General features: G+C 45.1%; 2 long non-coding RNA genes and 1 pseudogene across 3 annotated transcripts; 1 reads left to right on the top strand and 2 right to left on the bottom strand.

Moving 5' to 3' along the window:
• Positions 1-3709: 3709 nt before the first annotated feature.
• Positions 3710-5233, top strand: LOC134760469 (uncharacterized). Its single transcript, XR_010137949.1, has 3 exons — positions 3710-3863; positions 4530-4588; positions 5136-5233. It is a non-coding gene; the product is annotated as an uncharacterized LOC134760469 (long non-coding RNA).
• A 14344-nt stretch (positions 5234-19577) lies between these two features.
• Positions 19578-38111, bottom strand: LOC129051315 (putative uncharacterized protein LINC02693; annotated as a pseudogene).
• Positions 38112-60211: 22100 nt separating this feature from the next.
• LOC129051316 (uncharacterized) lies at positions 60212-64598 on the bottom strand. Of its 2 annotated transcripts, XR_010138166.1 has the most exons (3): positions 64370-64598; positions 62184-62299; positions 60212-61632 (listed from the first exon to the last, which is right to left on the bottom strand). It is a non-coding gene; the product is annotated as an uncharacterized LOC129051316 (long non-coding RNA). The 2 variants fall into 2 exon arrangements; XR_010138165.1 differs by lacking the exon at positions 64370-64598 and having other exon boundaries at positions 62184-64281.
• Between the last annotated feature and the right edge of the window lie 7491 nt (positions 64599-72089).

Genomic DNA, 72089 nt, shown 5'->3' on the forward strand with positions numbered 1-72089 from the left:
GTCAGGTAGGATCCCCTCTTCCAGTGATACAGGAGATGGAAATAAATTATTTAGGCAGATAGGACAAAAGAGTCCTTGGCAGAACTTCTAACAAAAAACAGCCCAAGAAATCATTTCTTTCTAACAAAGAGCAGCCTGAAAAATGGAGCTGCAAGCATAGATAAGGAAGCTGGAAGCCTGCCTGGGAGGAGGCCTGCAGCCGCACTGATAAAAGGGACTACCTGGGGCCAGGCATGTCCACCATGAGGGGTTCACCTTCCCTAATTTTTTGTTGTTGTTGTTAACACATGCACAGTAAGAAAAAAATAAGCAACATGGAGTAGCTACTCACCTGCATAATAAATAGAAGATTGGTGTGGGGGCATCCAGAGATTCATGCCCTATGCAGATGGCACACCTGGTCCTGTTTTTTTGCACCCGATGTAGATCAGACACTGCTCCCCACTAGCTCATCTATAAAAATCTGCATTTCACTGTGCATCAGCAACCTATTTTTCCGGGACCCCTCTCTGTAGCAGAGAGCTATTCTCTTTCTTTCACCTATTAAATTTCCACTCTTAACCTCACCCTTTGTGTGTCCATGCCCTTGATCTCTGTGGCTGTGAGACAATGAACCTTGGGTGTCACCCCAGACAATGAAGCCACTTCACTAGCAGCTGCCTCTGGCGGCTGGCAGTCCCATCAGGACTCCTCTTCCTCTTTTCCACCACACAGATTTCCCATTCCTCTCCCTGCCTTTGAGTTTCTGCCAAACACTATTGAGCTGCATGAAAGAACCTTCAATGCATATTACAACTGAAAGAAACTGATCTGAAAAGGCTGCATACTGTAAGATTCCAACTCTGTCACATTCTGGAAAAGGCACAACCATGGAGACAGTAAAAAGAGCAGTGGTTGGCAGGGGTTGGGGGAGAGAGGGATGAACAGGCAGAGCACAGGGGATCTGCAGGACTGTGAAACTACTCTGTATGATATGACAGTGGTGGATATGGCATTAGACATCTGTTCAAACCCACAGAATGTACTGAGGACTAAACTGACATTTTTTCTCTCTTGCCCAGATTCCTATCTAAGGGGCCTGGGGAGTCATACCCTAAAAACTAAAATCTCAACAGATGGGCTTTATTTAACCTTATATATAACACAGCTTACTTTCCCACCGGACTCTCGTATAACATCATATGACAGATAAAGAAGGAAATAAAAATATTTTAGCCCAAAATAGGATTTATTTGCATATTTTGAAATGGCCCTGCAAAGCTGTCTCTTGTGGGGAAAATTTGCATCTGTAAAGAATCTCTATTACCATAACTAGCTCTTTTCCCTTCCAGGCCCTCCCAGGCCCTCCCAATCTTCTAGAGATTAGCTGAAAGTCTAGCACCTTTTAAAAGTCTGAATAGGAAACATTGGCCATCTATTGTCTCTAAGGGCGGCCCCCATGAGACTTCATCTACATGGTAAGAACCTTGGTCTCCACAACCCCTTATCTTGACCCAGATACTCCTTTCTATTGATTGCAGGTTTTTAGATAATAACTGTTTCAATCAATTGCCAATCAGAAAATCTTTGAATCCACCTATGACCTGGACGCCTTCCTCCCACTGACCCCCTTCTAGCTGTCCCACCTTTCTGGACTGAATCAATGTGCATCTCACATGTACTGATTAATGTCTCATGTCTCCTTAAAATGTATAAAACCAAACTGTAAAACAACCGCTTTGGGCACATGTTCTCAGGGCCTCTTGAGACTATACCTTGGGTCACTCATATTTGGCTCAGAATAAATCTCTTCAATATATTTTACAGTGTTTGGCTCTTTTCACTGACAATACAACACCAAGAATGACCCTAATGTGAACCACAGACTTCGGGTGAAAATGATGTGTTGGTGTGAGTTTAGCAGTAGTAACAAATGTGCCCCACTGATGTGGGACATGGACAGTAGGGCAGGCTGTGTGTGTGTGTGTGTGTGTGCGCGTGGGCTGGTGAGGGGTGCATATGAGAGCTCTCTGCACGCTCAGCTCAATTTTGCTGTATAGGTGTAGAAAAAATCTTACCTCCACCCATCTTAGGTTTATTGCCTTGGCCCCACAAATTTAGACCAATGAAAGCCAGGTTAACAAGAGAAAACAACACATTTATTAATTCATGCATTGCAAATACACATGGGAGAGCTCAGTGATAATAACTCAAAAAGGCAGTTAGAACTTGGGCTTATTAGCACCCTAATGAGAGAGCAATATATTTGTAGAGAAGTGGAAAGACAAAGGAAGGGGACCTTGAGCTTCTTTGGATAACAAGTTGTGGGAAGGTAGATATATGGGGGAAGTTGACAGATAAGGTTGATTTGGTGTGCTTGTGATGTTGATTTTTCTGGTGCCAACTCTGGGCTGGTAAGAGACATCCTGCCCTTCTGGTAGATGGGGGCAGGGCAGAGAGTTTGTCCTGTGTCTACTTGGTCTCAGTTGTCTTCAGCTCAAAATAATCTTTATGTCAGAGTGGCATATTTTGGGATGGCATACTCTAAGCCCCTTCAGCTGTGAATTCAAAACAACTCTGAAAAAGTCAATTAAAAACTATATTCCTATAACATGGCCCTTGCTGCTGGGGCTCAGGACACACCACCCCAAAATATGACAATACAAAACCAGATATGTGAACACAAAATATACTTCTTAGGCAAATTTTGATCTGTTATTCTAAGAAATTGCAGACACAGGAGTAGCTCTGAAAAGCTGCCCTTTTGTGAAAGAAATTTATAACTATAAAATACATCAACATTAGTGAATTATCTGTATCAGGAAGAGGGCTGGTTCCAGACAATTCTATCACCCCAGAGAGTTTTCTCTGCAGCACAAGACACTTTTATTCACCAGACATTGCCTCCCCTCACCCTCCCAGAACTTGTGCCCATCCCCGGCAAGCCCCAAGCCCCTGTTCCTTTCTGTAACTCAGGACACTATTTAAGCTTCATTCATCTGGCCCTTCTCCTGGTCCATATTTTGTGGGACTCCTGTGCATATAGACGTAATTAAAGTGTTTTCTTCTCCTATTAGCCTGTCTTATGTCAATTTAATTCCTAGCCCAGCCAAAGAACCTAGAAAGGGAAGCCATTTTTCCCTCCACTACCTGCTTTTCAAGATCCCAGTTTGTTGGAACCACTTCAGAGTTAACCCTCTGTAAATACTTGTCAGTCCTCATCTTTTCAATGTTTTCACCTGACATTCACTCTTTATTTCACTCTTATGTCTCCCAGCAGGTTGCTCAAGAAACTCTCCCTTGCTGTGGACACTGCTGACTTCTGTAAAATATATTTACAGGAGGCCATTGGTTTGGACTGAACTTCTGCACTAGGCCCAACAGACTGAGATGGAGCATGGACCCCTATTAGAGGCCTGCTAGGCCTCCTCCAAGCATGGAAACAAAGGAAAATCTTGATTTCTTTCAAGGGAAATTCCAGGTACCTAGCTGGCATTGAGAAGTAAATGAGCCACCTGATAAGCAAGAAGGGAATAACAGCTGCAAGTAATAGCCACTCGAGTAAGTCAGAGCGACAAGGTGTTTTGTCCCCTGTTGAAACTAAAGATTGCATCTTAGCATATGTCCATGAATGGTTTTTCAGAAACCCGGACCCACCTCAGATGGAAAATACTGACCATCATCACAGAGACCTCAGATGTCAGGGAGATGAGGGCTGCACTCTGACAGCTGCTCTTTGTTGTAAATTTCTTTCTCAGCGGCCTGGAGAGAGTCATGCCCACAGGCCAGAACTTAACATTCCTTTCTGCTGATCCCAAGTTTTAGACAAAGCCTGGCTTCCTTAACCAACTGCAATCAAAGAATCCTGAAGCCGCCTATGACCTGTAAGCCCCTTGCTTCAAGAGCTTCCACCTTTTTAGGCCAAACCAGTGTATACCCTCTGTATTGATTTATGGTTTCCCTGTAACTTCTGCATTCCTGAATTATTCCCCTGCTTTTAAAATCCCTTGCTTGTAAGCCATCCAGGAGATTGGGTCTGAAGCATAAGCTGTCCCATTCTCCTTGCTTGGTGTCCTGCAAGTTAACACCCTCCTTTCTCCTGCTGCAAACCTCGGTGTGGGTGTTTGGTTTTACCACACGGGGCAAGCAGACCCAGGTTCATTTCAGTAACAAAACCAGACTGGATTGGAGTTTCTTGCGCTAAAGTTCCACTTTTCCAAACCAAAACTGAGCTGTTGATCTGACCTTCTGAGAAGTCAGGACACAGAGAGATAAAAGGCAAATCCCCAGCAGGCCAGGTTTAGCCAGCATGGTAGGCAGTCCCTCCCCTCTGCTTTAATGTTTACAAGGAAAGTAACTTTGCAACCAATCCGTGTTTTGTTCTCTGTTTCTGCTTCAGCCTTTTCTATCCATAAAGCCCATCTCCCCAACTCTGCTCGGAGGAATGCTCAGTCTGTTTTATGGAATGAAGTGTTGCCTGATTCTAGAATAGCAAATAAAGCCAATTAGGATCTTTAAACTAAATCTGTTGTACTTTTGTCTTTTGACAGTTCCATGATGGAATATCTAATGGCCACTTTCCATTTACCATGTTAAAGGAACAGTCCAGGTAAGTGGCTCCTTTTTGTTTCTGGGGTCCATCTTGCTCCTGGCTCCTGACGCCAATGCTTCTCCTTCTCATCCTGCCTTTCTGGATGCTCCTACCCAAGGTTTGCCAGCGTGCTCACAACCCCTGCTTGGGATTTAAAATCTGAAGTGCATCATAACTCACTCCTGGACTCTGCTATTCTTTTATTGGTATGCCAGAAAAAAAAGAACCCCAAGCCCTCTGGGGGACCAAACTGATTTTTAAGGCACTAATTATTAACTCTATTCTTACAACCTCCAGATTTTATCTCCACTCAGAATTATATGTACAGCTACCTAGCTGATTTCCAGACCGAAATACCTCTTTGACATTACAGATTAAAACTGATCCCACTCTATAGTCTAGGTCATCTTCCTGGACTTGGCTGTGACCTAGACTTACTGTCTAAATAAATGGTGTGACGGCTCACCTAGGGACTCCATTCCAGACTCTAGAAAGAGTTTCTTCAGCCTGTATCTCCCCACATCATAAACAATCCATTACTGAGTCCTGTTCATTCTTCCAATAGACCAAAGGCTTCCCTTCACTTCCACAATGACCCCAACTGTTTTGCCACTCGCTCCTGGAAGAACATCTGGATTTGTTTCTGGCTTTTGGCTATGAGGAATAAGCCTGCTGAGAACATTCAGCTCCAGGATTTTGTGTGAATGTAAGTGGTTTCGTGGTAGGGTGGGAACCTGAAGGCCATCCCTGGGTTGGGTGATTCTCTAGAGGGACCCAGAGAACTCCACCAAGCTGACCTAAGCCCTTGAAAATCAAACAGATTACTGCATGTCCCAATGCCTGCACTATAGCTCACTTGTTGGAATAAACTGCCCAAGAAAAATGGGGGTACGTGGTTACATTATCAGAGGCATCCCAGGTGGATCCTGGAGACATGGACAGTACCCATAGTCACGAAGCTGACAGCTGGAAGAAGCCTGTCTGGTTCAACCCCTGTCTGGCATATTCCTTCCTTCTCCATCCTCACTTTCTACCCCTCACAGGGACAGAATTTACAGCTTACCAAGCCAGGCCATTGCACTTTTGGACAACTCTACTAAATGGATTTTCCTCATGCCATCGCATAACTGCTACCTGCCACCAGAACCTTAGAAATACATGGTTTTCCATCAAGCACTCATGGAACATGTCACTGTGGGCACTTCTAGGGGGGATTCATGATGGATCCTTCATGATCAACTAAATGTAAAACAAACTCCCAGGTAACAGAACCATTTCAGCTATTAAATAAAATCATCTGTATTAACCTAGTTTAATTATGAGGGACATCTCTCCCAACATTATATACATATATATATATATATTTTTTTCTTTTTCTGAGACAGGGTCTCACTCTGTCACCCAGGCTGGATTGCAGTGGTGCCATCACAGCTCACTGCAGCCTCAACCTTCCAGGGCTCCAGCAATCCTCCCACCGCAGCTTCCTGACTAGCTGGGACTATAGATGAATGCGACTATGCCCGGCTAATTTTTTAAAAACTTTTTGCAGGAGCAGGGTTTTGCCATGTTGCCCAGGCTGGTCTCCAACTCCAGTGCTCAAGCAATTTGCCTGCCTTGGCCTTCCAAAGTATTGAAATTACAGAATAAGCCACTGTGCCTCCAACATAATCATTTTTTTTTTTAAAGAATAGTTGGTACTTGGAGGCCGGGTATGGTGGCTTACACCTGTAATCCCAGCACTTTGGGAGGCAGAGGCAGGTGGATCACTTCAGGTCAGCAGTTCGAGACCAGCCTGGCCAACATGGTGAAACCCATCTCTACTAAAAGTACAAAAATTAGCCAGGTGTGGTGCACACCTGTAGTCCCAGCTACTCGGGAGGCTGAGGCAAGTGGATTGCTTGAACCCGGGAGTCAGAAGTTGCAGTGAGTGGAGATCGTGCCACTGCATTCCAGCCTGGGTGACAGAGCAAGACTCCATAAAAAAAAAAATAGTTGGTATTTACACCTTTCTTTCTGAAAATCATTGATAGTGGCCCCATTCATCTGTTGAGGTTTTATATGAAAACAAAACCTTATACCATTGTGTGGGGAGAGGTGCTAACTGTCCTCTTTGTGGTGGGGTGAATATAGCTTCAGCACACACAGCAGCTGTTTTGGGTTCTCAAGAAGGGAGGCCCAAAGTAGTTCAATCGTAACCTATTACGATTTCTCTCAGAAACGCAGCCCAGCTGCTCCCTTCCCTCAGGGGAGTTTGTGACCTTGCTACTCACAGCGTGGTCCATGAACCAGCAGCACTGGGGTCACCTGAAGCTTGTGTGAAATGCGGCATCCCAGGCCTTCTGCACCACGTGCATCAAAAGCACACATATTCTTCCTATTGCTGAGAGGGAGGAGGGACGGCAGCACAGGAGCAAAGCCATCACTGTGACTGCTGTTAGGGACAGTGCCAGAGCACCCAGCCCCGAGCCCCACCACCACCACCCCATTTCCTTAATTACAGAATTTACTTGAAATTAAAAATCCCTGCTCCCTAAATACCCACCCTCTCCTCTGGCTTTCTTTTTAGCTGAGGTGGCTGTTCTGGCCTCTTCTTTCCCTCATTCCTGGCAGCACAGCAATCCCTGCAAGTTACTCAGACCCTCAGGACTCCTCATTCAAGTGTAGTGGAGGGTGATGCAGATGGCAGGGAAAACCAAAGAAAGCTCAGGTAGCCCATCATGGCTGCCATCAGTGAAAGAATGTCTCTATTTAACACTGAACCTTATTAATGACATGCTCTCTCCTTGTCCCAGACCTTCATTTTAAAATAGAGCACTCAGGTGGGAGCGGAACCACAGGGGCACTTCGATCCTGAACCTGCTCTGGGCGGGCGGTGGCTCTAGCCTTTGGGATTTTGTCTTCATTTACTTTTTTTTGAGATGGAATCTTGCTCTGTCACCCAGGCTGGAGTGCAGTGGCATAATCTCGGCTCACTGCAACCTCCATCTCCTGGGTTCAAGCAATTCTCCTGCCTCAGCCTCCTGAATAGCTGGGATTACAGGTGCATGCCACCATGTCCAGCTTTTTGTATTTTTTACATACAAATCTCCCGAAGTGTTGGGATTACAGGCGTGAGCCACCATGCCTGGCCTGTCCTCATTTATTTAAAGAGCAGTTACTCATCCCCAATTCCCCATAGATAGTGGTCAACTTCTTTGAAATCCAGAGACATTTTATAATGCTCAACTCTTTTTTCACCAATTCTGTTTCTAAAATAAGTGTCAGTCAGGATGGATGTGCTTTTAGAGAAACACTGTGACAAAGACCGTTTGCTCCAGAGGAAGGACCTGCAGTGGCCCCAGGCTGTGGCTCCAGCATCACTTGAGACAGTGTGAACATTTGGACACAATTAAAAAGAGGACACTTAATCAAAGAGCACACTTACCAAGTAAAGGGGCAGGAAAGCAGGGAGGCGGGAGGTGCGGGACCCCATGTGGGACAGGCAACTGTGTGTTGTTGGTACCACGTTCCTGCCATGGCTTTCCTACACCAGCAGAGAGAAAGCCCATTTCTGCTCTCTGCTGCAAGGCTCTCTGGATGGAAGGTCTAGTTCCACAGGAAAGAAATCCTGGTGGCTGAGGCGTGGCTGTGCACAGCCTGGATGGCTCAGCCTGTGGCTGGCCGGCACCCAGGGCCCCTGGTGGGGGTCTCACCTGCTTGGGATGGCCTCAGCTCCCAGGCTGCAGCCACCACTGCCATTTCAAAGGTGAGAAGGAACTGTCTGTGTGGACCTCTCATCCCTCACAGTGAGGGAGGCAGGAGCTGGGTGGTGCAGGGAATTAGGAAAGGCAAACCTGGGACCTGCTATGCCCTGCAGTGCCGTTTCCAGAGGAGAGCAGCCCGGGGTGGCAGACGTTTGCATTTGGAGGTTAGAAATGCTCTTCCTGGCCGGGCATGGTGGCTCACAGCTGTAATCCCAGCACTTTGGGAGGCCGAGGCAGACAGATCACGAGGTCAGGAGATGGAGACCATCCTGGCTAACACGGTGAAACCCCGTCTCTACTAAAAATACAAAAAATTAGCCAGGTGTGGTGGTGGGTGCTCTAGTGCCAGCTACTCTGGACGCTGAGGCAGGAGAATGGCGAGAACCCGGGAGGCGGAGCTTGCAGTGAGCCGAGATCGTGCCACTGCACTCCAGCCTGGGTGACAGAGCAAGACCCTGTTTCAAAAAAAAAAAAGAAATGCTGTTCCTGACTTTTCAGAGCTGACTGAATCACCCGGTTCTTGGCCTGTGTCTTTTCCTCACCTATATATATTCAACTATATTCAATCAACAAGCTTAACATTGAGAATCAAGAGAAGCCCAGGACCTGGGGAGCCCGGGACCCCCTTCAGCATCCACTGTGCTTGGGATGGGGCTACCAACCCCGCTTCAAGTCACCTCTTGTTCTCCTGTCCCAAAGGAGCTGGCACACCAAGTGATGCTTCCATTTGGCCACTGCCTTTATGGGAAGGGACAGCGGTCTCTCCTTGGTGCCAGTGTTAGAAGGAAGAATTGGCGCTCACTCAGTCCTGCTGTGTGTGGGAGTCTCCTCTGCACCCCGCCCTATCTTGTCACTCATCACCACTGGGTTGAGCAATACCAGACTTTGTTTCCAGGCTTTGTTTCTTGGCCCTTGACAATAAACAGAACAGTCTCCCTCAGCTTTTCACACCACATAGACCCCTCAGGATGAATTGCTCGAGCAGCTCCTGCTGATGCTGGGCCTTGGGAAGAGAGGGCCAGTGGGGAGGGCCCGCCCCTGAGCTGAGAGGTCCCTTTATAAAGGCAAGTCCGAGCCCCAGAGATTTGGGGGTCAGCAAGGGAGACAGCAGGGCTGAAGGCGTAGAGGGGGCACCGTGCACTTTATATCTGAGGCAATTCAACAACAAAGATGCCAGGTATGTGGACACACACCTAGAGGAAGAGTGCTGTGCACCCTCAAAGCCTGGTCTGAGGCTCAGCAAACCAGCCCTTCTGGGAAGCTTGTTGGAAAGTCCAACTCTCAAGCCCCTCCCCACCCCTGGTGCCCCAGAACCTTCAGTCTGACCTAGCCCTGGGTGACTCCCCTGCTCCTGAGGTCTGGGACGAGCTGCCTGCAGCACTGGCTCTCAATCTGCCTGATTGTCAGCACCACCTGGAGAGCCAGAGAAGTTCTGAAAAGACAGATCTCTGGGCGCTTCCATCCCTGGGATTGTGACTCAGTAAGTAAGGGGTGAAGCCCAATAATTCATATCTATGTTTTTAAAGCTCCCCCAGAGTTCTGGATGCTTAGCCAGCCTGGGGACCCTCTCTCAGCTCTTCGGGTATCTTACAGGTAAGAAAGATGTCATTGTAAGCTTTTATCCTTGGAAACACATTCATTCCAAACATATCAAAAGAACTTACTAGGCCGTGTGCGGTGGCTTATGCCTGTAATCCCAGAGCTTCGGGAGGCCCAGGTGGGCGGATCACTTGAGCCCGGGAGTTTGAGACCAGCCTTGACCTCCTTGACTTCTGGGGAGTTTATGAGGGACCTGGAGGCTGTCAGAGTGGTTTTTTGTTTCCCTTTGTGTACAGTTTTGGGTTCATTGTTTATGTATTAGGGCTTGGAATAGGATCCTATAAATATTTCAGGTCCTAAAATAGCTGTGACAGTGTCACTAACCTGCCCCTGAGCTGAACATCCACCCCCCCACTGCCATTTAATCCTCCAGTCATGTGAGGGAGGATGGGAGCCTGTGTGAATGTCTTTCTCACTCATGTTCAAAGATCATATCTGCCTGTCTCATCTGTCAAGAGTGTAGAGTTTGTTGTGATGGTGTATTCAAAATAGATGAAATGTGTGGTCATTGTACTTGGCAAACAGCTTTTCACGTTGGGATGCTTCCGCCCCCGGCTCAGGGCTGGTCCAACTGTGTGAGGAATGCAGCTCAGTGCAGGTGTCCGGTCTGCCACCCTCAGCCCCGCAGCTGCAGTGTTAGAAAAACTGTGCTGTGGGCACCCAGCGCCGGTGACATGGGGAATGTGGAATAATGAATACTTAATTCACATGTGCTTATAGAAAAAATTTTATACAATAAAAATAACCAATTGTGAGATTTACATCTTTTTCTGTCACTATATATAAAAGGAATCAAGAATTTTCATGCAGCTTCCAGGTATTCTTGAGACTGGTATATCGTTTCTTTTTGAAAAGTGCATTATTGCATAACAACACCTAGATAAATATATTTTTGTGTATTTATAAGCATATTTTAGCTCAAAAATATCAATAGTATACACAGCTTACAGCACAGTTTGGGAAATGCTGATGTATATGGTAATAATGTGTTGTTTGGGATGATTTAAAATTATATCAGGCTATTAGGAGCCCAATATAGTGATCCAAATTGAGATCATCTTGTCTAGTATTCTTTAAAATGGCAAAACATCAAATCTAGAAAATAGATAAGAAATGAATTTTAAGATAAAAGTACAACTGATTTTCTATTTTTACAAAAATCATTATTGATTTTCAAAAATATATTTTAGAATTCAATCTGTTAATTTAAAAAGTGCTTATTTAATAATATATTGAACAAAACTGGCTATAAGAAAAAATGCCTCGTCTTGCTGTCCCCAAATCTTGCATCTTTTCAAAGTTTCAGAATTTTGTAAAATATTTTGAATAGCCCAGACTTTCTGAAAATGGGTGTAGCCTTTCAAAGTATTAGAATTGAGAAGCTTTTAAATGCCAATCTTATTTTATAAAGTGTTGACTTTTCACTGTAGACTAATAGCGAACAGTTTGTAAAGAAATGTAAATAAAAAATGTAAATAAACAAAATAGGCTTATTAGTTTTCAAAAAATTTATTTAAAAGGACGGGGCAATGTTGATTGGAGTAAGGAAGTATTTGAAAATGTGTTTTGTGAAAGAAATCAACACACACACACACACACACACACACGCCTCAAAAGCGAAACTCCAACAATGCAGCTGTTGTTCCTTTGCAGCAATATTTATCTCACCTTGAGTGAGTGAGGGCCATGCTGCTTGAAAGTGTAATAACTTCAACACCTTGCCTATGTCTGTGATTTAAAACTAAGCGCTACTCAGCTCTTGTAATGCCCCTGACCTCCACCAGAGAGAGATTCTTGGTTATTCCTTGTGGGCAAATATGTCCATGGATCAGTGGATCAGGGACTGTTGAATCAGATATGTGTCCCTCTCTACACGTCACGGTTTGTAGAGATCAAAAATTTCCCTGAAAACACCCAGGTTTAGGAAGCCAGGTGATCAGCCAGCTCTGAGGCCTAACTAGGGAAGCCAGAATCCTGCTCCCAGGACAGGGCTGGGATGGGGACGTCTGTGCTGATGTCATCTCCAGCTGTGAGCTCCAGAGCAATGCTGTCTGGGATGAGGGTCTGGGGCATCCTGAGCTCCGGGAGAAAGCTGGGTGCAGTTAAGGGCTCTATGAAGATTGTATGTGGTGGCAACGCTGTTGGGATAACCCATGGGTAGCCTAGAGAAGAAGTACTGTGTCCCACTGCAGGTGAAGGTGAATTAAGGCAGAGAGACTATTGAAATAGGCACTGAACAGAACATGATAGCCGAATCTATAACAGCACAATATTTACCAGTTGTTGATTGGATGGGGTCAGTAAGTTCCATAATACTGGGTGTTGGGGTCTTAATGAAAGGATTACAATGTTAAGGTTGTAGTAATCCACCGTGAAGCACCATTTATTTTTTTCCAGGCTTAAGCAGAGGCAAGACTGAGCTGTCAAATGGAGAAGCAGTAGAGAGAATCACCCTTTTATTAATTAGGTTTTATATATTAAGTTTTAAACTTGAAGGTCCTGTACATCTGAATTGTGTCTCTCCCAAAATTACATACTGAAGCCCTTACCCCAGTACCTCAGAATGTGCCTGAATTTACAGATACAGCCTTTAAAGGGTGTGGTTAAGTTAAAGTGAGACCATTAAGGTGGGCCCTAATCCAACATGACAGGTGTCGCTATAAAAGAAGAAATTTGGAGACATAAAGAGACCTCAGTGCTGGGTGTGCTCATAGGAAAGGTCATTTCAGGTCGGGAGAGAGGCCTCAGAGAAACCAAATACCCCACACCTTGGTCTTGGAATTCCAGCCTCCAGAACAGGGAGAAAATAAATTTCTATTGTTAAAGTCACCCAGTGTCTGGTAGCCCTAGCAGACTAACACATCTTGCTATAACTTACGTAGAGTCATATTAACTATTTTAACTGGGGACCTGCAAGGTACAATTTGTCTCATAGTTATAGCAATATTAACTATTTTTACTGGGGACCTCCAAGGTCCAAGCCAATTTGCAAGTGCCAAAGACTTAATTGAATCATATCTATTATTCATTGTGTTAGAGCATGTTTTAGGGCAACGAGTATTATGCCTATGCAAAATTTAGGCAAAACTACAGTTAAAATAAAGCATGGCTATTTTTCCTCTATAGTTATTTTCCCAGGATTACAGGCATTGCAGTGTTTAAATTTAGTGAGATTCACAGGTATAACTGTAACTTGAGTCCCAGCATTGACTAAGTTCATGAAGCTTTGTCAATTGGTGCATTTTAACATTTGTTAATCTGGAGCCCATGCTGCACAGGCACAAAAGCCAATCATGGCCCCTTTTATCCCTTTGTCATATAAATCCTTATAGTAAATTTTGTGTTTCCAATTGGGTCAAGTTATGGACCTTTGTTTTATTACATATTTATGTTACTGGGAAGGGGCACTGTTCCAGGCCCCAACAGAGAATTCTTGGATCTCGTGCAAGAAAGCATTCGAGGCAAATCCATAAAGTGAAAGCAAGTTTATTAGAGAAAGTAAAGGAATAAAATAATGGCCACTCCAGTGGCCAAGCACGGAGGCTCATGCCTGTAATCCCAGCACTTTGGGAGGCCGAGGAGGTGGGTGGATCACCTGAGGTCGAGAGTTTGAGATCATGGAGAAACCCTGTTTCTACCAAAAATATTAAAATTAGCTGGGTGTGGTGGCGGGCATCTGTATTCCCAGCTACTCAGGAGTCTGAGGCAGAAGAATCACTTGAACCCAGGAGATGGAGGTTGCAGTGAGCTGAGATCACACCATTGCACTCCAACCTGGGCAACAAGAGTGAAACTCTGTCTTAAGAATAATAATAATAATAATAATAATAATAACAATAATAATAATAATAAAAGAATGGCCACCCCATAGGCAGAGCAGTGGAATGGGGTGCTCAACTGCTTGTACTTATTGTTACTTTTTGATTATATACTAAACAAGCGGTGGATTATCAATTAGTTTTCCAGGAAAGGTGTGGGCAATTCCTGGAATTGAGGGTTCCTCCCCCTTTTAGACCGTATAGGATAACTTCCTGACGTTGCCATGGCATTCATAAACTCTCATGGTGCTGGTGAGAGTGTCTTTTAGCATGCTAATGCATCATAATTAGCGTGTAATGAGCAATGAGGACAACCAGACGCCACTTTCATCACCATCTTGGTTGTGGCTGGCTTCTTTACCGCAACCTGTTTTATCAGCAAGGTCTTTGTGACCCGTATCTTGAGCTGACCTCCTATCTCATCCTGTGACTTAGAACGCCTACTTTCCTGGGAATGCAGCCCAGTAGGTCTCAGCCTTATTCAAGATTCTCCAGGCTTGAGGGTGGGGCCTTATTTACCCAGCCCCTATTCAAGATGGAGTTACTCTGGTTCAAAAACCTCTGGCATTTATATTAAAATATATGGAATATATGAAACATTACATGTATGTAATTTTCAATATTCATTTTATTTTCATCCCTGGTGTCTAGGCCTGCCCTCTCCCCCATTTCCAGGCTTCTGGCTGCCCAAAGCCAAGGTTTTGAGTTACTGTCTCTGGCTGACAACTCAAAGTGTGGACCTTCTAGGGGGCTTGTAGGAGGCAGGGTGTGGGGTGGGGATCACAGGCAGCCCAGCCTCTTTCCCAGGCTCTCCAATCCCCTCTAAGTGGGTGGGATTTACCCTTGGAACCTAGACACCTCCCTTTCCGGCTGCACACACCCCCGCCTGCTCTTTCCTCTAGAAATGCAAAACTCCATCACTGCACACTCCTAGATCCCTGCCGCAGAAGAAATCTTTGAAAAATGAAGTGGCTTCCTTTCAGGACAATATCACCATTTATAGTTTCCTGCTATTTACATCATATACAATTTTATCTGAGTTGGGCAGAGGGCAAATGACACTAAAAACCAATGCAAAAGAGAATCAATCACAAGATTTTTTATCACAGTATCAACCAAAATGCTCAATCTTACATGAAAGAGATATTTTTCCACTTTGTTCTTTCATAATTGTGACTTCTTTTCCTCTGGGTGTATATGTCACACATTTGTTTGCATTTTCAAATGGGCTACAATTTGTAATTCCAACTTGGCTTGAAAATGCAATTCCATATCTAGACATGTAGTTAGGTAATATTTTTCAGGAAATAGAATGTATTTACTATCTGTATCCAATGATTTCACCCACGTTCATTCATGGGCACTCCTGCTACCTTGTGGGGGAAACCAAGAGGGATCGGGGCAAGTGGTGCCCTCAAAGGAGAGACAAGCTCCAATTATTAAAATATTTCAAATCCTCAGGTCTTTGTATACAAAATAATTTAGGACATAATTACTTTTTAGTTTAAATAGCCAAACTTTTTACTTGTGCTATTTTTTAAAACTAAATTTTATTGAGGTATTGATATGGAAAAGAGACAGGGAAATACTGCATAGAAGAGGGTGGCTCCCCAGCAAAGGCCCCACCCTCAAGCCTGGAGACCCATGGCCCTAACTGGGAACAGGCATTTCTGTTTTCGTACCCACAAGTTGCCCTTTGGCCCACCACACCCCCATATCCTGTACCCATATAAACCCCAAACCCCAGGCTCCAGGAGCAGATGAAGAGATGAAGAGATGAAGAGAAAAGCAGACAAACAGCAGAATGGTGTGGCAGAGAAAGCAGGAAGATGAGGAACACCTGAATGCTGAGAGGAGTTCAGCTGGGGGTGGTCAGAGAGGATTTTGGCTGCTGGATGGCCAAACTCCAGGGGAAGATCATCCTCCCACTCCATCCCCCTTTCCAGCTCCCCATCCATCCCTACTAAGAGCCACTTCTACCCCTCAAAGAAACCCCTGCATTTATCCTTCAAGTCTGTGTGTGACCTGATTCTTCCAGGATGCTGGACAAGAGCTTGGGATACAGAAAGCTGTCACAATGACCCTCTGCTTTTGCAGAAAGGCTGAGGGTCCACTGAGCTGGTTAACACTCAAGCCATCCACAGATGCCAAGGCTAAAAGAGCACACTGTAGCACACACCCACTTGGGCTCCTGCACCTGTCCCTGTGCGTGATCCCCCTCCCGTAAGGGGTTTGAATAGGCAGAGAGCCACACTACCTTGTCACACGTCCTGTGAGGGGGGCCAGGGAACTCTCCCGCTTCAGTGTAATTTGTGTTTACTATAATTAAAATGCAGTTTGATGAGTTATGAGTTTTTTAACCTTATTTTTATAGCAAAATTTATTAAATATACAATAAAAATATGTTTAAGAGGCACAGTTTGACTATAAGCATCTTAGTACATGGAATGGTTAACAGTTGTTAAAATCTCAGTTTCATCAAATTGGGAAAATATCCAGTGTGACTGAATAGGAGCAATACCAAATTCGAGAATATTTATTAAATATTTTATTACTCATTAGAAATCGAAGTATCCCAATGTGAAATCAGTGTGACCTAAAGCAAGCAACTCACATCACCTTGGAATCATGATTTCTTCTTCAGGATAGATAAGGGGATTAGACTAAAAGATGTCTTAGGTCCCTACAGTTCAAAAGTGCTACGACTTCCAGTCCATGCCCACAGAACACCGACTCCTACCCCTCCCTCTTGGAAACCCTCCTCCTGCACCTCCCATCCCTCCACACCCTCCTGCTTTTCCTGCTGCTCTTTCCTGATCTCCAGCGGCCTCTTCCTAAATGCTGGCATTCCCCAGGCTTTACCCTTGGGCCTCTGATCCTGCACTGCCTGCTCTTCACAGCTGCAGCAGCTGCCTGCCTGCTCGTAACTTCCAGGTCTGTATGTTGCGGCCCCACGTCCTGGCCCCAGCATCCCGGAAGCACACCAGACGGCTGCTGGACATTTGTCCATGGAAGTCCACAGGCACATCCAACTCCCCATGCCCAGATTCCCCCCCTTCACACCTCAAATGCTGCTTCTTTTCCCATTTTCTTTATTTCAATAAAAAGCACCAGCACTCATTTTAACCTCAAAATCACTGAGTTATTTAATATTCCTATGGCATAGTAATCTATGTATTGGACATGAGAAAATGGACGCTTAGGGAAGTGAAGGAACATGTCTAAGGCTACACAGCCAGTCAGTGGTGGAGTCTGGATTTGAACTCAGGTGTGTCTGACTTGAAGGCTAGGGCCCCGAACCCTGTCATCCACCCTCATGTGCTTCAGGCGGGAACGTGGGTGCTGTCCTAGATGCCTCCTGTCACCATGCACGGCCATTCCGCCAGGACTCACAGGCACACAGGGCTCTTGGATCAGCCCCTCGGACCTCTGGCCCAGCTTGGTCAATCCACCCCCATCCTTGCTTCACCCCTAACACAGCCATCTTCCAGCCAGTCTTCCATCTTCCTCTCTTCAAGCCATACTTCACATTGAGAAAAGGTGCTTTTGCTGCAGTACAAGTGACACCACTCCCTGGCTTACAAGGTGCTGGTGGCAACCAGAAGCTCCAGGGATAGGAGCAAACCTCGCACTCACAACAGCCTCTGTCTGCAGCTCCCGCATGCGGGTGGTCCTCACTAGCCACTATTTCATATTTGTGAACTTGTTTGCTTGTTAAAATGTATTTTTAACCCCCAAATCAATACTCGTGTTGCTTTCACAATCACAGGAAAACATGTGCAGAGCAGGGCAACAATTTGAGCCATCGGCCTCCCAGCGGAGGCCATGCAGGGCCCCATGCTGCCTTCTTGTTCCTACTCTCAACCTGCAAACCAGTCTTCTCATGGTCTATATAGTACCACTTTTTTTGCAGTTTTGAGCTTGTTGTTGGAGATTTCACAGTTTGAAACGGCCTCTAAGCATAATGCTGAAGTGCTGTCTAGTGTCCTTATGAGCAAGAAGGCTGTGATGTGCCTTACAGAGAAAACGCTTGTTAGCCAAGCTTGGTTCAGGTGTGGGTTCTAGTGCTGCAAATTGTGAGTTCAACGCTCATGACAAGCACTACAGTGCATCCAGAAAGAGGAAGGGGAGCTTCACCAACCTGTACACGAGGCTGCTCGGGAAAGTGCAAAACTAACACCACTGGTGTGTGGCGAAACCATGGAAAAGCAGCTACATTTGTGACTTCATGAGATGATGACCAATGAGAGCACAGCGGGCAGCACTGTTGTGAGGAGAGCCAAAAAGCGGCCTTAGCTAATGCTGCCTGGCTGGCGCCTTTCAAAAGGCAGCATGGCATGGAAAGTGTTAGCTTTTCAGCAGCGGCAGCTCTGTAGATCAGGAAGTACTCTACAGGAAAAGGGTATGTGGAGAGCAGTTTTCAACACTGATGGGACTGGCTTGTTTTACAGGGATGTTGGAAAATGAAGCCATGGAACATGAATGGTGCCTTGGCAGTTGAAAATATTGCAACCAGAGGCTTGCAGGAACCTTACCCTGTGTTTCCCCAGAAGCAATACTTCAGGACCCGGAGGCAAGTTTACAGAACATAACCACAGCAAATCACCAGATAGGCCGTGCTCCTCACTCTCCTGCCGCGACGGCTGCAGCTCACTGAACCACAATTGCCTGAAGACGCTTTTCCTAGGGGCCCTCTCCCATCCGTCTCATCACCGACGCTCATCCCTTAAACCTCAGCCCCAGTCATCCACAGGATATGTCTCTGGACCCTGCCTCCAGGGCACTGAGAGTTTTCTTATATAGCACTTTTATTTTATTTTTAAATTTGACATACAGTACCCACACCATATTTGATTGACGCTATGTTTCTATGTTATGGTATCTAGCACAGTGCCTGACTCATAGAGAGGAGCAGAAAATATTTGTTGAAAGAAGAATAAAGTTTAACAGTATTCATTCAATTTATTCATTCTTCCTAAATGAAGTTTCTTGGGTCTTACATTTTTAATTGATAAAATAGTCTTAAATTAACATTCAAATAATAGCTGTTCCCTGAAATAATCTAGAGAAGCCCTGTTCCCTCTCTTTTTGAGCTACCTATAATAACATTCTGCTGAGCCAACATGGAGCAGTTCTCCCGGCACATCCTACTTGGGGAAACCGTGGCAGTGACCGTCATTAATAGGAGTCACAGAGCCCCTCCAGCCTCTAGACTATGCTGCCAAGTCTGTATGGTGAAGGCCCTGATTCACCACAACACTGAAATTGTTTGAGGTGCTCTGGACGCAGGAAACACTGCCTGGCCATGGAGCACTCTAGCAGAGGAGAGGTGAGGATTACCCCTGGCCATGGAGCACTCTAGCGGAGGAGAGGTGAGGATTACCCCTGGCCATGGAGCACTCTAGCAGAGGAGAGGTAAGGATTACCCCTGGCCATGGAGCACTCTAGCGGAGGAGAGGTGAGGATTACCCCTGGCCATGGAGCACTCTAGCGGAGGAGAAGTGAGGATTACCCCTGGCCATGGAGCACTCTAGCGGAGGAGAGGTGAGGATTACCCCTGGCCATGGAGCACTCTAGCAGAGGAGAGATGAGGATTACTCCTGGCCATGGAGCACTCTAGCAGAGGAGAAGTGAGGATTACCCCTGGCCATGGAGCACTCTAGCGGAGGAGAGGTGAGAATTACCCCTGGCCATGGAGCACTCTAGCGGAGGAGAGGTGAGGATTACCCCTGGCCATGGAGCACTCTAGCAGAGGAGAGGTAAGGATTATTCCTGGCCATGGAGCACTGTAGCAGAGGAGAAGTGAGGATTACCCCTGGCCGTGGAGCTCTCTAGTGGAGGGGAGGTAACGGATTACCTGCTGGATCATGGCCATATGAAAGAGAAAGGTGTGGGGCTCTAGTAAACCACTAAGTTAACTGAAACTGGGAAAGAGCCAGGTTGGCAGAACATGGACCTAACCCAGTCTGCAACCCTTTTGTGTGAAAAACCACAGCCGTTATCTTGCAACTTCAGAAATGAAAAGGCGTGTGGGTTACAAGACAGCTAAAAGCAGCAGGGCGTTTCCCTCAGGCACCAGAAGAGGAAACCCCTGGCAGTTAAAATTATTCCAACATATTCTTAGCATATAGCACAAGCTCACCTGCACATAGCCACATCCAGCACAACCTTAGAAAACTTCCCTCCAGCCCTTTATCTTTGCAGACAGCCCCTTCTCTGCTGTGCTGCATGTTGCATTCTTGCAATGTATTTTCATAGTTTCTGTAATAAACTTGCCATTCTTTACTCACAGTTGTCTTGGTAAATACCTTTACTACCCACGACAACCCTGGCCCCAGCAGTCGCACCCACAACAAAAGGGGCCCATGAGGAATTCTGCCGGGTGATGTCGGCAATATAGAGCTCAGGCTCTAACCGGAGGCAGCCAAGCTCCAGCCATTCCATCTTGAGCTTCTACCATAAGAGGAGCAACCCAGGACATCAGTAGCCTGGGAAGGAGAGAATGGCATTGTCCACAGGGACCTAAAGCCAGAACACCTGTTTCTGGCTGCTTCACCTGAACATTAAGGTTGCAGACTCTGGCTTCAGTAACTGTTGGCAACAAGCTGAACACCCTCTGGGGCAGCCCCCTTGTGCTATCTGGGAATTCTCCTAAGGCCATAGGCACACTGGTCCACAGTGGTGCTGTGGAACCTGGAGTCACCCTCTGTAGCCTGGACACTGGGTCCCTGCCTTTTAACGGACACAACTTCAGGAAGCTGCAGCAATGAATACTGACAGGAATGAAACACAACACCTCTTACATATGTGTGGAGGGTGAAAACCCACTGAAAACATTTCTCATCCTCGACTCCAGCAAGAGGGGCACCTCAGAAAAACCCACAAGGGCCCCATGGAGGAACACCAGCAGAATTTCAGCATGAGAAGGAACCAGAGCCACCCGGACGCTAAGCTCTCCCTAACCCCAAGAGTCCTGGCAAATTGAGCTCATGTTGTCCATGGCTTGCGAGTGAGACTGAATCCAGGACTCGCTGATGGGCCACCGAATTGAACCTGGACTGTATGCAAACATCCCAGCGTGGACGGCTCCAGCATCACAGTGAATCCCCTGCCTTCAGCTGATGCCATCACCATCTGCAATCCTTTCCCTTTCTGCATGACACAGCTTAGGGTCTCTGCGAATCCAAAGCTGAGGTTTCAGCCATTCCCACCTTTACTTCCTCCTGGAAGAGCAGCAGCCCGGAAAATCGGCAGCCTGGGTAGGACCAGGGTCAGGGCAGAAGCCACAAGGACAGCCAAGGTGCCTGCCAGTCCCTACCTAACCTGGAAATGAAAACCACCAATTCCAGAACAGCCCCCAGTGTGGCCCTGTGGCGCCCCCATGGCAGCAGCAGCAGTGCAGGCACCATAAGAAGCCAGTGGCTGCCAGGGCGCGTCCTCCAAGGAAACATCCTCCCCAGGCAGCTCCATCAGGTGCGACACTAGCAGAATTTGCCTGCAGGCATGACCTCAGCCACTCCCTCCTACCAACACCCATGCTTCAGGCCAGTGCAAAAGACCCGGCATGAGCTCAAAGGAGAGTGGGGGTGAAGAAGCCTCACAGGGTGGACAGGTGAGGGCCAGGAATAAAATGAAGGATGTGTGTGTGGGTGTAGGGGGTCAAGTGCATCCTGGTGCTTTCCACGGAGCATGCAGACCCCGAGTTCCACAGAGCACACAGGCTCTGAGTACCACAGAGCACAAGGACTCTGAGTTCCATGAATCACACACACCCCAAGTCCCATGGAGCACAAAGGCCCTGAGTTCCATGGAGCCAGGAGACTCCAAGTTCCACACAGCAAGAAGACTTTGAGTTCCATGGAAAATGAAGACCCTGAGTTCCATGCAAAATGAAGACCCTGAGTTCCACAGAGCATGCAGACTGTGGAGTTCAATGAAGCTCAATGAGATGATGCAGGAGATCGGCCAGGAGTGGGATACAAAGAGCTGCTCTGTGTGCACAGCATGTTTGGGCATGCAGCACTTCTGCACACTCAAAAGCATGCTGGGCGGAAGGTTAAATGACAGCCTGTAGCTGGCTGGGCAACCAGAGGAGAGGCTGGCTGGCCTGGGCCCACCTGGGCAAACTTCAGAGACTGTATGATTTTTTCTGGGGCACTTCTCCCCTTCTCTTCTGGGGTGCTTCTCTTGTCTTTTCTTTCATGTTTATGGGGCAGGGGTGATGATTCTATAGAAATAAAGATAAGAAAACTTAATGGCCAGGCATTTAACATCTTATTTTCTGAGCTTCTGCTAATGATGGGTTGTGACTACTGACTTGAGTGGTTCTCATTAGGTTCATCTTAGAGAATACAGGATCATCATTTCCTAGAGCAGGTTGCATAACAATGATATTAACACCAACAGGCACCACCACAGATGGTTCATTTTTAAATTTATTTTGTAGAGATTAGGTCTCATTATATTGCCCAGGCTGGTCATGAACTCCTGGGCTCAAGCAGTCCTTTCACCTCAACCTCCCAAAGTGCTGGGATTACAGGCATGAGTCACTGTGCCTGGCCTGGCAGTTCCTTATAAAGTGAAGTATACACTTATCATATGTAAGCTGACAACTTATATCCACACAAAAACTTCCATGTAAATGTTTATGATAGCTTTATTCATAACTGCTAAAACTTGGAGGCAATCAAGATGCCTTTCAGTAGGTGAATGGATAAACTGTTGTGGATTCACACAATGAACTATTATTCCTTGATTTAAAACTGAGCTAACAAGCCATGAAAAGACACACAGGAAACTTAGATGCATATTGGTAAGTAAAAGGAGCCCACTTGAATGCTATGTACCATAGAATTCCAACCACATGATATTCTGTAAAAGGCAAAACTATGGAAACAGTAAAGAGAGCAGTAGTTGCCAGGGTTGTGGGAGGGGGAGGGTGAAAAAAAGGAACAAGTAGCTGAGGAACAAGGGATATTTTAAGACAGTGAAACTATTCTGCATGCTGCATTAATGATGGATACATGTCATGTCATTACACATTTCTCAAAATTATAGAAGGTACAACACAAAGAGTGACTTCTAGTGAATTTTAGTTAATAATAATGTTTCTACATTGTTCATCATCTGTAACAAATGTACCACAAGGCAAGACTGTAAGGGTAACAACAGGGCATGTGGGCAGGAAACTGGATATATGAGAACTCCCTGTACTTTCCACTCATTTTTCATGTAAATCTAAAACAGCTCTAAAAAAAAGTCCAATAATTAAAAAAAATCCAAAGGACCATCAAGGGCAGAATGGATAAATAAATTACAGTATGTTTATACAATTGAATAAAATAAATAAACTTGCAAGTTAAATGTAATCTCATGGTGGTACACAAACACACACACACACACACACACACACACACACACACACACAATAGAACATATACAAAAGGAAATGAGGAAATTAAAACATTTCATTACCAAAAATCAATTAAATACAAAAGAATACAGTATGCAGGAAATGAAGAACAAAAAAGCTATAAAGCATATAAACAACCAACAGTATATGACAGAAATAAATCCCTCCTTATCAGTAAATAAACAAAACCAAAAGTTGGTTTTTGAAAAGGTGAACAAAACTGACAAAAATTTAGCTAGATTGACTAAGAAAAAGAGACTCAAAGCCAAAAATAAAAGTGGGGCATTATTACGAATTCTACGGAAATAAAGAATTATAAGAGGTGTATTATAAACAACTGTTTGCCAAGAAATAGGACAGTCTAGATAAAATAGACAAGTTCTTAGGTATACAAAACCTACTAGGACTGAATCATGAAAAAACAGAAAATTAGAATAGACCCCATAACTACTAAGAAGACTGAATCAGTCATCAAAAACTTTCTGACAAAGAAAGGCCCTGAATCAGATGGCTTCACTGGTGAATCTTATCAAACATTTAAATAACACTAATCCATCTCTTCTAAAAAACTGGAAATCAGAGAACATTTCTAAACTCATTCTATGAGGTCAGCATTACCCTGATACCAAAGTCAGAAAAAAAGTAGACAAGAAAACTAGAGACACGTATCACTTCCCTGATGCATATCAATGCAGAAATCCTCAACAAAATACCAACAAACTAAATTCAGCAGCATATTAAAATAATTATACACTATGACCAAGTAAAATTTATTCCTGGAATGCAAGGATGGTTGAACATTCAAACATCACTGCATTAGGAGAATGGAGTGGTAAATCACATGATTATCTCAACAGATGTAGAAAAAGCATCTGACAAAATTTAAATACCCTTCCATGAAAAAACACTCAGCAAATGCAGAGGGGATGGAAGCTACCTCAATATAATAAAGATCATATATGAAAAACACACACTAACATCATACTTAATGGTGAAAGACTGACAGGTTTTCTACTAAGATAGGAACAGAGCAAGGAGACCTGCTTTCACCACTTCTATTCAAAATGGCTTGGAAGTTCTAGCCAGAACAATTAGGCAAGAAGAAGAAACAAATGGCATCCAAACTGAAAAGAAAGAGGTAAAATTATATTTGTTTGCAGATGATATGATCTTAGATGTAGAAAACCCTAAAGATTACACACACACACACACACACACACACACACACACACTCCTGTTAGAATAAACAAATTCAGCTGAATGGTAGGATACAAAATCAGTGCACAAAAATCAGCTGTGTTTCTAAATACTAATAATGAATAATCTGAAAAGGAAATTAAGAAAATTCTATTTACAATAGCATCAAAAAGAATAAAATACTTAGGAATTAACTAAACCAAGAATGTAAAAATCCCAATGATGTCCTGTGCAAAACAGAAAAATTCATCCTAAAATTCATATAAAATTTCAGGATCCAGAATAGTCCAAACAATCCTGAAAAAGAACAATGTTGGAGGACTCATACTTCCTGATTTCAAAACTTAGTACAAAGCTACAGAAATCAAAACAATGTGGTGCTGGCATAAAGACAGACATATAGACCAACAGAATAGACTAGAGAGCCCCAAAATAAACTCTCACATATATCGCCAAGCGATTCTTGACAACTCAACAACAACAAACAACCAATTGATTCATCTGTGTTGTATATGTTCTATAATTCTATTTATATGATATTTTAGAAAAGGTAGTATTATAGGGATAGAAAATGATTAGTGGTTGCCAAATAATGCGGTTGGGGAAAGGGTTAACTACAAAGAGGCGTCAAGAATAGAGAATCTTAGAGGTGATGAGACAGTTCTGTTACTGTGAACGTGAATGTATAACTCTATACAGTTGTCAAAACTCATGAAACTGTATGTTACAAAGAATGAGTTTTATTCTATATAAATTTAAAAATCAACAAAGATGGTGGGTGGGTCAGATGGAATGCAGTTGGTGACAAATGAATTTTACTGAATTAAAAATATTGACTAACCCATATTGAAGAATGTGGGGGAAAAAAGTCTTCACCTAAGTAACCTTGGAAAATACTGTTTTGACTGAATACTGTAAGACTCAAGAACTGCACACAAACATAGTGTATTCTGGTTGGCAAATTTGTTTCAGGATATGGGTTAGCAATTCTGAAATGATTTTCCATGTTAGCAAATATATTTTAGAAAATTAGAGCCCAGTTTCTCTCTTTAGGTGAAAGAGATATAAATAAACAAAGGGAGAATGCTAGAATAAACCCTAAGGTGCTGTACTGGACTTAGGAATGTCAGTATGAACCCATGTCTCTTTTAATGTATCTGTTTAGATGGACAGATGTAGATAGGTAGATGCTGAGTTTGTATTCATGCATACATGTTTGGAAACATTCACGTGTTTCCAAACTATGCTGAGAGGGCCTCGAAGCAGTGATATCCCAGTATTAATGAGCACACCCAGTACCCAGATCCTGGTTTCTAAATACCATTCTCCTATAAAAGAAACCAAGGCTTCTTGGAGAAATGACTAATTCTAGGCCTGCCATGAAAAACACGAGATGAGATTAGAGCAACTTGCAGTGCCAGAAAATAAGAAAGTGCTTTTAAAAAACATAAAACGGTGGGGACATGTCAAAAGAAGCCAACCTGGAAGAGCTATGACTCAAGGTGGAACAATGTGAGTGGCAAACAACTATGACAGCACTAAACTGTAACCAAGAACATAAAATAAATATCCACAAGTCCATACTGATATAGAAAAGATTAAATAAATCAGGAAGGAAAGACAAATCTTCCTTGCAGAAGAATTCCAAGTAATAAATGTTGAAGGAGCACAAACAGAAAACTACCACTAGAACACCACAGTAATCATTACTGCAGGAAAGAGTCATCAACGAATGCAAAAATTTTGGATGAAGAAACAGTATGTTTCTGTGGCCTCAAAACATCTCCCTCCAAATATTTATTATATATTTTTCTTTTTTTTCCTCTTAATTTCATCTAAAGATCTATGACTAAAGCAAATATAACACTGTGTTATGGGGTTTATGCCATGCAGATGTAAAATTTATGGCAACAACAGCACAAAGGATAGGAGATAAATGGCACTATTCTGTAGCAAGTTTTTCTATTTTACATTCACTGTAATAGTACAATATTAATTCTAGACTGTGAGAATGTTAATGATGCACATTGTAATCCTTGGAGCAACTGCTAAAAAATGAAAAAATGTGTCACTTCAATGCTAATAAAGGAATAAAACAATACAAAAAAGTACTTGTAAAAGAATGTTCATAGACCTTTACTATTATGATAGCCCAAAACAGGAAATAACCCAAATATTCATCAACAGAGAAATGTATGAACAAACCACGGTGCATTCATACAACAGAATACTATTCAGCAATACAAAGGAACAAACTACTAAAACACACACTATGGAGGTGTTTCACAAATATTATGCTGAGACTGCTGGACATAAAAATGTATATTGTATGATTTCAAGTAAAATGAACTTACGGTTAAAAAACCCCCACAACAGTACTTTCCTCTGGGGAAGTTAAAAATTGCCTAGGAATGAACATGAGGGTGTTTTCTGGGGATGATTGAAATATTCCATTCTGAAAAGAGGTGAAGGTTATATGGGTGTATTTATTTTTCAAAGCTGTACAATTAAGACTTGTGCCTTTCAATGCATGTGTATCTTACCTCACCAAAAAAGAACTAAAAAAAAAAAATAAAATGAAGGGTAGTAGGGAAAGGGCTGTGGTACAGAAGAAACAAAAATGGCACATGATTATTAGCTGTTGAAGCTGGATCACGGCTCTATTATACAATTTTGTTCAATTTTTATATATTTACATTTTTCTGTAAAGAAAAGACTTGCACAGAAAGACAAAACTGATCTGTAATGTCAGCTGTTAAGACACTGGTACATTTGAAGAGGAGGGAGGGAGAAAGCGCTTGTGGGCCACATGAGTGACGCTGCTTCTATTTGTTGGTTACCCACGTGTATCAATTTTGTCATAATATACATTGAGCTTACGGGAATGCTTTATGCATGTATTTCTACATGCATGTTATATATCAACAAAATATTTAAATACCATGTATTTGCACACAAAACTTAGTATCTCAGAGTAACAGCAGCGTTTTTTGTTTCAAAGTGGAACACTTCCACTCACAGCATCAGCAGATGAACTGTAATATTCTGATGTATCTATTAGTGTCCTAACCCTTGGGTGAGACCCCCTAGGTCTTCCCATTTTTGCCTCAATTTGGTAAGTAGCAAGACTCTTATTTCTGACGATGTGATTTTATTTCCCAGCAAAGTCCTCCCCAAACCAAGGCCACAATAACTAGCACGGTGTTCTGCACATCATATGCACTCAGTACTTGTGAAATTGAGTTGAATCAGAAACAAAACAAGGAGCAGAGGTCAAGTCCTGCAAAAGATAGTATGTAAATAATGTAAATAACGCAAGTAAGACTGAAAGGCTACAGCTCAGCAGCAAAGACTTCACATTCGTTTGAGAAACCATTTGCTACTAGTTCATCAAAAGACGTTGGTTTCACGCTGTGGTTCTCAATTCTGGCCACACATTGTAACCAGTTGGAGAGCTTTAAACAGCAAGGATGTCTGGATCCTACCCCAGGGATTCTGATTTCACTGGTCTGTTGCAATTTGGGTTTTGGGAATTTTAAAAGCCCCCTGCCACCCAGGTGATTATAAGGTGCATCAGGGGTGAGAACCTTAGCTGTGCCTGGTTTCCTTGTGTGCTGCTGGGATTTGCCTCATTGCAGCATCTCAGCTTTGCGGGGAGGGGTGGTGGGCCGTCTTAGAAAACAGCTCTGCCCTGTTAAAATCAAAGGACGGCTTCAAGACGTGCTCAGCTGCTTGACTAAAGTGCAGCAGGAGGAAATGTCTTTTCAGCAGATCTATCTTTACATCACTTGCTTTCAGAGTAAGAGGTTGTTTTGGGCACAGCATTTTGATTTAGTCTGTGTTGAAGACCAGTAATAGCCTACAAATACCAAAATGGGATGAAAAGAATTTCCAAACATGTGGAGTGCTTTATACGTGTTTCTTCAACCTTCCCTGTGTCTACACCCTTTGCAATGCACTTTTACAGCTGCTCCCATCCAGAGTTAGAATCTGTTTCCCAAGACTTGGATCCACCTGGCAGTTTTGGGCCCACTCTCAAAACGTCTTGAATGCTTCTTCCTTTTCTTTCAGAACCCTGCCATCTCCATGACAACAAGGCCAGGTTAGCCTGCTAGAGGATGAAACACTTTGGGGAAGTGAACCAAAGTTGCCCACTCCACAGTCAACTCACTCTCAACAGCAGAGCTTCCTGGTCACCAGCAGCTGACCCCCTTCTCCCATACACACACATGAAGATTGCTATACCTTACAAAGGTACGGCAGGTTTTATATGTATAGTAAGTAATTTATGGCAGGAGCCTGTCATAAATTGCTGACTTGCTCAATCATGAGCTAAATAAGTTTTGGGATGGCTCATTACACAGTAACAGCTAACCAACACACCCAGAGCTGACAGGATGCCAGGATTAACAACATGCTGACTACAAGTTAGCTGGCACACTATAGGGACTGTCTAGGTACTGAATTCCTTTTCCCCTTATTAGAAGTTGGGTCCCTTGAATTATAAAGAAATGCATGTAGACGTGTATGTGCTTAAAACTCACACAGTATCGCACAACACAGGAGGAAATAGATGACAGCCTGACCACTAGGGCAAGGGCCAAATAGCAAGGTAAGGCGTTTGTCTGGAATCTATTCCCTCCAAATCTAAACTCTGGAGGTCAAGGCTGTGGACAGGTCCCACCTCCTGGGACCCTGCTGTCCTCTGATCTCTGGCGGGGAGAATGGCCGCACCAAGCAGCAGATGGGCAGCAGTGGCCTACCTGTGGCCACCTCCTGCTGGCAGCCCCTGCTCTCTCAGGGCACTCTCTCTTCCTTTGGGACTGGGAAGAGATGTGGGTAGGGAGGGGGAGCTCCCTCGCTCCTGGCAGAGAAGTGGGGTTCAGGCCCTTCACCTTCCTGAGTTCAGGGAGTCAGAGCTTTCAGAACATCTTGAATCTGGCTGCTTTGAACAGAGATATGCTAGAAGTGTAAAATATGGAGTGAGTTTTAAAGATTTAGGACAAAGAAATGTAAAATGTTTCATTAATAATTTTATACTGATCACACATTAAAATATTTTGGATACATTGGGTCAAATAAATTATATTATTACAAATCACTTCCACCTGTTTCTCTTTAGTTTCCTTAACCTGGCTAGTAGAAAATTTAAAGCTACAGGCAGGCATAGCTCATATTGTTTATATTTGACACGGCTGTCTTAAAGGACTGCCTCCCTTCTGAAGCTCAGGCTGCCTCCAGTCATGGTGGAAGGGGAAGTGGAGCAAGGAAGAAAGGAGGTGGGGTGCCACGCGCTTTCACAACAACCAGCTCTCATGTTCCATAGAGCAAGAACTCACTCACTACCACCGGGACAGCACCAAGCCATTCCTGAAGGATCTGTCCCCAAGACCCAAACACCTCTCACTAGGCCCAACTTTCAACATTGGGAATCAAATTTCTTTCTTTCTTTCTTTCTTTTTTTTTTGCTAGAGGACAGGAAGGTTATAAAATCTGAAAATTTAAATAATTTGTCATTTTGTTGTTTCCATTTGTGAACAAAGGACTTAATAAAAAATTTAAGATTTAACATTACAATAAAATACATTCATTTCAATATCACGCTGGAATTCAACATTGTTTTGCACAGGGGCTGCAGAAACAATGCAGAGCTTCTTCCTCCTCCAGACCCTCACAGCTCAGCAAGCCTGTCAAGGGCTGGTTGCTGGCCACTGCGTTTCCAGTTTTTGTAGGTCCTCTTCCTCCCAGGTGATTAAGGAACAAGGCCAAAGGTGTTGGAAGCTTTCAGAAAACACAGGATTTTTCTTTCTGTGGCTCACCAGCATTTTCATTTCTGTTTCAGCAACACCATATGCAGGCCACAGCTGAGCCAAAACACATCATGAATTGAGTCTGAAATCAAATTGTACCTAATATTTACAGCCATGTGCATTACTAAAAAGGGACATATCTTCCAACAATTCCAGTAAGTTCCCAAGACTTAGTTCACACTGGGTACTAGCCTGTGATGGTGCCCCTGTGCTTGTTACTGGGGGCAAAATGGGACAGTGTTTGCTGAGTTCATGGCTGAGGGGCTGCGGTGCCATGCAGGGAGCAAAACTTCCCACTGAATAACACTCCTCTGTGAGAGCGGCATGGCGGCTGAGGTCAGCTGGCTCAAGGCAACTGCCTCCTTGTTTCCTAACAAGCAACATTTTCAGGGAAAAACCCCAGCTTCAATGTAGGAAGGTTTTGATGGTGGCTCAGGCCTGGGACTGAATTAAAAAGGAATAAGGAGATAAAATCCACATTTTAATTATAAACAAATGTCTCACTGAAAAAATTCCAGACCCATAAATCCATCTATGTATTAGTTATTGGAGTAATTTAAAATGTGAGGAAATTATAAAGTGTGTGTCCCTTATTATATATTTCTTCCCCCCCACCACTTTTTAAACATCTAAAGTTCCTAACACATAGATACTCTTTATGAGGAAAAAAAAACCTGTTGACATTGATACAGTTTGAATATTTGTCCCCTCCAAATCTCATGTTGAAATTTGACATCCTAGTGAGACCCTGTCTCTACAAAAAATTAAAAGCTTAGTTGGGCATGGTGGATTGAGCCTGTTATCCCAGCTACTCAGGAGGCTGAGGTGGGAGGACCTCTGGAGCTCCAGGAGTTGGATGCCACAGTAAGCTATGGCTCAGCTCAGCCATGGCTTCTATAGTGAGCTATAACTGCGCTACTTCACTCCACCCTGGGTGACAGAGTGAGATTATCTCTTTAACAAAACAAAACAAAACAGAAGAAAGAAATTTGATTCCCAATGTTGAAAGTGGGGCCTAGGATGGGTGCGGTGGTGCAAGCCTGTAATCCCAGCACTTTGGGAGGCCAGGGCAGGCGGATCACAAGGTCAGGAGATCGAGACCATCCTGGTTAACATGGTGAAACCCCGTCTCTACTAAAAACACAAAAAAATTAGCCGGGCATGGTGGTGAGCACCTGTAGTTCCAGCTACCCGGGAGGCTGAGGCAGAAGAATGGCATGAACCCGGGAGGCAGAGCTTGCAGTGAGCTGAGATCATGCCACTGCACTCCAGCCTGGGAGACAGAGCGAAACACCATCTCAAAAAAAAAAAAGAAAGAAAGAAGAAAGAAATTTGATTCCCAATGTTGAAAGTGGGGCCTAGTGAGAGGTGTTTGGTCTTTGAGGGCAGATCCTTCAGGAATGGCTTGGTGTTGTCCCAGTGGTAGTGAGTTCTTGCTATATGAAACATGAGAGCTGGTTGTTGGAAAGCATGTGGCACCCCACCTCCTTTCTTCCTTGCTCCACTTCCCTTTCCATCATGATTGGAGGCTTCCTAGGGTCCTCACCAGAAACAGATGGTGGTGCCAGGCTGGTACAGCCTGCAGAATCATAAGCCAAATAAATCTCTTTTCTTCATAAATTACCCAGCCTCAGGTGTTCTTTTATAGCAACACAAAATAGACTAATACAGACATCAATGTGAATATTTAATATTGGAAGGTTTTTTTCATTTTCTATTTTGTCTGTATAGCTAACATTAAAGAAGCCAAAGATATAGAATGCAACATCTCAGATATTGCATTTTGTAAAAAACATGAAGGTGAAATCTTTGTTTCTTCAATTACTAATCAATGATAGTTGCACTTTGCCCATTCTATGCAGAATACAGTTCCATGAACCATGGGGAGATGGAAAATAACCATGTCCCAGCCTTCCAGGCAAGTCCCTGGAAGGAATGGCTTGGTGCTGTCCCAGTGGTAGTGAGTGAGTTCTTGCTCTATGAAACATGAGAGCTGGTTGTTTGAAAGCGCGTGGCACCCCTGGTGCCTGGAAGGCTGGGACAGGTAAGATTGCATCTCTGTGCTCTGCAGTGTCTGTCACACAGCAGGCACTTAATGAGAAGGCTGCTGAATGAAAGAATACTTCCAACCAGCCTGGAGCCCAAATGCAGGTTCTCCCTGAAGTTCTGACCTCACGTTGTGGGCATTGTGGGCTTCCATGCACATGTCCACACCACCCGTGCACCCACTTCCTTCCTGGACCTGAGCAGCGCCCCACTTTCCAGCTCCTGCCTGTGAGGGGATAACCAGGCCCCTGGGACCCACAGCTCCAGCAGCTGGAATTCAGAGTTTATGACCTGCTGTTTTCCACATTCCCCCTCTCACCCCCTCAGGACCTGCACCCCGCTGCACTGCACCTTCTATTCTGCTGTCATGGCCTGGAGCTCTGTTCATCTGCTTCAAGCAGCTCTCCACCCCGCTTCCTCCCTCCCCTCCTGCTGGATCTCTTTCTTTCATTGGTTCTTGTCCCGTTCCCTCAGTCAAAGAACTCTCCTTCCACTCTGCCTCATTCACATTCACTTGGGAACCAAAAATTCACCCCACAGCTTAGCATTCCCGGTTGTGGAAAAATTCAGGCACCTTCTGGAATGAGACAAATGTGAAGAAGCCAGACATGAAAAAACACTTATATGGATCGACTTATATGAAATGCCCAGAGAAGACAAATCTATTGAGATGGAAACTGGCTTTGTGGTTGCTTACAGCTGGGGTAGGTGGTGGGGGGAACAGGGTGATAGCTAAAAGGTACAGGACTAATAAAAATGTTGTAAACTTAACCACGGTTTTGGTTGCACATATCTGTGATTATACTAAACCCTAGCAGATCATAAGGTATGTGAATATTTCCTCAATAAAGCTGTTTAAAAATAAAAAAAAATTAGGCTGGGCACAGCAACTTACCCTGTAATCCCAGCACTTGGGGAGTCTGAGGCAAGAGGACTGTTTGAGGCCAGGAGTTCAAGACCAGCCTGGACAATAGAGTGAGACCCGATCTCTACAAAAGATTTAAAAAATTTAGCCAAGCATGGTGGTGTGCACTTGTAGTCCTAGGTAATCAGGAGGCTGACGTGGGAGGGTCACTTGAGCCTGAGAGGTGAAGGCTGCAGTGAGCTGTGATGATGCTACTGCAATCCAGCCTGGGAGACAGAGAAACATCCCAACTCAAAAAAAAAAAATTATTACGAACTATTTTATACATACAAAATTACACACACACACACACATACACAGACTCACATAAAAGTAAAATAAATAATTGTACCCATCACCTACTCCACTACATTTGAAGCCGTCTGCATGGTTGGCCCTTCTGAAATGTAACCCCATCTGGGACAATCATTCATCTGAAGCTTTACAAAAAGTATTATTTACCTGACTTTCATTATACTTTTATTACATAATAATATCTCTAAATAATATATTGTTTCCCTAAATAATATACTGTTTAACTTTGTAAGTTTTTACACTTTCTATAAATGTGCTGTGTATCTCTGTAACTTGCGTTACTCATTCCACATTGTATTTTCGAGAGCCTTCTATGTTTTAAGTAGTTTCTCATTCAATTCTATATATTGCTTACTAATTAGCCCTTAAATTGAATATACTAAGACCTGCTGGAGAGAGAATTCTTGTGGGATAATGAGTATAAAGTGCTTAAAGCAGTGCCCCATTCATTATAGGTATTCAATATATGTAATACTATACATAATATTTTAATACTGAGTAATTATATACATATTATGATTGCCCCTTTCTTTGTGGATGCATATTATTTCATCAGCTGCACTATGAACTAATAGTTTTCTTTCTTTTAGGGGAGGTGGCAGGGTCTGGCAGTATTGCCCAGGCTAAAGTACACTGGTGCAATCACAGCTCACTGCAGCCTAGACCTCCCAGGTTCAAGGATCCTCCCACCTCAGCCTCCTGAGTAGCTGTATCTATCGGCAGTGCCACCACTCCCAGCTAATTTTTAAATTTTTTGTAGAGATGGGGTTTCACCATGTTGCCCAGGCTGGTCTCTAACTCCTAGCTCAAGTGATCTGCCCACCTTAACCTCCCAAAGTGCTGTGATTACCGGTGTTAGCCATTATGCTGGGCAAGAGTTTTCAAACTACGGTGAAATTCAAGTTACAGAGACCTTTGGGAAATGCCTCATTCTAGGTATTTGAAGCTTCCAGATAGCTAAGATTAAAAATTTTTACATACTAACTTGTTTCTAAGTGTATGCTTTTACATTTAAACAAACTAAAAACATGAGCTTTATAAAAAAATTTCAGCCATTTCCAAATTCTCTTCCAAACTTGTTTAGGAACATACATGACAGAGCTTTGGTCGGATTGTGCAAACTGTTGTGAGTTCTGTTTTTAAAATATTACTTAACTTGTACACTTCCACACATTGGCATGGCACATCATTGCCATTTCCAATATGTTCCTGTGCTTCACCAATTTCCATAGCTGTCAGAGGGAGAGCAGCCCAGGTGACAGGAAATGAAGTTGTCTGGCTCCAAGTCCTTACCAGGAGGACTTCTGGGATCCAGAGTCTTTGCATGGGGCAGATGACATATTCTTAGAGGACGTTCATTTTTTCCACTGTAGCTGCTAGTGCCAGTTTCCACTCCACTGCCTGAGGGTAGGTTGATCTTGAAAGCCCTCACCGATGGATTTGTGGTCACGCCTGGAACCCTGTGCCAAAAGGACTGGGAGGTCCCGTTCAGGAGGGAATCCTCTGACTTATTACTGGCATCTGAGCATCTCCCAGCATGGCTGTTCCTACTTGTAATAAGGTGATGTCAAATGACTTCAGGGCAGTGCTCCAGTTCCCATGAACACATCTGGTCACTCTGGGAGCTTCTGAGTCAGTGAGCTCTCTCCTTACATCCCGATACACTGTTGTTTGCAAAAATATATTTTTATAGGCAAGGTCTTTGTGTTTTGGATTTGCACCCTGATGTAGGCATTAATTTGTTTAAAAGGATAATTTAATATTTTCAGGAAGCTGAACATCTTTAAATTCTCTTTTGATTATTTCTAGTTTTATTGCATTATGACCCAGAAATGTGTACAATTTTTGTTCTTGTATACTCACTAAGGATTCTTTTTGTTTTCAGAGTAGGACCAAAGGTATTTCTACTTGTTTGCAAGTCTGTTGGCTCAGTTTCTAAAGAGTTCATTTTGTTACCATGTTCTTTTAAGTATATACATACAGGTTAGTTATGTTTCCAGTTTCCTGTGCTTTTTATTTTTTTTTTTAAACAAACTTTTCTGGCCCTTCATTCTCTCGGACTTTTCCTTCCATGCCTTATGCTGTAGATACAGTCTATGATCTAGCGTTTGTCAGTTAAGATTGTTTTCAGCTCTGCAGACCAGAAAATCTGACCCACATAGCAAGAACAAGCAAGGGTAGGAGATGAGGTTGAAGAGGCATGCACCAGGTTGTCTGAGCTTTTATTCACTGCAATGAGTAGACAGTGGCAGGGTTTACACTGGGGTGGGGGTATGCTTATATCATGTTTTAACATTTTCAAGAGATCACTCTGGATGCTTGAGTGGAGGCTGGACTGTAGCAGGGCAAGACAGGATGCAGGGAGGTTGGACGATCTTTGGCAGTAGACCAGTAGGAGAGGAAGGTGACTGAAACTGGTTGTGGAAATGGAGATGGTGAATCAGGATGCTGGTTGCACTCAAGAGCCACAGGACTTGCCGTGTGGTTGCATGGGGGTTGGGGGAGAAGGGAAAAGAGTCAGGGATGACTCTTGGTGCTCCCCTCAGGGAAGAGGCCCCAAGCCTAGTGGTTATCAACAGATGGATGGTATTTAAAGCTATGAGACTGTGTGGGATCATTCTGAGAGGATCATTAGAGATCTGGTGGAGGAGGAGCAGGAGGATGAAGATAAAGGTGAGAGGGAATCCAGGAGAGAAGGTCCCTAAAATCCAGAAGAAAGGGTGGAAATCCTCAATTGTATCATCTGTGTCAAATGCAGCTAAATGACTGAGATAAAAGTCATTTCAGCAAAGTATCCTGGAGGAAAGCTCGAAAGGAGTGGGTGCAAGAGAGGATATGAGGTGAGGTAGTTGCATGGAGCAGAGAAACAGAATGGTAAATGGAGAGAAATCTGGGGTTAAAGAAGGTCCATTTGTTTAACACACAGCATTAAGGAATGCTTGTGTGTGGACACTAGCAAAAAATCGGTACAGAGAACCCCAGAATTCTGGGGTCATAGCCCGAAAGGACTCCTTAGCTCCAAATTTACTTGAAGTTACAGCTTCCATCTTTAAATTAAATGGGATTTTTTTTTTTTTTGCCATCTATTTCATAACACAGGATGTGACACAGAATATATCCGAAATTATTACTTTCCTGGAAGAACACATCTTAGTTTTTAATATCGAAACTGTATAGCAGCTATTTATCTCACAAATCTTTTTTCAGGCTGGGTGCGGTTGGTGACTCATGCCTGTAATTCCAGCACTTTGGGAGGCCAAGGCAGGAAAACTGCTTGAGTCTAGAAGTTCGAGACCAGCCTGGGCAATGTGGGGAGATGTAGTTTCTACAAAAAATTTAGAAATTAACAGACATGGTGGCGCACACCTGTGGTCTCAGCTACTGGGGAGGCTGAAGCAGGTGGATCGCTGGAGCCCCTATCATGGTGCAGTTCCGGCAAAAGAGCAAGAACCTGTCTCAAATTTTTTGGGTGATGGTTGTAGACATAATGTTTGAGCTTTCAAAAATTACAACATTTTAAACTAAATAGTTTGCTGGAAAAAGCCACATGTTGCTTCCAGAAACAACTGGTAGACCATCAGGATCATGACAGTCACTTAAAAAGCTTTGATGTGTTGACAAAGGGGAGGTTCAGGTGACAAAGGGGAGGTTCAGCAAAAGGATGTTGCTGGTCTTAAGCCACAGCTACTGCATCTAAGGCAACTGCATGTTAACAACCATATCAAATGTGGGTGACCAAGTGGCAACATTTAAGCATTTTACATCCTAACTTATGTGCAACTTAAATCTACTGCCACACTGTGAGTTAGGAAATTGGTAGGTTTTTTTCTATTGACTTGCTGTGCCCTATAATTTTTCCTATTTAAAATAATGGGAAACAAGTTTTCAGTTTTTTTCTCAGAAAAAGTCTGACATTTCAGGCACAGATATGTCTGACAGTTATTACCAGCCGAAGAGTTTCTAGCCTTTTCATCGTAAAATTTTAATTACTTACCTTGGAAATTACTTAACTTCGTTCCTTCCAAATCTGGTAGTAAAATGGGTGCTCCAGAAAGCTTTGCTCGTCTCTGCACAGACCTGGGGCTTGAGGAGCCTGCAGCCACGAAGTACAGGACGTCATCAGAATGGAAAAGTGATCCAGATGGTCCCGCAGGCGCAGTGCTGGGGCGCAGAAGTGCAGCCTGTGCACGGAGGGTGGGAGGCCTGAGGGCTCGCCGGGGCTCGGGACTGTGTTCTTGCGGCCGAGAGGCCCACGCAGGACAAGGAGGCCCTGACCCAGGTTGTTGGAGCCCGCGAAGAGGGAGTGAAGCCCCAAGGGGCGTAAGGGTGATCAGACGTGCGACCAAGCTTCCCGTCTGCATGGCAAGGGGCTGGGCCTTTCCATTGTGATTTTTCTCCCATTATGCCGGGCGCATAGCGGGCCCTGGGGCGGAGGGACCGGTGCGGGCGTTCTGTCAGCCCGGGGTCCTGGAGGCCGGCGGGGGGATTCGCAGCAGCCCGAGGGACGAAGGGACGGCAGAAAGGAGTCTCTACTTCCAGGTTCCCAGTGATCGCTATGTTCCTTACAAGCAGTAAACTGACGACTTCAGACACCGGCCACGGAGCTCCACACGCAGTCCTCAGCCAGCCCCGCCGGCCAGGCGCACAGCGCATGTCTCGGGGGCGGGGCAGGCGAAGGGGACGGGGCGGGGCGGATCAGAGCGGAGGAGGCGGAGCCGGGCGGGGTTGAGGGGACGGGGCGGGGGGCGGAGAGGCAGGGGGCAGGGGGCGGGGGGCGGAGTGGGCGGGGCGGAGTGGGCGGGATGAGGCGAGGCGAGGCGGGGGGACGGGACGGGGCGGGGCTTGGCGGGGGCGGACCCGCCCAGCGCTGAATCCAAATCGTATCTAAGCTATTTTCTAGCTCTGACATCCTATACATCACTGCATATGTGCATAGCATGCCAAATACTGTATAAACCAATATTGGTTTTTTTTCTTCTCGGGAGGTACTATATAAATAAAGTATGTACATCGTATCTAATATCAGAACATTCAAATCCCATATTGAAAAGACTATAAATTGACCATAATCCTATGATTCTGTTTAGCAACAGTGCGTTCCTTCTCAGTCTTCACTTTTAAAATATCTAACAGGCTCGATGTCTTGAGGCTTTTTCTTTTTAAACCCAACATCCTTTTTCATATTTATTAGTTTAGTACTTTGGTTTTACTCAATAAAAAGGCGGGGTTAAAAAAAATCTGAATTATTCTGCAATGTTTCAGGCAACAGAGGCTGAAAACAACATTGTTAAGGCGGGGGGACAATTCTTATACTCTGTGAGGCTTCTTGTTTAATTTTTATTAAATTTCCAGAATAATAAGCGTAGGATAGCTAACGTTTGTCTGTGCGGGGTAGATTAGTTAACCTTTACTGAATTCACAATATGGCATCAGAGATTTAATCTGTATTTCCTAATTCTTATAAATTAAAGCTGAAGTTTAAGCTTCATTTGCACGTCAGAAATACCACTTGCCATGAATAAATAATGTTTTTAGAAGTGAGCATTCCTGATCTCCCTGTTTGTTAAGAATTGTCTTCTTTTTTCAGCTGCTACTCTGCTAAGACAGAGTTAGCCCCTGAGCTATGTTATCAGTTCAAGGCTTTGCAGATAGCGCTGTATTGTGGGGGAAAAATAAACATGGTTTTCAAAAAGGAGGAGAACATTTCTATAACGCTGAGACTTTTAGTAATCAGGGCTATTGATGTCAGATGGCTGTTGGGACAAATGACATCATAAAAAATACAAAATTATGTTTGTTTATGTTCATTTATTTTCAGATTTCTTAGTAGTAAAGGGGCTGTGCTTTCACTCAGGCTTATATGATGATGTCATTTCTCAGACCAGCAGCTATCTGCTAGCATTCTGTCCTGGACTTGGGGCGCATCTGTGACAGTAGCTGGGCCTGTCATCCAGTGAATAGCTCATAGTTGACTCCCCTCCATCAGTATAAGCATGGGTGTGGGTGACTGCATGGTAGAGGGGGCCGGGGTAGCCAGGGACCAGAGGTTAGTGAACCATTGGGTAAGATGTATAACTGTTACTCAGGCTCATAATTTTCCAACTTTTTCAGATAGTAATAACAAGAAAGTCCATCCTTACCAGTGTCAGTCTCTGTTTTAAGTGTTATTCATATATTACCTCATTTAATTATCACACCAACCGTATGAGAAGCTGAGGCTCAGAATGTAAATAGGCTACTGAGGTCACATTGCTGGTGGATCTTAATCTCAGGCCAGCTTGGCTCCTAAGTGTGTGTTCTCACTCTATTGCCTCTGAAACAGGAAGGAATATATGGATACTCTAAACTGTTAAAGAACAAGTTGAAAGAATTTTATTTCCGGCAACATGGGCTGACAAGAACCAGAAAACAACAAAAACTTCTGGAATACATATCAAGAACCATTTTAAAAAACGTGTCAATGAGCTGCAAAATAATTAAGTGTTTGCAAAGGCAAAAAAATTAAAATTAAAAAGTGAAAGTAGAAACCCAAAGAAGTAATTAGATGCCATTTTTCACCCTTAAGATAGTTGCCAAGTGTCATACTGAAACTCTCTTTTCATAGTCTGGGAAGAGGATGGGGCAGCAGAATAGCAGACAAAGTTTAGATCCTGTCCAAGGTAGGAGGGTTAGGAGAAGACATCAAAAGTAGGACACCGGCCGGGCGCGGTGGCTCAAACCTGTAATCGCAGCACTTTGGGAGGCCGAGGCGGGCAGATCACGAGTTCAGGAGATCGAGACCATCCTGGCTAATACGGTGAAACCCCATCTCTACTAAAAATACAAAAATTAGCCGGGCGTAGTGGCGGGCGCCTATATTCCCAGCTACTCGGGAGGCTGAGGCAGGAGAATGGCGTGAACCCGGGAGGCGGAGCTTGCATTGAGCCGAGATTGCACCACTGCACTCCAGCCTGGGCGACAGAGCCAGACTCCATCTCAAAAAAAAAAAAAAAAAAAAGTAGGACACCAAAAAGATAGGTTTAGTGTAGGAGGGAGCTATGAATCAACCTGTCTGCCTCCCCTGTCTCCTGACCCCTCAATCCCTACAGCCCCTGGAGCAGCAGACAAGATTGTCCATCCTGAGGGAAATCATCTCTCCTGAGAGTGAGGATACATTAATATATAACCATGGGCAGCCCTTCCACTGGTGGCTTCACACGTAAGCTGTATAATCTAAAAAGTCTCAAGCTGCAAATTTAAAGTGACATCAGGTTTTTAATGCCTTCCAGGTTCCTGGCAAAAGCAAAATGGAAGACAGCTTCAAGGAATGTAAGTTTTTAATCAAAAATCACAAACATGTATAATGGGCAAGAGCCAGCAGAAACAATGTACAGAGGAAACAACCTACAGAGACTTAAGATATTAAAGTCACCAAACATCACATGAAGTGTGTCTTACACGTAAAGAAACCACGGGATTAAAGAGCATGAGTATGAAAATAATCAAGTATATTGGGAAGAATTACCAAATGGAAATCTAGATTTGAAAAATACCATAACTGAAATGGAAAGTTTAATGGATTAGTGTCACAGCCAACTAGATACTACCAAAAAGAGAATAATGGATATGAAGAAATAAATACATATTCAGACTTGTAAAGACTTAAGACTTTCTTACCTGGAAACCTGCACTATAAGAAAAATTAAAGGATGTCTTTTAGGCAGTAAGAAGGATACCATATTGAAATCTAGATCTGCACAAAGGAATGAAGAGCACTGGAAATAGTAACAAAATGGACAAATATATGATTTGTTATTATTACTTAAGCCTCTTTAAAATATAATTGTTTAAACAAAAGTAATAAAGTACTATGGAATTTACAACATGTAAAATAAAATGGATGATAGTCATAGCTTAAAGACTAGGAGGGAAGAAGTATACTGATGTAAGTTTCTTATACTAAAATGACATATTATCATTTGAAGGTAGACTGTGATCAGTTGAAGACATGCTCTATAAACACTAAAGCAACCACTAAAATAACTAGCCAAAGAATTGTAGCTGTTCAGGAAAAAACAATCTCATCAAAAAGTGGGCTAAGGACATGAATAGACAATTCTCAAAAGAAGATATACCAATGGCCAACAAATATATGAAAAAATACTCAACCTCACTAACTATCAGGGAAATGCAAATCAAAACCACAACACGATACCATCTTAATCCTGCAAGAATGACCATAATAAAAAAATCAAAAAATTAAAATAGGTGTTGGTGTGGATGTGGTGAAAAGGGAACACTTTTACACTGTTAGATGGGAATGTAAACTAATACAACCACTATGGAAAACAGTGTGGAGATTCCTTAAAGAACTAAAAGTAGATCTACCATTTGATCCATCAATCCCACTTCTGGCTATCTACCCAGAGGAGAAGAAATCATTACATGAAAAAGATGCTTTCACATGAATGTTTATAGCAGCACCATTCACAATTGCAAAAATAAGGAACCAGCCCAAATGCTCATCGATCAACGAGTGAATAAAGAATATACACACACACATACATACCATGGAATACTACTTAGCCATAAAAAGGAATGAAATAATGGCATTTGCAGCAATCTGGTTGGAACTGGAGACCATTATTCCAAGTGAAGTAACTCGGAAATGGAAAACCAAACATTGTATGTCGTTACTCATAAGTGGGAGCTAAGCCATGAGGATGCAAAGGCATAAGAATGATACAATGGACTTTGGGGCTTGGGGGAAAGGGTGAGAGGGGGTCGAGGGATAAAAGACTACACATTGGGTACAGTGTACACTGCTCTGGTGATGGATGCACAAAAATCTCAGATATTGCCACTAAAAAACTTATTCATGTACAAAACACCACCTGTTCCCTGCAAAAACCTATTGAAATAAAAATAAAGAAGGATAAAGAGGAACCACAAAAAGAAATTGAAAAGCAACCAGTAAAGGAGAGTATGATGTTCACAAAGCCAAAGGAAAACATTATTTCAAGAACATGGTGGCCAACTTTATCAAATGCTGCTGAAAGTTGACATAAAATGAGACCTGATAGTCAGCCATTGGATTTAATAAAGTGGCTAGCCCTGATGACCTCACAAGAGTCCTTTGGGTGAAGTGATAAGGAGAAAGCTTGACTGAAAGGGATTTCTGAGAGAACAAAGTAGAGGGGTTGAATGCGGTAAGCACAGGCAACAATTTCAAGAAGGTTCACTCAAAAAAGGAATGGAGAAAAGGTAAGTAGTTATAGAGGAAGTAGAGTCAAGATCACTGTGTTCTATGAGATGAGAAAAAAAATATCATGTTTGCATGCCAATGGAAATCATCCACAGAGAGGGCAAAATTGATAATGTAGGAAATACAAGGAAGTATTTCTGGAATAATGTCCTTGGATTGGAAGTTAGGAAAAAGAAATATTGACTTTAGATGATAGATCATTCCATTCATCCATAGTAAGTGGGATATGAGTATATGAGCACAAATACAAGTGGATGGATAGATGTATTCCTGCCAATTCTTAAGGTTGCTTTCATGAAATAAAGGCAACATGGTACTTTTTCTCCACTTAAAAATTTACAATAGTTAATAATGTCATATAGAATTCTGTGAAATTCTTGAAATATTCAGTGATTAAAAGATTATTTACTGAAGCATGCATTCTGCCACATATTTTTCTAGGCATTGGAGGTAAACCAGAGACAAGGTTCATATTTTTGTAAAGTGGGGACAGATATATATCACAGGGCACATAGCAAAGCCAGCTTTCATAGGGAAGTGAGGAGTTAAGCTCAGAGAGAGCAGGCCCTGGGTCCACCATTCTTTCAATATCTACAGAACTGGGGTTGTAGGGGGGATGGTTTGAGGTCTTCTAGTGACTAATTTGAACTTGCCATTCCAGATTCATCTCTCATTCAGTCTTTGCCTACATACTTAGCTTCAGTGACTGCAAATCTAACCACCCCAGTACAAAACTACACCAACATTCCCATGTGTACTGGTCTGTTTTTTTTTTCATACTAACTCCTTAGCCTCAATGCCCTTTTCCCCTTCTCATAGCTTACCATTATTTTAACACCCTACACAAATAACACCTCTTCAGCACCTTTCTTCAAATAAAATGTATTATCTTAAGGTTTACAATTAAAAAAAAAAGAATTGTAGGTTGGGCTCAGTGGCTCATGCCTGTAATCCCAGCAGTTTGGGAGGCTGAGGCAGGTGGATCATGAGGTCAGGAGATCGAGACCATCCTGGCTAATACCGTGAAATCCTGTCTCTATTAAAAATACAAAAAATTAGCCAGGTGTGGTGGTGGGCACCTGTAGTCTCAGCTACTCGGGAGGCTGAGGAGGAGAATGGCATGAACCCAGGAAGTGGAGCTTGCAGTGAGCCGAGATCCCGCCACTGCACTCTGGCCTGGGTGACAGAACAAGACTCTGTCTCAAAAAAAAAAAAAAAAAAAAAAAATTGTGGCCGTTTAAGAAGAGAGATAAAATGAGATAAAATGGTATGATAAAAATACTTGATTAATTCAAAGGAAAATGGAAAAAGGAATTAAAAAACAGATGAGATGAATAGAGAACATATGCAAGGTGAGTGGCTCAACCTAAACATATCAGTAATCACATTAAATGTAAATAGTCTAAATACCCCAACTAAAAGGCAGAGAGTGTCAGATTACATTGAAAAACTAAGACCCAACTATATTCTGCCTATAAGAAAGGCACTATAAATATAAAGACACAAATAGGTTAAAAGTATAAAGATGGAAAAAGATATACCATGCTAAAACTAGTCAAAAGAAATTTAGAGTGGCTATATTAATATCAAAATAGATTTCAGAGCAAAGAATTATTTCTAGGAATTAAAGGTTATTTCATACTGACAATGTGGTCAGTGAAGAAGATATAACAATCCTAAATGTTTTTGTACCTAATAAGGCTTCAAAATGAATAAAAGATAAACTAATAAAACATCAAAGAAAAATAGAAAAATGCATAACTATGAGATATTTTAATAGCCTTCTCTCAATAATTAATACAACAAGTGGGCAGAAAATCAGTAAGAATGCAGTAGATTTGGCCGGGTGCAGTGGCTCATGCCTGTAATCCCAGCACTTTGGGAGGCTGAGGTGGGCAGATTACCTGAGGTCAGGAGTTCAAGACCAGCCTGGCCAACATGGCAAAATCCTGTCTCTACTAAAAATACAAAAATTAGCTGGGCATGTGGCAAGCGCTTGTAATCCCAGCTACTTGGGAGGCTGAGGCAGGGAGAATTACTTGAACCCAGCAGGCAGAGGTTGCAGTGAGCCGAGATTGTGCCACTGCACTCTAAACTGGGCTACAGAATGAGACTCCATCTCAAAAACAAACAAACAAACAAAAAAGAATATAGTAGATTTGAACAACACTATCAGCTAACTTGACTTGATTGATATTTGCAGAACACTTTGCTCTACAATAGCAGAATACAGATTTTTCCCAAGTGCACATGGAATATTTATGAATCTATACCACACTGTGGCCCATTTTTAAAAGTCTCCATAAATTCAAAAGTATTCATCATATACAGTGTGTTCTCTGTAAAACATACTGCATATGATGAATTAGAATTAAATTAGAAATCAGTGACAGAAAGATTCTTGAAAATCCCCAAATATCTGACATCTAATACACTTCTAAATAAATCATAGGTCAAAGGAGAAATCTAAAGGGAAATTAAAAAGCAATTCAAAGTGAATGAAAATAGAAAACAACATAGAATATATGCGCTGTCACTAAAAGAGTACCTAGAGGAAAATTTATGTCATTAAATATTATATTATTCACAATAGCAAAGACTTGGAACCAACCCAAATGTCCAACAATGATAGACTGGATTAAGAAAATGTGGCACATGTACACCATGGAATACTATGCAGCCATAAAAAATGATGAGTTCATGTCCTTTGTAGGGACATGGATGAAATTGGAAATCATCATTCTCAGTAAACTATCGCAAGAACAAAAAACCAAACACCGCATATTCTCACTCATAGGTGGGAATTGAACAATGAGAACACATGGACACAGGAAGGGGAACATCACACTTCGGGGACTGTTGTGGGTTGGGGGGAGGGGGGAGGGATAGCATTGGGAGATATACCTAATGCTAGATGACGAGTTGGTGGGTGCAGCGCACCAGCATGGCACATGTCTACATATGTAACTTACCTGCACATTGGGCACATGTACCATAAAACCTAAAGTATAATAATAATAATAATAATAATAATAATAATAAAAGAAAAAAAAAAGATTTCATAACCTTTTAAAAAAAAAAAGAAAAAAAGAAAAGAAGAGAGGTCTCAAATCAGTGACTTCAGTTTTCACTTAAAGTTGGAAAAAAAAGCAAATTAAATCCAAAGTAAGCAGAAAAAAGGAATAATAAAGATCAAAGTGAGAATCAGTGAAAGAAAATAGGTTAGAGGAAAATCAGTGAATCCCAAAGCTTGTTCTTTGGGAAAATCAATAACATTGATACATTTTCAGCCAGATTGATCAGGGAAAAAAGAGAGAATTACCAGTAGAAGGTATGAGACAGGTGACATCACTAAAGATTCTACAGATATAAAGGGATAGTAAAATAATATTAGGAATACTTTTATCTCAATTAAATTCAATGCCATGGATAAAATCGACAAATTCCTTCAAAGACAAATTTCCAAAGTTCACCCAAGAAGAAACAGATAACCTGAATAGCCCTGTATCTATTAAATAAACTCAGATTCGTTTTTTACACTTTATCTTAGGTAAAAGGCCTAGAAATGATGAAAAATGTTGTTTTAAGACCTCCCTATAGGCTAGGCACAGTGGCTTATGCCTTTAGTCCCAGTGCCAGCACCTTGGGAGGTTGATGCGGGCAGATCACCTGAGGTCAGGAGTTCGAGACCAGCTTGGCCAACATGGTGAAACCTCATCTCTACTAAAAATACAAAAATTAGCTGGGTATGGTGGCAGGCACCTGTAACCCCAGATACTTGGGAGGCTGAGGCAGGAAAATTGCTTGAACCTGGGATGGGGGGTGTTGCGGGAAGTCAGGGACCCTGAATGGAGGGACTGGCTGAAGCCATGGCAGAAGAACATAAATTGTGAAGATTTCATGGACATTTATTAGTTCCCCAAATTAATACTTTTATAATTTCTTACGTCTGTCTTTACCGCAATCTCTGAACATAAATTGTGAATATTTCATAGACACTTATCACTTCCCCAATCAATACTCTTGTGATTTCCTATGCCTGTCTTTACTTTAATCTCTTAATCCTGTCATCTTCATAAGCTGAGGATGTATGTTGCCTCAGGACCCTGTGATGATTGCGTTAACTGAGCAAATTGTTTAAACAATATAAAATCTGGGCACCTTGAAAAAAGAACAGGATAACAGCGATGTTCAGGGAACAAGGGAGATATCCATTAGGTCTGGCTGCCTGAGAACCAGGTGGAACAGAGCCATATTTCTCTTCTTTCAAAAGTGAATAGGAGAAATATCACTGAATTCTTTTTCTCAGCAAGGGACAGCCCTGAGAAAGAGAATGCTTTCCTAGGCGGAGGTCTCTGAAATGCCACTCTGCAAACGTCTGTCTTTTATGGTTGCAGATAAGGGATGAAATAAGCCCCGGTCTCCCGTAGCACTCCCAGGCTTATTAGGAGGATGAAATTCCGGCCTAATAAATTTTGGTCAGACCAGTTGTCTGCTCTCAAACCCTGTCTCCTGATAAGATGTTATCAATGACAATGCGTGCCCGAAACTTCATTAACAATTTTAATTTTGCCCCAGTCCTGTGATCTAACCCTGCCTCCATTTGCCTTGTGATATTTTATTACCTTGTAAAGCATGTGATCTCTGTGACCCATACCCTGTTCGTACACTCCCTCTGCTTTTGAAAATCACTAATAAAAACTTGCTGTTTTTGCGGCTTGGGGGGCATCCTGGAACCTGCCAACATGCGATGTCTCCCCTGGACACCCAGCTTTAAAATTTCTCTCTTTTGTACTCTTTCCCTTTATTTCTCAGACTGGCTGACACTTATGGAAAATAGAAAAGGACCCACACTGAATTATTGGGGGTGGGTTCCCCCGAGGTTGCAGTGAGCTGAGGTCACACCTCTGCACTCCAGCCTGGGCGACAGAGTGCGACTCTCCCTCAAAAAAAAAAAAAAAAAAAAAAAAGTCCTGGCTCCGTGGCTCACCTTTGTAATCCCAGCAATTTGGGAGGCTGAGGTGGGCAGATCATGAGGTCAGGATGAGGTCAGGAGATGGAGACCATCCTGGCTAACACAGTGAAACCCCTTGTTGACCAAAAATACAAAAAATTAGCCAGGCGTGGTGGTGTAAGCCTGTAATACCAGCTACTTGGGAGGCTGAGGCAAGAGAATCACTTGAACCCAGGAGGTGGAGGCTGCAGTGAGCCGAGATTGCAAGACTGCACTCCAGCCTGGGTGACAGAGGGAGACTCTGTCTCAAAAAAAAAAAGAATAACATAAAAACCTCCCTATAAAGAAATTCAGGCCCAGATGGTGATAGTAGTGAAATTCACCAAACATTTAAGGGAGAAGTAATAACAATACTTCACAAACTCTTCCAAAAAACTGAAGAGGAAGAAATACTTCCCAACTCAATCTATGAAGTCAGCGTTACCCTGATACCAAAATTATCCTTGTACCCTGGCCAGACAAGGATATTTGAAGAAAACAAAACTACAGACAATATTCTTCATGAACATAGGGCAAGAATTCTATGCAAAAGTTTAGCAAATGAAATCCTAAATATAATAGAAAGGTAATAAATCATAATTAAGTGGTATTTATCCTAGAGATGCAAGATTGATTTAAAAATAGAAAATAAATCAATGTAATTTACCACATAAACAAACTAAAAAATTGTATGATCACCGTAATCAATACAGAAAAAACATTTGGCAAAATCCAACATCCATTATTGATAAAAACTGAGGCAAATTAGGAACAGAGGGAACTTCCTCAAGCTGATAAAGGGCAATTCCAAAAGTCCTTCAGCTAGCATCACACTTGATTGTGGAAGACTGAATACTTTCCCCTTCACATCAGGAACACACTAGGGATGCCTGCCCTCACCACCTCTATCCAGCGCTGTATTGGAGACTGTGCAATCAGCCAAGAAACAGAAATAAAGGACATTCAGTTTGGAAAGAAAGACATAATGGTCGTTATTCACAGACGACATGATTGTCTGTGTAGAAAATTCAGTGGAATGTACAAGAGGTTAATAAGTGTGTTTACCAAGGTTTCAGGACAAATTACTGTACAAAAATTGTTTAATGAGAGCTTTGTAACTTAATTCAAAATTAAAATGTAATGCATATATTATTGGTTGGATTAACCATCACAAAATGTACACACATTGCAAAATATCATATTGTATACTATGAATAGATAAAATTTGTATTTGCCAAGTAAAAAATAAAGAAATTAAAATAAAAAATTAACAACATTTACAATAGTATGAAAAATGTAAAGTACTTAGGAACAAATCTGACAAAAAATGTAAAAGGCCTGTACACAGAAAACTGTAAAACATTGCTATGATAAATTAAAGAAGCCATAAATAAATGGGGAGATATATGTTGTTCATGAGTGAGAAGACTCAATATTGTTAAGAGGTTATACTCTTAAAAGACAGATTCAATATAGATTGACTACAATCCCAATCAAAATCCCAGCAGGCTATTTATTAGTGTCTAGATCCATTCCATCAAAGACCTGGCACCCACAAGAATCTGCCAACCCATTTGGGAAATAAGAGTCATCCCTGGTGTGCCTGAAAAGCACCATCAGCTCCCCAGGTCGCCAGAAACAGAAGTCTTAACTGGCTCTGAGTGTTGGACATCAGATTACACTGGTTTCAGCATAACGTACACTCAAGTTCAGCTGAAACTGAAGCTGTCCACAACTGCTGCTTTATGTTGGCTTTGGGACCTGGCAACCACCATTCTACTTTCTGTCTGTATGAATTTGACTGTTCTAGGTATTCATGTAATTGCAATCTTGCAGTATTTGTCTTTTTGCGACTGGTTTATTTCACCAATGGCAATGTCCTGAAGATTCATCCATGTTGTTGCATGTATCAAATTTCCTTCCTTTTAAAAGCTGAATAATATTTCATTGTATGGATATACCACATTTTGCTTACCCATTCATCTGTCAATGAACACTTAACATGGCTTCTGCCTTTTAGTTATTCTGAATAATACTGCTATGAACATGTCTCTTTATGTGTTTCATGCTATTGTTTTGGGTGTATACCTGAAAGTGGCAATGCTGGATCATATGTTAATTCTGTGTATGGTTTTCTGAGGAGCCATCAAACTGTTTTCCACAGCAGCTGCACCATTTTACATTCCCACCAACAATGCATGGGGGTTTCAATTTCTCCACATCCTTGCCAATGCTTATTATTTTCTGTTTGTTTTATTTTTGGATAATAGTCATTCTAACATGTGTGAAGTAGTATCCCACCATGGTTTACATTTGCATTCCCCGATGACTAATGATGTCAAGTGTCTTTCCATGTGCTTTTTGTATATCTTCTTTGGAGAAATGTCTTCTCAAGTCCTTTGTCCATATTTAAATCAAGTTTTTAAAGTTATTTTAAGGATCAAATAAAATAGTGTATTTAGTACGCTGACTGGATCATAATAAACACTCCACAAAATGTTAAAAAATTGAGTTTTTTTTGTTGTTGTCATTGAGTTGAATTTTTTTTAACTGAAGTATGTCTGTACAGATAAGCCACAAATCCCAAGAAAACAGATTGATGAATTATCACAAGGTGAACACATCTGGGACACCAGCCCTTAGATCAAGAAATAAAACATTACCAGAGCTCCCATGCAAACACTAAGATGATCACTATGCTGACTTATAACACTATAGGTTTGTTTTGCTTGTTTTGGAGTTTCACGGAAATGAAATAGTGTAGCACACATTCATTTGTATCAGGTTTCTTTCACTCAACATTATGTTGGTGAGATTCACCAACTGTGCATGGCAGTTATTAATCTATTTTCATTACCATAAAAATTCCATGATATAATATATATTTGTCCATTATTCCATGATTAACATTGGGCTACTATGAAGAGTGCCTCTATCAGGATGCATTTCTTTTGGGTTTTCACATTGGAGTGGGATTTCAGGATCATAGGGGTGCTCACCTTTAGCAGTATTCCCAAATAATTTTCCAAAGTAGTTGTGCTATTTCACATTTCCACCAGCTGTGTATAAATGTTTCAGTTACTTCACATTTTCACCAACACTTGGTATTAACAGTCTTCTTAATTTTAGCCATGCTGGTCGGTGTGTATTGGCTTCTCATTGTGGGTCACATTTGTCTGATGGTTTATGAGGTTGGGCGTTTTTATATGCTTTCTGGCCATTTGGATGCTCATTTGTCTTTCCTTACTTCCTTTTTCTTTTCTTTTTTTAAAAAATGAAGTTCCTATTCCTTTCTCTTGTTCATTTTTCCGTTGGATTCTTTATTTTATTTGTAGAAATTCTTCATGCACTCTGGACATGAGTCCTTTGCCTGTCATATTGTGACAAATATATTTCCCATTTGTGACTTATCTTTTCCCTCTCTTATTGAATTTTTTGAGAGATTCTTAATTTTACTATCATCCAATGTATTGATCTTCTCCTTTTGGGGTAGTTTTTTTTTTTCTATTGAAGAAATCATTCCCTGCCTTCTGAGGAGCTTTTAAAATATACATATGCCTACTAAACCCCACTGCTTTGATACATATTTTATGCCAGAAAATGTACTAGGCACTTTCATGATGTTATTGTCTATTTTGTGGGAAAATATCATCATCATCACTTTCCCAGGCCAGGACATGATATGTGTGCAGGATAATGCCATAGCTCCCCAACATCTGGAAATCTTCCTGCATTGGGGAGGGTGGGCCTGATGACACAATGGGGTCAGGTGGGTGCCAATTCCCAACTCCACAGGTGCAGGGCTTGGAAAACAGAGGAGAGCCAGGTCAGAGCTTGGTCCTGCAATGGACAGAAGATATAGAAGAGTCTGTTCGTATTGCCATGGGGGTCCAGGGACTGCAGGAGGTGGAGAGGAGCAATCAGAAGATAGATCCTGTGTGAGGAGGAGCAGAGCACAAGGGATGAGGCCCCAAGAAAAGGGCAAGAAGGGAGGGACCTCTTGCTTAGCAGCTCAGTATTACACGCATCTAGAGGTGAGGGCACAGCCACTGGCTCCAAATGTACTATCTCTGACACTTGTTATTTTGGTGCAAGGACTGGGAGAAAGTTCTGCACTGTACAGATCCTGCCCAGGAATGGTAGAGGATACCACAAAGCTTGTGGATGAGCAGTCAGGGCTCTCCTGTGGGCAGAGGCTCCAGGGCATGTGAGCCACACTGGAGCTGTGGATAGCGCCAGGCCTCCCAGGAGGGGCCCACACCAGCCTTTCTCTCTTACTCTTTCTGAATCAAGAATGTTGAACACACAATGAAAAGCCCAACTTACAAAAAGAAAGTATTTGCCTGATGAGGTTAGAACTGGTATTATAAGTAGTTTGCCGATCTATATATTGTGACAGAAAGCAGATCAGTGGTTGCTTTGGGTGGAGCATGGCAGGAGAGGCAGGAGGAAGGGATCACAAAGGAGCACAAGAAAACCTGTGGGGGATGGACATGCTCGCTGTCTTGATAATGGTGATGGTTTCATGGGTGCACAAGTCCTTCTATTATATGTCAGTCACCCCTTAGTGAGGCTGTTATGCATCCTCCTGACACATACACACACACACACACACACACACACACGCACACAGACACACACGTAGTTGCAATGAAATGGTTTAAGATACACTTGAGTTTCAAAAGTACACGCTCTCCAAGCCTGCCCGTTTGGCTCTTCCAAGCGTCCCAGTCACGAGGGAGTGAGACCAACATTTGGCCTGACTCCAGCTGCAACATGGCTGCTGACACTACTTCAGGTTCAAAGTTCTGGGACTCCATGAAGCCCCAACTTGAGGAGAGAGGCTGCCAGATGTACAGAGAAGGAAAGACTACCAACCACACATCTGTCTTGCCCCTGACTACTACACACAGGCAATCACTGGAGCTTCCGACTTGAACTTCAAAATCTGTGGGCCCAAGACAGGAGATGTCCCTCCCAACCCCTCTCCCCCCATTCATGGGAAAAGTGGCAATTGAGAGTGGAGGAGAGGATTAAAATACTAAGAGAATGAAACACATCTGAGGGTCCTCAGTTCATTGCTGAGAATGGCTGTTGGAATGATAACCACGCAACTTAAGAGAACAAGAATTGTGGGTAATTTTCCTTCCTGCAAACAGTATGTTTCTTTACTAGTTTCTTACTGCAGGAGGCTTTAAAGCTCCATAGAATATCTTCAGTAATAAGGAACAAAATGAAAAATAAAAAACAATGGTAATTGTCACAGCTAACAAATTGCTATTAGCAAAGATTTTCAGCAAGGTGTAAAAATCAGCAGGCTATATTTTTACCTAAATGATCCCTGCAGTCTATGAAGAGGTGCCTCAAAGGTAGCTAAGACACTGATCTGCCATCACAGGACATTCCCGCCCTGGTCCGGGAGGCCTGAGCTGACCCCGTCCACTCAGCTCCTCTGTGAGGTGATCGACTCAGGTGCTGATCACTTATTCCCTCTGGTAATCGACAGCTGTTGCCAGGCAGCTAACCAAGGACATTGCTGAGGACCAGACAGGGGCAAACAGGCTCCCACCCTGGGACCATTAGCACAGGGCTCTCACCATCTGAGCACCAGCTCCAGAGAAAAAGGAGAAAGAGTTGGTAATGCTACCAGGAGGTGTGGGATCTTCAGTTCTTGTCTTTTTGGAGGAAAGAATTCAGCCAAGAAGTGAGCAGTGACAGTGAAGCAGCTGCAGAGTTTATTTAAAGAGAGAGTACACTCTAAAAGCCAAGTCAGAGTGGGCTGCTTGGAAAAAGAGACAGCGTAGATCGGCACTGGGGAAGCTCCCTTATGAGGGTCTTATATGATTATTCATGAAAGGGGTTGGGAAGGGGTGTTACTAGCAAACACGTTTTGGGTGGTCTCCTGGGAGCACATGCTCTATGGTGATACATGCTAGTACATACATCACACGTCTTAGTAATGACTGAAATCTCCACCCAGGGGCTTTTTTTTTTTTTTTACCATTATAATGAGTAAATGTTACCTTCAGAGCAAGCCAAGTTGAAGTGTGCATGCTCGCTATTAGGCAAAGTCCCTACTGAAGTTATCTCCTGTCAGGGTCAGATAAGTCCCAGTTAGGACCAGAGAAGCCAAACCTCAAGTCCAGATGTGGACTTGGGTGAATGAGGGTCTGAGGAGTGAATTGTTTGCTTCACAGTAAAATCTGAAATATTTATGCAGTATGTGAGTCGATGCATCTCCAACACAGGAGTGTCCAGCCTGGCAAACCAGGGGCCACCCTAGGGAAAGATCCAATGACATCACAATCTTTAAATAGGAATGAGAGGAACAAGGCTGGTGGACATCTCTCTGAGGGCATTACTTTCCAGATATTTGAGCAAGGCCTCCTTTGCAAATCTGGGTGATGGTTATCAAGATAGAGACAAGAGGTATCCAGCAACAGGTGTATTTTATAAAAATTAGTTGTGTAAACATGCTTGTAAAAATTAAAACACTACAGCAATGTATTTGAAAAGTAAACATTTCTCATTATTACACCTACTAGAGATAACTAGCGATGGCTAAACAAAAAGTTCGGTGCATGTTCTGTGTACACTGACTGCCTGAACCTTCCAAGTCTATTTGGCTTCTGATTTGGATAGGGAGAGTCAAGCACCAAGCTTGACTCAGGAAGGAGAGCACTATCCAAATGAATGTAGCTCCAGTATGAATAGCAAGAATTTATATAGAAAGGGACTCACCTAAAAAGTTATCTGATTTTATTCAATTATTGAGCTTGATAGTAAAAGGTTGGATAACAAGGGATAGCTGTAATAACACACACGATGAGAACACAAACTGCTTCTAATATTCATAAACAAGTAAGTGTCTGAGACAGGTCTCAATCAATTTAGAAGTTTATTTTGCCAAGATTAAGGACAAGTTGGAAGGAAAAAACACAGAATCATAGAAACAATCTGTGGACTGTGCCTTTCTCCAAAGATGATGCTGAGGCTTCAATGTTTAAAGGGGAAGAGTGTGCTGGAGGGGAAAGAGGAAGGGTATGGTCACATTACTGAATCCACACATTGCAAAAGAAAAGGATAAGGCAGGGGAATAGTCAATTTTGTATTCATCTTATGCTCAGTAAATCAGCACTTCACATAAGGTAAGATGAGGACAGAGCACCTACCTGTGGGGATATTTAACCTTCTATCTGGAGCTGTGTGCTTAGGAGCAAAAGGAAAGTCAGCTTCTTGCATGATTCAGCTTTCAGCTTAACTTTCTCCTTTTGGCAGAGTGAATTGGGGTCCCAAGTTTCTATTTTCCTCTCACACATTTGAAACTAGACTTGATTTTGCTTAGAAATGTGACATTTATTTATACTTCTAAACAAAATCAAGGCTAGTTATCAATTGCCCATTTTCAGAGAATGAGAAAGCCCAAGAGCTCCGTGACTCCTTCCCATTTCCTTGGGTTATGGATACCAGGACCCTGGGTTCTGCAGAGCCTGGGGACAGTGGATGAGAGAATGCTGTTTCTGAGCATGAAATGGTTGCTGTCAGATCCCTGCTCCTAAACTTACTAGGGAGTGACTGGTCAACAAAAAGAGTGAAACTCTAAAATATTTGAAGAGATTTATTCTGAGCCAAATATAAGTGACCAATGGGCCATGACCCAGCCCTCAGGAGACCCTGAGAACATGTGCACAAGATGGTCAGGGCCCAGCCTAGTTTTACACATTTTAGGGAGACATGAGACATCAGTCAATACATGTAAGGTATATATTGTTTCAGTCTGGAAGGGCAGGACAACTTGAAGTGGGGACTTCCAGGTTATAGGTAGATTTTAAAATTTTCTGATTGGCAATTGGATGAAAGAGTTATTATCAGTAGAAAGGAATGTCTGGGTTAAGATAAGCGGTTGAAGAAATGTAGATATTATCAGGCAGATAAAGCCTCCAGGTAGCAGGATTCAGAGAAAGTAGATGTTAAATATTTCTGATCAGACTCTTAGGTCTGATGTTGATGTCTTAAGGTCTGTGTTGATGTTAATGCTGGAGAAATATAATGATGCATGTCCAATGCTCTCTTCTATCATGGCCTGAACAAGATTTTCAGTTTCACTCTGGAATCCCCATGGCCGAGAGGAGGGGTACATTCAGATGGTTGAAGGGCTTAGAATTTTATTTTTGGTTTACATTCTTCCCTTTATGGCCAATATTTGCCAGCGTCAGCATCAATGGCTATTAATTTTTTTCCCCCAGCACTGCTTGGGTGGCCTATCTGCCTGCCCTGTGTCCATCCTGTCCTTCAGTGAGACTCCCTATGGTGGAGGAACTTGAAGTCAAAATACTTATAGACAAGTAAGTGTTCTAGGAAAGATAGGAATGGACTCGGGCAGGCATTCATTACCCCTTAAAAGATTTATTTAAAGTAAAGAGCCAAAAACAAAAAGCCAATGGCGAGTTTACAAAAATTGACTTTTCTTTCACTTCTATGCGTTGAGCTACTATAATCTTGGTTTTAATTACAGACTTACGGTGATTAACTATACAAAACATATACATTTTTCTAAAAAATAATTGTATATATCTAAATATCTATATCTGCAAAACTTATAACTGGGAGTATTATGCCCAGGAGGCTTGGTCATGAGGTATCTTTATCCTCTTAATAATTATTTTCTTTTAATTTCAGGAAGCAGGACATTTTTCATGGTTGGGGTGGATAAAAAGGTGCCACATAATAACTGAGAAAGCAAAGTTCTTTGTTTTACAAGCTGTTTAGGCACCTATGTACCCTCCTTGATTTGGAGTGTCTGAGCTAACTGTATCCCTCAAAACCAGCCCTTACAATCTCATGCAACCATCTCTTCTGCAACAGTCTCTGGGCCTAGAGGGAGGGTCCTTGCATAGTATTAGCAGTAGGACATTTGCAATGAAAAACAGATCGGGTCCACTGGGATGCCAAATAATGGAGATTTGCATCTCTAATCTTCAGAATGCCATGATTCTGGTTTCCTTTGAAGTGAAACAAGGAGAGATAAATAACATTAATATTTTGACCATCAGAAGAGTACTTGTGTGTCAAAAGACAAAAAATAGCCTATTTCATTAGGTCACCAACTGAAAATATGAAGAAAAATGATAATCTTGTACTCATTAGAAGATTATTATAACTATGAAAACTTTCAGGATTCTCAGGATCATCTTGGCTACACGGGGTCCTCTTTGGTTCTGTATGAAATCTAAAGTAGATTTTTCTAATTCTGTGAAGAATGTCAGTGGTAGTTTGATGGGAATGGCATTGAATCTATAAGTTACTTTGGGCAATACAGCCATTTTTATAGTATTGATTTTTCCTATCCATGGGGATGGAATGTTTTTCCATTTGTTTATGTCCTCTTATTTCCTTGAGCAGTGGTTTGTAGTTCTCCTTGAAGAGGTCTTTCACATCCCTTGTCAGCTGTATTTCTAGGTATTTTATTCATTTTTTTTAGCAATTGTGAATGGGAGTTCATTCATGATTTGTCTCTCTGCTTGTCTATTGTTGGTGGAAAGGATTGCTTGTGATTTTTGGACATTGATTTTATATCATGAGACTTTGCTGAAGTTGCTTATCAGTTTAAGGGGTTTTGGGACTGAGATTATGGAGTTTTCTAAATATAACAGCATATCATCTGCAATCAGAGGCAACTTGACTTCCTCTCTTCCTATATGAATACACTTTATTTCTTCCTTTTGCCTGATTGCCCTTGCCAGAACTTCCTATACTACGTTGAATAGAAGTGGTGAGAGAGGGCTTCCTTGTCTTGTACCAGTTTTCAAAGGCAATGCTTCCAGCTTTTGCCCATTGACTGAGATATTGGCTGTAGGGTTGCCATAAATAGCTTTTATTATTTTGAGATATGTTCCATCAATACCTAGTTTATTGAGAGTTTTTAACATGAAGTGGTGTTGAATTTTATCAAAGCCTTTTTCTGCACCTATTGAGATAATCATGTGGTTTTTGTCTTTGGTTCTGTTTATGTTGATGGATTATATTTATTTATTTGTGCATGGTGAAACAGTCTTGCATCCCAGGGATGAAGCTGACTTGATTGTGGTGGATAAGTGTTTTGATGTGCTGCTGAATTTGGTTTGCTAGTATTTAATTGAGGATTTGTGCATCGATTTTCATCAGGGATATTGGCCTGAAGTGTGTGTGTGTTTGTGTGTGTGTGTGTGTCTTCCTGATTTTGGTATCAGGATGATGCTGGCTTCATAAAATGAGTTAGGGGGAAGTCACTCCTTTTCAACTGTTTGGAATAGCAAAAAGAACAAAGTTGGAGGCATCACACTACTTCAAACTATACTACAAGGCTACACTAACCAACACAGCATGGTACTGGTACCAAAACAGACATATAGACTAATTAAACAGAACAGAGACCTCAGAAATAACACCACACATCTACATCCATATGATCTTCAACAAACCTGACAAAAAGAAGCAATGAAGAAAGAATCTCCTATTCAATAAATAGAGCTGGGAAAATTCACTAGCCATATGCAGAAGATTGAAACTGGAACCCTTCCTTAAACCTTAAACTTAAGACTTTAAACCTTAAACATAAAACTTAAATGTCAAGCCCCAAACCATAAAAACCCTAGAAGAAAACCTAGGCAATACCATTCAGGACATAGGCATGAGCAAGGACTTCATGACAAAAATGCCAAAAGCAACTGCAACAGAAGCCAAGATTGACAAATGAGATCTAAGTAAACTAAAGAGCTTCTGCACACCAAAAGAAACTATCATCAGAATGAACAGGCAAACAACAGAATGGGAGAAAAATTTTGCAATCTACCCATCTGACAAAGGTCTAATATCCAGAATTTACAAGGAAATTGAACAAATTCACAAGAAAAAAACAAACAACCCAATCAAAAAATGGGAAAAGAATATGAACAGACACTTCTCCAAAGAAGATATTTACATAGCCAACAAACATATAAAAAAAGCTCAACATCACTGATTATTTGAGAAATGCAAATCAAAACTACAATGAGATATCATCTCACACCAGTCAGGATGGTGATTATTAAAAAATCAAGAAACAGTAGAAGCTGACCAGGCTGTGGAGAAATAGGAATGCTTTTATGCTGTTGGTGGGCATGTAAATTAGTTCAACCATTGTGGAAGACAGTATGACGATTCCTCAAGGATCTAAAACCAGAAATACCATTTGACCCAGCAATCCCATTACTGTATATATACCCAAAATAATATAAATTATTCTAGTATAAAGATACATGTACACATATGTTTATTGCAGCACTATTTACAATAGCAAAGTCATGGAACTAGTCCAAATGCCCATCAATGATAGACTGGATAAACAAAATGTAGTACATATACATCATGGAATACTATGCAGCCATAAAAGGAATGAGATCATGCCCTTTGCCGGGACATGGATGAAGCTGAAAGCCATCATCCTTAGCGAACTAAAACAGGAACAGAAAACCAAACACCACATGTTCTCACTCATAAGTGGGAGTTGAACAATGAGAACACATGGACACAGGGAGCAGAAAAGCACACACCGGGGCCTGTTGGGGGGTGAGGGGTGAGGGAATAGAACTTAGAGGATGGGTCAATAGGTATAGCAAACCACCATGGCACGTGTATACCTACTTAACAAACCTGCACATTCTGCACATGTATCCTGGAACTTAAAGGAAAATAAAATAAAATATAAAAATTTTATGATTCAATTTGTACTCCATAAAATAAAAGCCAGAGCTGACATTTAGTAACAAGCATTACCCTTTTCCCTTGAAACAATCTCTCTGTCTCTCTCTAGCTCTCCTTTTTTATTAAAGAGAAGTCATAGTGAGAACAATTTGTGTGAAAAATAAGTTTTAGGCTTATTATGGTTGGCTTGTGATATGGCTTGACTCTGTGTCCTCACCCAAATCTCATTTCAAATTGTCATCCCTCCTGGTGGGACGTGAATGTATCATGGGAGTTGTTTCACCCATGCTGTTTTCATGATAGTGAGTTATGAAATCTGATGATTGTATAAGTGTTTGACATTTTATCCTTTACACACACACACACACACAGTCTCTCCTGCCACCTTGTGAAGAAGGTGCCTACTTTCCTTTCTATCATAACTGTAAGTTTTCTGAGGCCTCCCCGGCTATGCAGAACTGTCAGTTAAACCTCTTTTGTTTATAAATTACCCAGTCTCAAATATTATCTTTATAGCAGTGTGAGAAGGGACTAGTACAGCCTGAGTATTCACTTAAAGTGCAGAAACAATTAATTGGTCATATAGGCTTCTCTTAAGTTGGGTTTGTTGGAATTTACCTAAAATTAAGTTATTCTAGTCAAAGCCTGGGTAAAATAACCAGTGTCTCCATTTGTCTCATTTTACAATAAAAGATGTACTTAAGCAAATAACTATATTTTCACCTAATCAGAATACTCACAGCTTTCAAATTATGGATAAACTAGAGAAAAATAAATTTGCTCACAAAAACACACTTCACCCAATTTTTCTAAACTATAAATAACTCAAAATAAAAACATTTGCTTGACTCTTCTTTAATAAGAGCAGTGGCTTTCAAACATGATGTCATTTGTTAATCTTGGAACTGCTATCCACAAGCCAAACAGCTCCTGTCAGATGGGAACCGCCTATCAAGCACTGTAGAATATGTAGCAGTTCTTCACATAGTTAGAGTCAGTCCTATGGGAAAACAGAGGCTCTTTGCTGATGAGTATTATTCTCCTTGCATTCCTCAGGTAGAAAGACGCTATATCAAAAGGATTTGGGTCCCCAGCAGGGTTTGGGACAAAGGACTCAGGGCGTTTGGTTGATCTTCACCTTATTTGTCTCAACATTGCCCCAGGTAATATTATCTTCCTCATTATAACTTTTGCCTTTTGATTAAAAAACATTTTCTATCTGGGGCAAATAATGAATAAGTATTCAAACATATCTATGATTCTTCTGGGGCAGGTCCTTGGACTTCCTTTTCCTTTCAATTTTGTTCTTATTTCCCTAATCATTTATCAAGCATCTTTAAGAGCCCTGAAGGACAGCAAATTTGATAAGGCTTCTCTACCATACGATTGTGCTGAAGCGATGTTACCCAGAGTGCCAATGAAAAAGGGGCCCTTTCAACCCCTAAATTTCTTATTGCATGAGTCCAAGCCACATTTTGAAAAGCCTGCTGGAGGAGTAAAGAGGTTTCTGCAAAGTTCAATCCACCCCCAATCCTCCAATGTCCAGGTAGTCCTGACGGAACCTCCCCTGCATCCAGCTCCAGCCCCAGCCCAGTCCCATTGGATCCCTGACATTCGTTAGAGCCGAAAGATTCAAGGAGTCAGTCCACCCACGAGCAGAGGGGAGGATGTTTCTCAAGAATGAGACAGGAAGTGCAGAGGAAATGCGACACTGTGCCTGCCTTAGAAGACAAGGCCAGTCATGGTCACCTACAGCCCATTCTAGGCAATCCACTCAGCTATGAGGTGAAACACGGAGACCAAGATAGCTTCCCTGTCTGAGACACGTACGGAAGCCAAGAGCCCCAGGATCATCAACCCTGGCTAATCAAGCAGAAACAGGTTTGGAGGGAGAAACAGTCATGACACGGATCTCCAGGAAGTGTCCCCTGGCAGACTGGGAAGTGATCTTTGTTGAAGACATTCAGACAGACCAAGAAACATCAAGGTCCCTCAGAAACAGGAGAGACAGAGCAAGAGGGAGGACAGAGCACAGGCCAGAGCCCAGGCAGGATATAGCACCATGCCATCGGTACAGGCATAAGGGGAGGGGTGCCAAACTGGTGACTTGTCCAGAGAGACCAGTGTTCCAGTGACAGGGATTGTTGCCAACTCCCATTCCTAGCTTCTTCTTCAAGATTGTATCGTTGTGTGGCTTCGTTCTCAGAGAAGAGCTGTGAAAAGATACAAGAATCTTCTTTGACTTTGGTTGGCTCCACCCCTGCAGAAAAATGACCTCCTGTGAGGATTTTGTTCTTGGCTGGAGTGTGATCATATTGATCCTAGAAAAGAGGCCGCTCAAATTGGGGATGAGATTTCAATTGCCCCGGGACTGACGCATCTCGTCACGTGGTCGAGGCCTTCACGAACCCCAAGTGGAACCGCCTTGGAAACGATAGACAACCGGCCACATGACCCAGGCAGAGACCCAGAAACAGGCTCAACAAAGACCAGACGACATGCAAAAATAGCTTTTTTGGCGCACAAGGAACATTCGTCCAAACAAACACGCACAAGGACACAAACAAACCGACAGAGAGAGGGAAAGAGTAAGAGACAGAGAGAGAGGAGAGAATAGGAGACACACACACACACACAAAAACACGCAGTCATACAGCAGTGGCACAGAAACACTCCACACCCCAAGGCAACCTCTGAGGCAGCGGGGTTTTGCTCTACACGAGAACGACCCTCAGGTGAGAGAGCAGCCCATAGGCACACAGGCAGACCTGTCCTTGAGATCACGGGGGTACGATTTCTGGGGAGACTCACCCGAACACCGTCTGGGCAGGTCTGAGGCTGGCATGCCATGCCACTTCCCCCGGACTTCGCCTGTGGTTTCGTCATCCTGGTCGGCCCTTTGCGACTCCTGGCAGCCGGAGACGTTCCTGTCGACCCCGTAGAGAGGTCAGGACGGAGCCTCAGAGCCCCGACACCCAAGCACTGCCACGGAGGGCTCCTGCTTTGCCAAGCCTCAGGGAAGGGTTTCTAAGACAACTGTGGGAATCACTGTGACAAGCATTCCCCACGGGCTTTTGCGCATGCGCATTGGCGGGGCCGAGTAGCGCTCCGCTCCTGGTAGTCAGGCTGCCTCCGCTTTAAACAATGGCAGCTACGTGGAGACAGGGCGGCTCGAGTTGCAGCCCTGGCAGCGGCTGGATCAGGGGTACAGTAGGGGGCGGAGAGGGAGAAGAGGTCACAGGCGTCCCAGGGCCAAACCCCCAGGAATCCTGTATTCAGGACCTCCTTAAGCCGAATTCCAGGGGTGAAGAGGGAGTTTCTGGGCGTCTGCTGGGGTCCCAGGACTCCTCTTGAGATCCCATTTTGGACCCTTCTGGGGGAGAAAGCACGGGCTCACCATATCTGCCAGGCAGGCAGGGCCTCGCTGCATCCCAGAATGATCCCATGGGCCCTAAGCTGTGGTGTCAGCGGAAAATTCACTGACCCAAGAGTCCTCCGCCTCCCTTCCCCTTTGAAAGAGGAAAAGCCCTGGGGCACTTGCAAGCTGATACCACTTTCCAGGACACGTGCACACAGAGACAGGGGCAATTCCGAGGTGGAGCCAATGCGACGACGCGTGGCACGGCGTACCCCAGAGCAGATGGTGTGAATGTGCGTCACCGCGGGCGCATGGGGCGACGGCGAAAGTAACATTGGTGTCCAGGCATGTGCCGGCGGAAGCAGGGCAAAAGTGACCATTCCATCAATGCCAAGGAAAATCAAAGAACACCTGGGATCCAGGAAGGGGCAAAAAGATTCAAGGAGTCAGTACACCCAGGAGCAGAGGATAGGACGTCCCCCAAAGATGAGACAGGAAGTGCAGAGGAAAGGCGGCACCCCTCCATTACTAGAAAACAAGGCCAGTCACGGTGGCCTAGCAAACATTACAGGCAATCAAACCACTTGAGGTGTAACTTGGAGACCTAGGAAGGCTCCCTGTCTGAGACACGTATGGAAGCCAAGAGCTCCAGGGTCATCAGACCTGCCCAACGCAGCAGAAACAGGTTTGGAGAGAGAAACAGTCACGACACGGATCTCTAGGAAGCGAGTGTCTCCCTGATGGACGGGGAGGTGATCTTCGTAGAAGATATTCAGCCAGACCAAGAGGCATCTAGGCCGCTCAGAGACAGGGGAGACAGAGCAAGAGGGAGGACAGAGCAGAGGCCAGAGCCCAGGCAGGATACGGCGCCGAGCCACCGCCACGGGCATAAGGGGAGGGGTGGGAAGCGGGTGGCTTGTCCAGAGAGGCCAGCGTTCCAGGGACAGGGATTGTTGCCGTCTCCCATTCCCGGCTTCCTCTTCAAGATTGTGTGGTGGTGTGGCTTCATTTCGCAGAGAAGAGCCGTGGAAAGGTACAACCGTCTTCTTGGACTCGGGTCTGATCCTCTCCTGCGGGACCATGTGCTCCTGCGGGGCTTTTGTCCTGGGCTGGAGTGTGGTCCCCTTGATCCTAGAGAAGAGGCCGCTCAGGATGGGGATGAGACTTCCATTGCTCCGGCCCCAAGCATCCCCTCACGTGATCGAGGCTTTCACAGACCCAAAGTGGAACCGGCGCCAAAGCGATGGACAGCCGGCCGCAGGACCCAGGGAGAGACGCAGAAAGAGGCTCACCAAAGACCGGCCGACATAAAAGACATCCCTTTTTGACGCACAGGGCACATTCGTCCAAAGACACACACGCACAGGGTCGCGTGCGCGCGCGCGCACACACACACACACCGACAGAGAGAGGGAAAGAAGCACACAGAGGGTGAGACAGAGAGAGAAGCGAGAATGGGAGACACACGCACACACACAGTCCTACAGCGGTGGCAGAGAAATACACGCCCCCGGGCAACCACTGCGGCTGCCGGGTTCTGATCTCGACCGCAAGGAAACTCGGGTGAGAGAACAGCCCTCGGGCACGCAGGCGGGCCTGTCCTCGGGATCACGGGGGCACGACTTCTGGGTAGACTCACCCGAACACCGTCCGGGCAGGCCTGAGGCTGGGATGCCATGCTGCCTCCCCCCGACTCCCCGTGTGGTTTCGTCACGCTGCTCGGCCCTTTGCGACTCCTGGCAGCCGGAGACGTTCCTGTGGACCCCGTGGAGAGGTCAGGCCGGAGCCTCGGAGGCCCGACACCCAAGCGCTGCCACGGAGGGCCCCCGTGTTGCCAAGCCTCGGGGACTGGTTTCTAAGACAACCGTGGGAAGCACTGTGGCGGGAGAATGGGCGCGCGCCTCGCGCATGCGCATTGGCTGGGCCGCCAGGCGCTGGGCTCCTGGCAGTCAGGCAGGCTGCGTCCCCTTTAAATAACGGCGGCTGCGCGGCGGCAGTGGGGGCTCCTGCTGCAGCCGCGGCTGCGGCTGGAGCCGGGGTCCAGTTTGGGCCGCGCGGGAGAGGGGGCCGCAGGTGTCCCAGGGTCAAGCCCCCAGGAGTCCCGTCTTCAAGACCTCCTGGAGCCGACTTCCACCGCTGGAGGGGGAGCTTCAGGGCGCCTGCTGGGTTCTCTGGACTCCTCTTCAGAAGCGATTTTGGACCCCTCCGGGTGACAAAGGATGGGCTCACCACATGTGGTGAGGCAGGCAGGGCCTGGCTGCCGCACACAATGATCCCATGGCCCTCAAGGCGTGGTGTCGCTGAAAATTCACTGATCCGTGAGCCCTCTGCTTCCCTCCTCCTTTGAAAGAGCAGTGGCCTGCCCCGCTTCTAAAAGCCCTGGGGCTCCTGCAAGCCGACACTGCTTTCCAGGACACGTGCAGACGGGGACGGGGCGAATCCGAGGTGGAGACAATGCGATCACGCGTGGCACTGGCGTATCCCAGAGCAGATGGCCTGAATGTATGTCACCGGAGGCATATGGGGCGATGGCGAAACCAACAATGGGGTCCAGGCATGTGCCCGGTGGATAGGGGGAAAGTGTGGCCTTTCCCTGAGTGCCAAGGGAACTCGAAGAAGACCTGGGAACCTGGACGGGGCCTGCGCCTCGGTCCAAGCCACATTTTGAAAGGCCTGCCCGAGGAGCACGGAGGTTTCTGCAACATTCACCCCACTCCCAACCCTCCACCGCCCAGCTAGCCCTGACGCAACCTCCCCTGCACCCAGCCCCAGCCCCAGTCCCCCCGCCTAGTCCCTTTGTTTCCTGACATTCGTTACAGCCAAAAGATTCAGGCAGTCGGTCCACCTTTGAGCAGAGGAGAGGATGTCCCTCAAGAGTGAGACAGGAAGAGCAGAGGAAATGCGACACCACCTGTCCTACAAGACAAGGCCAGTCACGGTGGCCTCGCGCTCATTCTAGGCAATCCACCCAGCCATGAGGTGAAACACGGAGACCAAGGAAGCTTCCCTGTCTGAGACACGTATGGAAGCCAAGAGCTCCAGGGTCATCAGACCTGCCCAACGCAGCAGAAACAGGTTTGGAGAGAGAAACAGTCACGACACGGATCTCTAGGAAGCGAGTGTCTCCCTGATGGACGGGGAGGTGATCTTCGTAGAAGATATTCAGCCAGACCAAGAGGCATCTAGGCCGCTCAGAGACAGGGGAGACAGAGCAAGAGGGAGGACAGAGCAGAGGCCAGAGCCCAGGCAGGATACGGCGCCGAGCCACCGCCACGGGCATAAGGGGAGGGGTGGGAAGCGGGTGGCTTGTCCAGAGAGGCCAGCGTTCCAGGGACAGGGATTGTTGCCGTCTCCCATTCCCGGCTTCCTCTTCAAGATTGTGTGGTGGTGTGGCTTCATTTCGCAGAGAAGAGCCGTGGAAAGGTACAACCGTCTTCTTGGACTCGGGTCTGATCCTCTCCTGCGGGACCATGTGCTCCTGCGGGGCTTTTGTCCTGGGCTGGAGTGTGGTCCCCTTGATCCTAGAGAAGAGGCCGCTCAGGATGGGGATGAGACTTTCATTGCTCCGGCCCCAAGCATCCCCTCACGTGATCGAGGCTTTCACAGACCCAAAGTGGAACCGGCGCCAAAGCGATGGACAGCCGGCCGCAGGACCCAGGGAGAGACGCAGAAAGAGGCTCACCAAAGACCGGCCGACATAAAAGACATCCCTTTTTGACGCACAGGGCACATTCGTCCAAAGACACACACGCACAGGGTCGCGTGCGCGCGCGCGCACACACACACACCCCGACAGAGAGAGGGAAAGAAGCACACAGAGGGTGAGACAGAGAGAGAAGCGAGAATGGGAGACACACGCACACACACAGTCCTACAGCGGTGGCAGAGAAATACACGCCCCCGGGCAACCACTGCGGCTGCCGGGTTCTGATCTCGACCGCAAGGAAACTCGGGTGAGAGAACAGCCCTCGGGCACGCAGGCGGGCCTGTCCTCGGGATCACGGGGGCACGACTTCTGGGTAGCCTCACCCGAACACCGTCCGGGCAGGCCTGAGGCTGGGATGCCATGCTGCCTCCCCCCGACTCCCCGTGTGGTTTCGTCACGCTGCTCGGCCCTTTGCGACTCCTGGCAGCCGGAGACGTTCCTGTGGACCCCGTGGAGAGGTCAGGCCGGAGCCTCGGAGGCCCGACACCCAAGCGCTGCCACGGAGGGCCCCCGTGTTGCCAAGCCTCGGGGACTGGTTTCTAAGACAACCGTGGGAAGCACTGTGGCGGGAGAATGGGTGCGCGCCTCGCGCATGCGCATTGGCTGGGCCGCCAGGCGCTGGGCTCCTGGCAGTCAGGCAGGCTGCGTCCCCTTTAAATAACGGCGGCTGCGCGGCGGCAGTGGGGGCTCCTGCTGCAGCCGCGGCTGCGGCTGGAGCCGGGGTCCAGTTTGGGCCGCGCGGGAGAGGGGGCCGCAGGTGTCCCAGGGTCAAGCCCCCAGGAGTCCCGTCTTCAAGACCTCCTGGAGCCGACTTCCACCGCTGGAGGGGGAGCTTCAGGGCGCCTGCTGGGTTCTCTGGACTCCTCTTCAGAAGCGATTTTGGACCCCTCCGGGTGACAAAGGATGGGCTCACCACATGTGGTGAGGCAGGCAGGGCCTGGCTGCCGCACACAATGATCCCATGGCCCTCAAGGCGTGGTGTCGCTGAAAATTCACTGATCCGTGAGCCCTCTGCTTCCCTCCTCCTTTGAAAGAGCAGTGGCCTGCCCCGCTTCTAAAAGCCCTGGGGCTCCTGCAAGCCGACACTGCTTTCCAGGACACGTGCAGACGGGGACGGGGCGAATCCGAGGTGGAGACAATGCGATCACGCGTGGCACTGGCGTATCCCAGAGCAGATGGCCTGAATGTATGTCACCGGAGGCATATGGGGCGATGGCGAAACCAACAATGGGGTCCAGGCATGTGCCCGGTGGATAGGGGGAAAGTGTGGCCTTTCCCTGAGTGCCAAGGGAACTCGAAGAAGACCTGGGAACCTGGACGGGGCCTGCGCCTCGGTCCAAGCCACATTTTGAAAGGCCTGCCCGAGGAGCACGGAGGTTTCTGCAACATTCACCCCACTCCCAACCCTCCACCGCCCAGCTAGCCCTGACGCAACCTCCCCTGCACCCAGCCCCAGCCCCAGTCCCCCCGCCTAGTCCCTTTGTTTCCTGACATTCGTTACAGCCAAAAGATTCAGGCAGTCGGTCCACCTTTGAGCAGAGGAGAGGATGTCCCTCAAGAGTGAGACAGGAAGAGCAGAGGAAATGCGACACCACCTGTCCTACAAGACAAGGCCAGTCACGGTGGCCTCGCGCTCATTCTAGGCAATCCACCCAGCCATGAGGTGAAACACGGAGACCAAGGAAGCTTCCCTGTCTGAGACACGTATGGAAGCCAAGAGCTCCAGGGTCATCAGACCTGCCCAACGCAGCAGAAACAGGTTTGGAGAGAGAAACAGTCACGACACGGATCTCTAGGAAGCGAGTGTCTCCCTGATGGACGGGGAGGTGATCTTCGTAGAAGATATTCAGCCAGACCAAGAGGCATCTAGGCCGCTCAGAGACAGGGGAGACAGAGCAAGAGGGAGGACAGAGCAGAGGCCAGAGCCCAGGCAGGATACGGCGCCGAGCCACCGCCACGGGCATAAGGGGAGGGGTGGGAAGCGGGTGGCTTGTCCAGAGAGGCCAGCGTTCCAGGGACAGGGATTGTTGCCGTCTCCCATTCCCGGCTTCCTCTTCAAGATTGTGTGGTGGTGTGGCTTCATTTCGCAGAGAAGAGCCGTGGAAAGGTACAACCGTCTTCTTGGACTCGGGTCTGATCCTCTCCTGCGGGACCATGTGCTCCTGCGGGGCTTTTGTCCTGGGCTGGAGTGTGGTCCCCTTGATCCTAGAGAAGAGGCCGCTCAGGATGGGGATGAGACTTTCATTGCTCCGGCCCCAAGCATCCCCTCACGTGATCGAGGCTTTCACAGACCCAAAGTGGAACCGGCGCCAAAGCGATGGACAGCCGGCCGCAGGACCCAGGGAGAGACGCAGAAAGAGGCTCACCAAAGACCGGCCGACATAAAAGACATCCCTTTTTGACGCACAGGGCACATTCGTCCAAAGACACACACGCACAGGGTCGCGTGCGCGCGCGCGCACACACACACACCCCGACAGAGAGAGGGAAAGAAGCACACAGAGGGTGAGACAGAGAGAGAAGCGAGAATGGGAGACACACGCACACACACAGTCCTACAGCGGTGGCAGAGAAATACACGCCCCCGGGCAACCACTGCGGCTGCCGGGTTCTGATCTCGACCGCAAGGAAACTCGGGTGAGAGAACAGCCCTCGGGCACGCAGGCGGGCCTGTCCTCGGGATCACGGGGGCACGACTTCTGGGTAGCCTCACCCGAACACCGTCCGGGCAGGCCTGAGGCTGGGATGCCATGCTGCCTCCCCCCGACTCCCCGTGTGGTTTCGTCACGCTGCTCGGCCCTTTGCGACTCCTGGCAGCCGGAGACGTTCCTGTGGACCCCGTGGAGAGGTCAGGCCGGAGCCTCGGAGGCCCGACACCCAAGCGCTGCCACGGAGGGCCCCCGTGTTGCCAAGCCTCGGGGACTGGTTTCTAAGACAACCGTGGGAAGCACTGTGGCGGGAGAATGGGTGCGCGCCTCGCGCATGCGCATTGGCTGGGCCGCCAGGCGCTGGGCTCCTGGCAGTCAGGCAGGCTGCGTCCCCTTTAAATAACGGCGGCTGCGCGGCGGCAGTGGGGGCTCCTGCTGCAGCCGCGGCTGCGGCTGGAGCCGGGGTCCAGTTTGGGCCGCGCGGGAGAGGGGGCCGCAGGTGTCCCAGGGTCAAGCCCCCAGGAGTCCCGTCTTCAAGACCTCCTGGAGCCGACTTCCACCGCTGGAGGGGGAGCTTCAGGGCGCCTGCTGGGTTCTCTGGACTCCTCTTCAGAAGCGATTTTGGACCCCTCCGGGTGACAAAGGATGGGCTCACCACATGTGGTGAGGCAGGCAGGGCCTGGCTGCCGCACACAATGATCCCATGGCCCTCAAGGCGTGGTGTCGCTGAAAATTCACTGATCCGTGAGCCCTCTGCTTCCCTCCTCCTTTGAAAGAGCAGTGGCCTGCCCCGCTTCTAAAAGCCCTGGGGCTCCTGCAAGCCGACACTGCTTTCCAGGACACGTGCAGACGGGGACGGGGCGAATCCGAGGTGGAGACAATGCGATCACGCGTGGCACTGGCGTATCCCAGAGCAGATGGCCTGAATGTATGTCACCGGAGGCATATGGGGCGATGGCGAAACCAACAATGGGGTCCAGGCATGTGCCCGGTGGATAGGGGGAAAGTGTGGCCTTTCCCTGAGTGCCAAGGGAACTCGAAGAAGACCTGGGAACCTGGACGGGGCCTGCGCCTCGGTCCAAGCCACATTTTGAAAGGCCTGCCCGAGGAGCACGGAGGTTTCTGCAACATTCACCCCACTCCCAACCCTCCACCGCCCAGCTAGCCCTGACGCAACCTCCCCTGCACCCAGCCCCAGCCCCAGTCCCCCCGCCTAGTCCCTTTGTTTCCTGACATTCGTTACAGCCAAAAGATTCAGGCAGTCGGTCCACCTTTGAGCAGAGGAGAGGATGTCCCTCAAGAGTGAGACAGGAAGAGCAGAGGAAATGCGACACCACCTGTCCTACAAGACAAGGCCAGTCACGGTGGCCTCGCGCTCATTCTAGGCAATCCACCCAGCCATGAGGTGAAACACGGAGACCAAGGAAGCTTCCCTGTCTGAGACACGTATGGAAGCCAAGAGCTCCAGGGTCATCAGACCTGCCCAACGCAGCAGAAACAGGTTTGGAGAGAGAAACAGTCACGACACGGATCTCTAGGAAGCGAGTGTCTCCCTGATGGACGGGGAGGTGATCTTCGTAGAAGATATTCAGCCAGACCAAGAGGCATCTAGGCCGCTCAGAGACAGGGGAGACAGAGCAAGAGGGAGGACAGAGCAGAGGCCAGAGCCCAGGCAGGATACGGCGCCGAGCCACCGCCACGGGCATAAGGGGAGGGGTGGGAAGCGGGTGGCTTGTCCAGAGAGGCCAGCGTTCCAGGGACAGGGATTGTTGCCGTCTCCCATTCCCGGCTTCCTCTTCAAGATTGTGTGGTGGTGTGGCTTCATTTCGCAGAGAAGAGCCGTGGAAAGGTACAACCGTCTTCTTGGACTCGGGTCTGATCCTCTCCTGCGGGACCATGTGCTCCTGCGGGGCTTTTGTCCTGGGCTGGAGTGTGGTCCCCTTGATCCTAGAGAAGAGGCCGCTCAGGATGGGGATGAGACTTTCATTGCTCCGGCCCCAAGCATCCCCTCACGTGATCGAGGCTTTCACAGACCCAAAGTGGAACCGGCGCCAAAGCGATGGACAGCCGGCCGCAGGACCCAGGGAGAGACGCAGAAAGAGGCTCACCAAAGACCGGCCGACATAAAAGACATCCCTTTTTGACGCACAGGGCACATTCGTCCAAAGACACACACGCACAGGGTCGCGTGCGCGCGCGCGCACACACACACACCCCGACAGAGAGAGGGAAAGAAGCACACAGAGGGTGAGACAGAGAGAGAAGCGAGAATGGGAGACACACGCACACACACAGTCCTACAGCGGTGGCAGAGAAATACACGCCCCCGGGCAACCACTGCGGCTGCCGGGTTCTGATCTCGACCGCAAGGAAACTCGGGTGAGAGAACAGCCCTCGGGCACGCAGGCGGGCCTGTCCTCGGGATCACGGGGGCACGACTTCTGGGTAGACTCACCCGAATACCGTCCGGGAAGGCCTGTGTCTGGGTTGTTGCGCTGCTTTGCCAGGACTCCGTCTGCTTTTTCTGCTTCCTGTTTAGCCCTCCTTGTATCGTGGTGTCCTGAAACTGTTTTTTCGAACGCCTGGGTTGGTCAGGCTGGAGCGTCAATACAGACGCACTGCTCCGAAGGGCTCCTGCTTTGATAAGGTTTAAGGAGTGGTCTCAGCCAACCGGTGGAGTCACTGTGACAGAATGGGCTGGCGCCTCGCGCATGCGCGTTTCCCCTGCTGACTGGGGCTTTGCTCTTCAAAGTCCGGCTGCGGCTCCTTTAAACAGGTTCTGCGATGCGTGGACGGGCCTTTCTGTTGCAGTCGCGGTGGTTGCTTGAGCTGGGATGTAGTAGAGGGCATTGTGGGAGAGGGGGCTTCGGGACCCCCAGAGCCGGAGCCCCGGGAGTCCTGTTCTCAGGACCTCCTTGAGCCGATTTCTACAGGTGGAGGTGGACCCTGATTCAGGGTGCCGGTTCGGGTCTCCGGACTCATAGGCTGGCGTGTATTGTTGTGAT

Source organism: Pongo abelii, chromosome 19 (genome assembly GCF_028885655.2).
Source record: "Pongo abelii isolate AG06213 chromosome 19, NHGRI_mPonAbe1-v2.0_pri, whole genome shotgun sequence".
Taxonomy (NCBI): domain Eukaryota; kingdom Metazoa; phylum Chordata; class Mammalia; order Primates; family Hominidae; genus Pongo; species Pongo abelii.